Source organism: Toxotes jaculatrix, chromosome 10 (assembly GCF_017976425.1).
Source record: "Toxotes jaculatrix isolate fToxJac2 chromosome 10, fToxJac2.pri, whole genome shotgun sequence".
Taxonomy (NCBI): Eukaryota; Metazoa; Chordata; class Actinopteri; family Toxotidae; genus Toxotes; species Toxotes jaculatrix.
Window position 1 is genome coordinate 4,197,971 of NC_054403.1, and position 72,089 is coordinate 4,270,059.

General features: G+C 42.2%; 2 protein-coding genes and 1 pseudogene across 2 annotated transcripts in view; 2 read left to right on the forward strand and 1 right to left on the reverse strand.

Moving 5' to 3' along the window:
- The first annotated feature begins 33,135 nt into the window (after positions 1-33,135).
- hspa9 (heat shock protein 9) lies at positions 33,136-39,854 on the forward strand. The gene is made up of 16 exons (XM_041048860.1): positions 33,136-33,446; positions 34,279-34,337; positions 34,488-34,575; positions 35,457-35,638; positions 35,903-36,027; positions 36,106-36,179; positions 36,308-36,414; positions 36,516-36,678; positions 36,794-36,886; positions 37,371-37,580; positions 37,752-37,979; positions 38,086-38,308; positions 38,508-38,602; positions 38,798-38,890; positions 39,071-39,211; positions 39,438-39,854. Exons 1-16 carry the CDS (start codon positions 33,366-33,368, stop codon positions 39,510-39,512), a joined length of 2,037 nt encoding a protein of 678 aa, XP_040904794.1. The 5' UTR covers positions 33,136-33,365; the 3' UTR covers positions 39,513-39,854.
- Positions 39,855-45,539: 5,685 nt separating this feature from the next.
- On the forward strand, positions 45,540-55,497 carry LOC121188925 (annotated as a pseudogene).
- Positions 55,498-69,649: 14,152 nt separating this feature from the next.
- Positions 69,650-72,089, reverse strand: part of LOC121188926 (protein NLRC3-like) — a gene marked incomplete at its 3' end in the record, with an annotated part of 7,360 nt that continues 4,920 nt past the window's right edge. The window contains exons 4-5 of the mRNA XM_041048871.1: positions 69,691-69,737; positions 69,650-69,657 (exon numbers count right to left, since the gene is read on the reverse strand). Coding sequence (XP_040904805.1) covers positions 69,650-69,657; positions 69,691-69,737 — 55 coding nt within the window. The remainder of the gene's footprint in view (positions 69,658-69,690; positions 69,738-72,089) is intronic.

The window sequence follows — 72,089 nt, forward strand, 5'->3', positions numbered from 1 at the left end:
AAAAATCTGTGAAGCACAGAAAAGGCTCCGTGATCGTGGTTATCACAACTGTACTCTTTTGAATCAGCAGTCTAACATGAAAAATGTGCTGTGGAAAGAGGGACAAGCTGGAGGAGGAGGCTTCCTCTCCTTCCCACAGGGGCTCAGAGTATGATGGCTTCTGTGAAACAAGTTTCTTTTCCTGTTTTTTTTTTTTTAATCCAATAGATAAAAACCAGAAGCTGTTAAAATGTCAAGGCCACGTTCAAATTCAAATTCAAATTTCTTTGTATAGCACAGTGTCATACGAGAGCACAGAAAGATCCTTGTGTACATCCACATAAATTACACAATACATACACACATGAGAGCATACATATCATTTAAGGAAAAGCTCGATTGAAAAGGAAAGTCTAAGATCAGGAGGCAAACTCTTCCATTCAAGTGAGTGATAAGGTCTAAATACCACTTAACAACACTAGATGCAAAGTGTGCAAAAAAAATCTCCTTAAAAATATAAACACAAGATTCAGACTCCAGATATAAGTTACCAAGTACAAAGAATCAGTTTTACAGTGGTTAGTACTGCTGCAAATCCTGACTTTATACTCCTTAGCAGAAGAACATCAGCCCGTTAAACCTCCATTCTATCTGCAGTGGGGAATAAATACCGTAGTGATTCAGTCACACCTCGAATGTCCATCCACGTCTGCTGCTCCACAATGGCAATCAGATCATTATTTTATAACCACAATGCCATATGACAAAATCTGGACACGTACAGGTTAACGACAGCACCTGTGTGATTGACTGTATCGATATTCAAAATATATCAGCATTTTTGTTCATAGAGAAATTGCAATTTGCATCTCGTTTAATATATCAGTGATTGGTGGCACTGTGTGAACCGCGTTCTAACAGGGTGCTGCAGGTCCTAAAACCCTGACACAAGTTAGAGTTTTTCCACTTCAGGTTCCCTTGGCCTGAAGTCAGCAGGTTTTTTTTACATTTTTTTTTTTTACAATGAACACAGTATAAAAACATCAGTAAATACCCCACGCATACATTTTTAAGCTTTTACGTGTCTTAAAATGGATGGTTGCTAACAAGAAGCTAAATGAGACTACTGAGGTTGTCTTGGTCATTAAACATCTCACCAGTCCGCCTTAACAGGCACACTGCATTTATACTTGTGCTCCTGCTTTTGTAGAAAAGGTCAATCGAATTATGCAGAGGTGCCGTCGAAGTCATGTGACATGTGGTGTAGTTTGTTTATAGCCTAAGGTTGGCTTTTTACTTATTATGATTGCATTTAGGCTTTAAAAATCATAAAAGTGGTCTTTATTTGTGAAGATTATCTTGTTGAACAAAACGTGTCAGTATCATAAATTGATGTTTGCCACAGAGCTAATTTTCTTTTGTCAAGGGAACCAGGTTGATGCTACTACCTCTGGGGCTGGCCTGCAAAAACATGTCATCTGTGCAGCACTCCTTGACTAAATATCTGCAGCAAACAAATGGTGATTATTTATCCAGCACAGTCCCTGTATTATTTGAAAATCCAGCACCTCGCTGCAGCCAGATCGACAGGCGATGACTCACGGCGGCAGAAAAGAGAACAGCACCGGGGGTTTTATGAGGCTGGAGGATGATGCGTTCTTGCTGTGGTTTGGTTGTGTGTGTGCACTCAGCTGCAGCTTTTATAAGAGCAGGTTCAGAATACATATCTTTGAACTAATTATCATGCGTATGCCAGCTTTCACTTCAGCATCACGTCCGGTTTCCAAGCCTGGCACAGGCAATAACATAACTATTCTCTTCTGTAAAATCAGCGTAGCTCTGAATTACAAGTGTGAATCCCAACCTGCCTCGTGTCAACACTCACTTATTTTCCTAATTTATTAGGAAACTCCGTAGCCAGCTAAGAATAAATGTGATGATAGGTGAGACATGGTTTTCCTTGTTACTCAGAGCTACACTGATTTTTTTTAGAGAACAGCTTCAACGAAAGACAAAAAGAAAGAGTGGGCATGTAAACTGCCTGACCCAAGTGCTCCTTGGGAAGATGGGATTTTGATGGGCTGGTGGACTGACAACAGATTTCTGTCTGACTTGTCAGAGCTGGGTTTAAGTGGTAATAGTCTCCATTGTCAAAGGGAATCAAGGGAAAGTGAAGAGGGGACATGTAAGGTGAGAGAAAGGACAACAAAGTGACAACAGCACCAGAGATAATCTCTGCTAAGCTTCCTCACCACTGTCCCTGCACCTGTTCAGGTGTTTGATCCTGCCTGATTATCTGACCGCTGTCAAAGGTGCTATCGTTCTTTAGCAGAGGACAAAACGAACTGCTGCCTTTGATAAGTATCTGTTCTTGAGTCCAGTGCTGAGCAGAACCTGCCTGGAACTTGATTGCAGTTTTAGGCAGTCATCACAATGGCCTGAGTAAAACACACGAGTCTGTTTAGCCGCACAGTGATTGAGTGGTTTTCACCTCATTTAACCATCAAAAGTCAAAGTAACAACAGATCTACACAGCTGGTTCTGACATTTCCCAACATACCGCTGACATAAGCAATTCAAACATATAAATCATTGTCTAATTATTATTTAATCAGACCATCACCCACACTGTTGTCCTCCAGTTGTCCTCTGCCCTGACAACCAACATCCAAACCCTCACAGGTGCAGTGGATTAAAGTTAATTAGCAACAGCATGTGCCAGAGTGTGTGTGTGTGAGACCAACAGGGACCATCCGCACTCGCTGGAATTGTCCTTAATAACAAAGTCTGTCATGATACTTTAATGACAGGCTACGTCCCTGTGAGATTTCTAAAGCAGTGTCAGGCCTGAGACACTGGAAGGTGAACGACTCTTGGTGATAAACCTGTATAAAGTTTAATTAATGTAAAAAAAAACAAACTGCTGTATTAAAAAAAGTATTTCTGTGGTGAAACCAAAGCACAAGTCAATACAATACAATACAATACAATACAATACAATACAAAGATCCTCGTGTTGGAGGACGTCTGAGCTTATAGAACAAAGAATAAATGTGTTTTTGAACTTTAAGTTTTACTTTAACTTTACTTAAACTTTAACTTTAATTAAGTACAATTGAGACCAAAATCAAAACTGACCCATTTGTGAGAGTGTGTTCAAACCATAGATCCCTCTGCAGATTGGAATGATGTTGATTAAAAAGTTTGCATGGGGTTTCAGTCATTTCCAAAATTGCATGTGGTAGAGGAAGTATAAGAAGTTTGTTCACTTCTAATTAGAGAAACTGTGAGGCACAGGAATGTTGAAGAACTTCTCTCAGATTTCAAACAGTTTTTTCAACCCCTTTTTTTTCTGCTGTACGTATCAATACTGACTAAAGCCACTCAGTCCAACAAAGAGCTCGCTTGACTTACTGTTGAGAATGAGGACAAAGATCCTTTTTTGTCTGTTTCTGTAATATTCATTACAGCCACATGAGACTGAAGTGCACCAATATCTTGTGTGTTATTTAGTTATGTAACATTACTGTCATGTCTTTCTGTTGGCCAGAAATGTCAAATGGGAAAGGGACGACACTTGTTATCGTAACTCTGAATCCGTGTTACAGGGAAACCTGTTATGTGGAGAAATGGCCTCAGCAGCATGTTGAGTTATTCTTGATTAACGATCCGTGGCTATCAAGGTTAAACTTGAAAGCAATTAGATTGGAAGAAGGATGAAAACTAGTAACTTATTTTCATTAAGTCTAAAATAAGAACCAGCATTTAGGTTCATAGAAAAACTTTCTGTCTCTCTGCTTTCTGTCATACAGCATAATTAGACTTGTCTGAAGATCCATGTGAATTTCTCCACAGACCAAACAAATGTAAATTTAATTACATAGTAGTATAAAAGAAACCCTTGCATAAATATTCGAGAGCAATCTCCTTGCATTGTCACCTACCTTCAGTATAATTCCAGCTCCACACAACAGTAACAGACACCCTGAAATAGTCTATAAGCTGTTGTGGTTACTTTCAAATAACCTTTGCAAATATGGAAATGCCATTAAAAATGTTTCTTCTATAAGCATATGGTCTTTTCTTTGCCCCCTCTTCTCGAGACAACACCTTGTGCCCTGCACCCTCAAACAAACAAACTAATGACAAAGCGAGGAGAAAAAAAAACACACACACACACAAGGTGAGAAGTAAGAAAATTCCATCTGTCTGAATCCTAATGAGGCCTCGCAAGCTGCATCTGTGTCTTTCATAACTCCAGAGGTGAAACTGTGATATCCACCCCAAATGGCTGGGGAGATGTCAAAGGGAATTGTTGTTATTTCCCCACCACTGCCAGTTGGGGAGGGATGGAGAGCAAAAAAAAAAAAAAAAAAAAACAAGCAGCATGTCTCTGTGTCTGAGTCCACCTGTACACCAGGCACGGGCTGCGCTGTTGTTGGAATCCAACCAAGGGTAAAATATCTCACCAGATGCCTCACTCACACAGCCTGCCTGTCATATTCACAGAGGGCAAAGGTCAAGTGGACAGCAGCATTCCAGCGCAGCTGCCTCCTGTCACGGGGAATTTAATTTTCATCATGTATACTTCTGCTCGATTATAATGGGCCACGCATGCTCGCACACCCAATCCTGAAATTCTATTTTCAATACCCAGGACTCCTCACAGGCTGCAGTCTGAAACCTTGTTGTTTGTGTGGGCTGTGTAATTGGTTCTGCCTGCGCTGGCATGAAAATATCATCTTTTATCCAAAGCCTGTTATTTCTAATATAAATCACTGGGATAATCTCTGAAGTGTGACGAAAAGCTGGTGTTTGAATTGATATCGCACACCTAAGATCTGATCCTACAGATTACACTTATTTATCATAGACCTCCATTTTGCATAGATGCTTGAGCTTATGTTGTCAACAGCTCAGCAACAGCTTGGTAAAAGTGCAGCACATCTGTGTGATAATGGGCCGCTGCAGGCTTCATAGGTGTGCAAGGTGTTTTAACTGGATGTTTCCATCCAGTTGCTTCTCAATCTCACAAATGAAACACAGTGGGAGTAAACGACCTCCATACGTCAACCCCGCACAGTAGCCCTTTACCAGAAATCAATTAAACCAATCTCGGAGAAACAGAACCCTCTGGGATTCCTGTCTTAATCTGCAACTATTATATAACCTCAGTGGCCAAATAGAAAAGTTTTATTGCTTCTAAATGCTGCCCTGATTCCAACAACTGCACCCAGCTCGTATCCAACAACAGACATATCCAACATCCACACAACAGACCTGTTCAGGGTGTACCCTGCCCCTCGCCCCAGTGTTGGCTATGATTGGCCCCTGCCACACTCGAGTCATGATGGAGGGAAAACCTTCCCATCAACATAAAAACTGAGGCAGCACCTTTCTCGAGGTGACTGAACCGTTCGTCTTTAGAGCTGGGTACTGCACCTCAATGTGTTTCCAGCCACCTCCAAGTCTGGAGGTGGCAGGTTTAGTCCAGCGTGAAGGGCCCCGGGGTCGCTCTCCCACAAGCCTGGAGCCCCAAGCTCCCGTCTCTGTGTGTGGTGGTATTTACTGAGCCTCCAGCCAGCCATGACTGCCACAGCTGCTCACAGCGCACAGAGCAGCCTCCTGCTCCACCACCCTGTAATGACTGCTAATGTCTGATTAACCGGCAGCAAAACAACACCACCAACATCACGGGCCTCTCCATCAGCTCTGCAACAAGCAGCTGTGTGGGGGAAAAACACGACGGCTGGAGTTACATTCACATCGGCCATGGTAGAAGACAGAAGTTCGGCTGATGTCTCAAACGCAGCAGCATTAGTCACTGACCTATTTTTGATTCGTTAGAATTTATCTCAATACATTAAATATATTAAAATCATGTTCACTGATTAAGGGTATAATTTGCAGTCCGCAGAGGTCTGATAATATCAGATAGAATGCTTAGTTAACTCTTCAATAAAAATCAAATGCTGACATCTGCTGAACAATGATTAAAGTCAGGCACTGAGGGGCTTTGATGGTGTCCTGGGATTGTCTGCTCCAGCTGAGTGTCTTAAGTTTAAACTGCCAACATCAATTAATACTCATGATTTACTGATGTACTGACACAGTGATCATTTAGAAATTATCGGGCTACTGTTTAATTAGAAAATAAATAAGATGCTGAGTCAGGGCTAATCTGTGGGTGTTGCAGCACCACCCTAAAGCGTGAAGCAGAGCCTTCAGCAGCACTGTCATCACACACATCGCAGCGCACTTTTCACGTTTCCATTTGAACCTTATAATTTTTTTTTGCGTGTGATGTATGAGCCACGGATTTGCCAAAAGTTACACCGAGTTAATTAAATAGTCATCCCACAGACACCATGTTTTAGACGGCTCCATCTTTACATCAAAATAAAAGATTTAATATCTCGTAGGTGTGAGGCTGTAGATAGCTTTCCAAACAGCGACAGGGAGGCAGTGAGGACAGACCTCTGCTGCTAATCAAACTTTATCTCAGCAGAAAACCAACAGTGGAAGTAAGAACTGAATTTCAACTTTTTGTGTGCTTTACTGTGTCTGTGTGTGTGAGTCCCTCTGTAAAAGCATGTGTATTTGTGTACTTTTCCATGTGTTCAGATGCCAATGCATAGACTTGTTTTTTTTTTTTTTTGGCTTTTGCTTTTAGTCTGTCAGCAATCATTAAAGCTCAATTTCAGGTGCTGATATGTGTGCACACAATCATAACTGACTGACAGACGAGCCAGACTTTACCAGTTTGACTACACATATTGCTGCCTACTTTTAAAGAAGGCCGTCGCTTTCTCATTGATATTTGAATGCACACACACACACACCACACACACACTTTCTGAGGTTCAGTACACACACTAAAAAGAGGTTTAACTGTGATTTACACCGCTGCACTCTGCAAATTGTGCGCTGAATAAAGCCTGAGACTTTAAGTCCAGTCACTTATATTCTCCCAGATTTGGCTGTCAGTCTCCTAGTGTTTACCAACAGGGTTGATTAGTCACCGCCATCCTTATTTTCACACGCACACACACACATATGCATATATAGGCTACACACACACACACAAAACCTCCATTTCCATGGAGGATGCGTAAAGCTGAACTCAACTCCTGCCTCTCACCTTATCCTCAAATGGCTCCTCTTCCCCACACCACAACTTTTCTTCTACAATAATTTCCTCTCACATTCAAGTTTTGCGGCCTAATGCAGAATTGCTCTGGAGTGGCATCCATCTAACCTCTATACCATAAAGGCCTGATCTGACAGAGTGCTGTTGAGACAGTCGTCCTTTCAGTTTTAATGCAGCTGAATTCATGATTTAGTTGTTCTGATATACACGTTTCTATTTCTGCTGTCAGACAAAGGCACAAGTTAGAAATAGCTAGAAACAGATTTGGTCTCAGCTCATAAATACCACCTGTTAACCTACAGTCATTGCAAGTTGATGGCTGCTAATGAAATCTAATTTATGACTGTAACATTGTCTGAAAAAGTTCAAATACAGCAGCTGTGTGATGTGACGCTGAAGTTGTCTCCTTAACTTTACATCACGTCTAATATTTCATTAACTTAGGCAGTATGTTAACCATAGTTCTAATTGATGGAATAGATGTAACAGACAGATTATTTATCCAGCTCAGCCCCTGTATGATATGAAATACAGTCAGACACCGTTACTAAACTCAAAAGAGAAGGGGGTATAACAAAACAGCAGACTGATGGAGGCCCCAAATATAACAGGGCTTTCCTCACTGATTTTAACAGCAGCTCAAACACACAAAACATGAGGGTTAAGTAGGACTATAGGATTTACTCAACACATACACATGTTCACGGTGTCTGAGTGGACACATTAACACACTGTCTTGTTTCTTTATACATTACTTCCTTCTCAGTTCCTTTGTGTGTGTGTGTGTGTGTGTAAGTGTGAATGAGAGGCGTGTGTATCCAAACAGTAGATGGAAATAACCTGATCCTGCCCTGAAGGCCTATTAGTGATCTCATTAGGCACACACTGTCACAATGTATCTGCCCCTTCTCTTCAGCAGCAGAATGGGAGTAATTGACCATTTTCCCAGGCATCGGTTACATCTCTTGGTTAAGGCTCCTCTGCATGCTTGACCAGAACCAGAGACGCTGCTTTGCATCCATTTCTATGCTCAGCGCACCCATCGGATGCTTTCAGATTCCCTGAGTGTTGGTGAAAAGTGCACAGCCCAGTGAGGGGAATGTGCTCTGACAGCATGAGGTCAGATGGTCTGATGTGTGAAATAGGGGCTTGTGCATTTCACAAGATTAAATGGTTCATTCTCATACGGGCTGTCAGCCACTGTACATGATCTCACAACACACACACACACACAGACACACACAGACACAGGTGTCTAATCTAATAGAAAGCCATTCCACTCAAAAATTACTCATCAGCCAAGCAACAAATATTAATAATATTCAACAGGGATGTTAGGAAAAAAAAGAATTAGTGTTCCTGCTAACTTGAACACGTTGGGTTACTTTTTGAACTTCTTCAAGAAAATATTGTTCGCTCTAAATATTATCTCAGACTATCATCTTTTGTAACATGATACACGAGACAACTGTAAGGCTCATGCATTGTGGGAAATAGCAGTTAAAAAAAAAACAATGGCAACTTCTGGAGCTTTTCGCCACATCACACAGTCTTCATCAGCTAATGCAACATGAAAAAGACGTTCTAAAGCTGCTCAAAGAGATTTGGGTGCATCATGGCAGTAAGCAGCTAACGTAGCCGCGAGTTGCTACCCTCAAGCTGGGGTAAAGAGCAGGCTACAGAGGTTTCCGATTTGTAGTCGTCAGCCCCGACTGACACTGGCCCAGGGCACACTGTTTGATGAAATATGTCAGATTTACAACTTTTGTCACATATGCAGTCATACTCCCCAAGACCAGTAAAAAAAATTGATGGAGTTCCCTTTTAAGTCCTTGATCTTTAGGACAAAATACTACTACCATCATGTGCCATTTATATGATGGTCTACGCATTACACCAAGGGCTCAGTGACACTGCCAGTGGATTTAACTGAATAATAAGTGATGCTATTGCCCAAAACCATTCACTGCATCCGCTGGGAAGAGGCAAAGGTCGTCCAGCAGAAATCAGCCAGCAGCCAGACAGAAATCAAGGAGGACGTTCACATCTGACACCAGAGACAGGGGTTATTATATCAACCCATATACAGCACAAGCACTTTCTACCATGTGGCCAGAAGTTAGAATTTACATCACACAATGACAACTGAGACAAATCCATTCACTTATGCTGTTTGCACATGATGCTTACATCTGTTAGGTAGATAGACACTGGGGGGATTAAGCCAAGCAAGATACTGGTTAAATGTAAAACCACTTAGTTAATTCTACCTGCAGTGGCATTAAATATATTTATGAGTCTTTCATATTAACACCTGCTTTGTGAGAATACACTTGTGTATGATGTGATGATGTGATTATTTTTATCACATTAACATACTAGCTAATCCTAATCCTAGTTAATACTAGTTCCATCCCATCCATCTATCCTTACTGGAGTCAGCACCATCAACAAATGAACAGGGGTCTTTTGAAATGTTACACAAAACACAGAGTGAAAAGGTTTAAGGTGGTCAGATGGAAAATGCTGCATTACCCACTGTGGAGCCTGCAGTAAAAACAGGAACTTCAGCACCACGGACAGTGACCCATCCCAAACAAGGTCATTGCTCAGCGACCAAAGAACCATGAATCATTAGACTTACTGCCCACAAAGCCACGAGCGCTCCACAAAGCTGGTGTGACTTCCATGCAGGTCACCGCTGTCATAGCTCACACTGTTAGAGTTGAAATAATACTGTAACGGCATCTCCCGGATATTGTGATTCTGTCCTCACGGATTGTACGAACTTTTTTCATTAATTTGATTTAATCTTTTGCATCTTACCCTCTGGTCCCCATAGCAGATAATAATAAACACAAATCAACAGTCTCATATAGCCAACCAGTGTTTACATTTCCCCAAGCTGGGAAAACATATCTACATTTGTGAAGAGGTGACATGTTCTGACACTGTCACACGTACCACAGATATTGGAATGAAAGGGGTGAAAGGGTTATGGTGTTATGTGTGGTGCTGTAGCACTAGCTAGATGTTTTTCTACTATAGAAACATTCAACAGCATTTATGATATGTATGTATGATATATATGTTATAGTTATCATTAACTGTTAAATGTTACTAACATTATTTGCTTTATTGACACTTCTGGAATTATACACACTGGTGACGAATTACAGGAAATACGAATGGAGAGACATAACGAGTCCAGACGCTTCCATACAGGTGGACTGCGTGGTACAATTAAGTAACTGACATCAGATCATGCTCTGTGGCATGAATAAAAATACTGAGCAGGCCCAGTGGATTCTGAGTTTGTATCAAGATGGCAAGAAGAAAAGATTTTTCAAAGTTACAGATGAGAGGAAGTGTCACTGAAAGAGGGGCACAGATGGCAGAGGCTTCAGTCCCAAACACTGCACAACTGGCTAGAGTTTCAATTCGCCCTTTGCTAAGTCCCGCCCCTCAACTGCAGACTGGCCAATCATGGTGTAGCATTGCCCAGTCAGCTAAGCTAATATGGCCAAAGTCAGGTAGGTAACAGCTCTGGGTCAACCCGTTTACAATATGGGTAAAGTTGGCAAATTGTTAGCTTTGTTATACGTGACCTGGTTGGCTTGCTAAAGTGAAGATGTTATAGTCAGGCTCTAGCAAACCGAGTGGGTACTTTGGTGTCAAATTTCAGACTAAAAGTATTTGTTATTGCTATTTCAGCACTTTGTCAATGGGAAGCCCAGTCCCAGGTGCCCAAATCCTGATTCTGCTGTTCCTGGTTGTAGAGGAAATGTGGTCACATCTCATTTCAAGACAAAAAAGGTTTCTACAGATTACAAACAGCAGAATGACTTAATAGCTACTACATCAATGTAAACATGCTTAACATGGAAATATGGTAAGCTTACCTGTATGTACTGATGTTGTTGGAAGAAATGGACAACAGATCCGGTGACTTCTGTGTATTGGGCTGCTGCAGCCGGATCAAGTTCCAGGCCTTTCTTTGTTGCTTTTGTTTGCACTGTCTTCTTCTTCCTTTGTGCAAGCTGGTGGCGAGCTGGTCAAAAATGCCATCCTGGAGCATATTCTCTTGAAAGAGGACGAATGAAGTCAAGGAGCGCGGACACGACGCCACATGTTGTTGTTGCTCTGCTGTCTGGTCTCTTTCTCTTGGAGATCATCATGTCACTATAGTACTCCATCTGGTATTCTGTCAGGACTTGTTGAGAAAGTACTTGGTTGCAGTGGCAAAGGGAATGCTGGGAACTCATTAGTAGGGTTAGAGAGGGACAATGCAGGCCGAGTGCTGTCCAGCAGTGGGAACTACACACACACACACGCACACACACAAACACACACACACACACAAAAACAATTATTGCAGTGTCTGTACATTCTTTTCATTGTGTTTATATCCTGTATTTATATAACACAAGTTTCAATAATATAATTTCTTGTTCTACTTGCTCAGAAAAAAAAAAAAGAAAATGACTTGAGATAAAAAAGATAGAAGCTCTTCAGGCTCCTAACCTGCTAACACCACAGGCTGTAAGTGACAGCAGTGTCCCTGACTGCTTCCCATACTGCACTGGGTTCACTTATGATGAATTTACTAAGCTCTGTGCTTTTTTTCAGATGATCTGATGATGAAACAGCCCCACAAACGCACAACCCCTTCACATACAAATGTGTCATCTTGTCCAAATGTCACCAGCTGAAGATCCTCCTGCAGTGGCAGCAGTCCGTCTGTTTCCTCATCATCAGCTCTAACCTAACAGCTTGTACACAAATGCACACTAATAAGTAATTTTCTTGTCATTTTTGTGTGCCAGTAACTGACAGGAGGTGTAATTTAACAAGTGTCTTCACACAATAGTGCAAGAGTTAGTCAAGGCAAGTCTGTTTGCCTCTCTCCTGTTCTGCCACATCCCAAAGGTGCTCTACTGGATTCAGGTCTGGAGACTGAGGAAGCCACTGAAGTTCACTGAACTCACTGTCATGTTTGTGAAACCAGTTTGAGACCTTATTTTTGTGACATGGAGCATTATCCTGCTGGAAGGAGACATTAGGAGAAAAGAAATTGTTGCTATAAAGGTGATGAACATGGTCTGCAACAATACTCAGGTAGGCTGAGATGGTGATGGTTTTAAGGGGCCTAAAGTGTGCCAAGACAAGACTTCCCCACACCATTACTCCAACATTACTGCCCTAATGCTAATCACATTACAGTTCAGTGGTCACTTCTAAAAGTCTCTTGCAGGACATGACTGACAGTAGAAGAGCAGCAGAGAGACTCCCCACCTCTGGAACATCTGTCCATTTAACTGTAATGACCAAACTCAGAAAAACTGAGGAACATAAAGACAAACTGATACCAAAAATAAGGACAAGCAAACCAGAAGACAGACCACAAACTGTGATTTCACACTGTTTGCATTTTCACACTGTAGCACAGTTTTTGAATGATAGCAATTTTGGGTTTGTGTTTTTATTAACTGACAAACTCAAACCCATCCTGTCTTTTCTTCTCCTCCTACAACAGCATATTGTTGCTACAGTGACAAAACAGTTTCCTCAGTTTCTTGTTATAACAGGAACTTTTCTTGTTTTTACAAGATCCTATTTTCGTTACACCAAGCCATTTTTCTGATACATCATTCTGATATATTTTCTCATTATAACAGTTTATATACCAGTTTGTTCGTTTTTTTCTTGGTACCCCAGCCCCTGCTGTTATTATGAAAACCCTCGGCCTGTCAGACGTGCAGAACACACACTGCTAACTGAGTTAGGACCAACAGAAGCATCCTGATGGTCTCCATTAAACATTTAGCCCATCTTCAAATCAAGTCAGTCATTAACTACATGCAGTTAAACTAACATTAACCATATATAGTTAATCTGAGTCAATGCATCACTGTGTGCAGCACCGATAATGAATAACCCTCTAACTTTTCACTGGCAGCATAAAATTATTCTGCATAAAATTATACTAATCTGCACTCACCCCATCTCCCTGCCTCCTCGTTTTTTTTCCTTTTCTTTTTTTTTTTTACTTTTTAATTAATCATTTTTTAAAATAGATCACAGCCACTGAAGATAAGAGTGCAAATGTTATTCTGTGTAACAGCTAAGTTATGACTTTCTCTGACATTTTTTAGAGAGAATTATTAAAAACCCTAGACAGATGGTCCCTTTCTTATGTAAAACTATGCAGATAAATGTATTTTCTTTTAGCATATATTAAAGTGTCGAAGACAGTGTCACTGTGCCTCTCTCTGTGCCTCGCCTGGCTCTGCATCCCTTTACTTTACAGCCAGAGACAGACTCCACTAATTAACTGCAACATTAGGCAGCACATTATGAGGTGACAACTCCGAGTCCCAAAAAAAAAAAAAAAAGAATGAGGGTGGAGGAGGGTTAGAATATTGAAGAGAGAGTCGTTGGCAGGTAGAGGGACAGATAAATGGGGGTGATTTGACTGAGGAAATACCCATGTCTCTCCTGAAGGCAGACCTCATCACTTTTTGCTCACATTATCATGTTTCAAATTTCATTTTAAATCGATAAAACTGCCCATCAATCTCCATTCAGTAACTCACAACGACTAAGGTGAAAACATGTGTTTTTGCAAATTTATTTAAAACAAAACAAAACAAAATAAAACAAAAAACAAAAACTGAAATCGCTCATTTCCAAATGTTTTCAGACCCTCAATTCAGTATTTTGCAGAAGCCCCCTTGGAAGCAATTACCATTCAAGTTTTCTTGGGTAAGTCTCTCCAAGCTTTGCACACAGGGGATTTGGGTAGTTTATCCCATTCTTCCTGACAGATCCTCTCTAGCTCCATCCAGACTGGGATGGGAAGCATCTGTGAACCCGCCATCTTCAGGTCTCTACACAGATGTTCTCTGGGGTTTAAGTTCTTCTGAGCCACTCAAGGACAGTCACAGACTTGAAGCCACTCCAGCACTGACTCCAGGCTAAATGCTTGGGGTCGCTGTTGTGCTGAAAGGTGAACCAAGCTGTAGACACATCTCACGGATAATTGAAGCACCTGACCTGAGATTTCTGTTTTTTGATTTTTAATTAATTAATTAATTTTTTAAAATTCTAAAACATGTTTTCACTTTGTCATTAAGGATCATGGAGTGTACATTGATGGCAGAGCACAAAAACAAAATCCAGTTTACCTCTCATTTATGGTGTATTACACTGTATATGACTTCAAATTGTATCTCTCCATTAGTAATAAAGCTTAGAGTAATGAGGGAGGGTATTGATCATTCATTGTCTTCAACTTGCAGCCACAGCTTGTCATGTGACCGGTGCAATCATGGACACTACAATAAAAAAAAGTCTAAAAAAATAGATCATTTTTAAAAAGTACAAAAAAACAAAAACTATGAAATGATCTGGTTCACTGGTATTCGATTTCCATGGATCATACATTTCTCCACCAACAGAAAACAGACAGATCAATGAAAAGAAATGGTATTGGAGCAGCATCAGTGTCATGTTGCTGAGCATTTCATCAGTTTTAACAAGCCCCATCGCCGAAGGGGGCATTATGGTGCAATGCTCGCCCATGGTGTATCGTATGCCCCCCGCCCCACCATTACACGTCCCTTCGCCTCCCAAAATTGTGGAGCAAAAGATAAAGATAAAGATTAGTCTGATTAACAGTTCATTCCAGTGCATTTTGGAGTAATGAGGAAAGTTGTCCCTGACAGTTGTTTACCACGTATGTTACACACAGACAATGATCCTGAGGATTCTCCACACTGAGCTGAACCTGCAAGGTGTAGGGGTGAGGGTGCTGTAGAAGCCCAGCCTCCAAGTGGCTTAATAATAATAATAATAATAATAACAATAACAAAAACAATAGCAATAACAATAATAATAATAATAATGCATTACTAGCACAATATATCCCACTCTCCTGGCTGCTGTCAACAGACCTATCCTTTTTTATATTATTGCGTGCCCGGTGTTTCCATCCTTTCGTGATGTGTCTGTAGGTCTATTGATCTGTTGTGTTACAGTGTCTGGATCACATTCAGACAGCCTCTCCAGCATGGACAAAATAAATGTCACATCCAGCCTTCAACCAACAGCAGCACCTTAAAAAGTGTGGTTTCGTCATAAATGACGACTCTGTGCCTTCGGTGTAATTATCTTGATTTCCTCCAAACTACACAGTTGTCATGCTGTCGTATTATTTCACTGATATGTCGAGATGTCATTCATTTGGGAATTTGTTTTGCGAGGGCATTTTGGAAGTTTTAACAAGGTTTAACTCTAATGCTGTGGTTCTACAGGCAGAATTGTAAGAACAAGTGTCAGAACAAGAAATCATAAAGCAACACTGGTGCAGCAGCTTTTCACAGAAAACAATATGAAATATGCAGACCTGTAGCATCAGAGGTAGCCAGAGGCCACGGTGGCCAAGGTGTGCCCTGGTGACGCTAATTCAAAATACTGACCACCACTGTGTCAACTGCTCACTGTCTGAAAACACCTTTACTTCAGTCAAAACATGGTAGAAGAGACTGGAGTTACTCAGTGAAAGCAGCAGAGTGGTGAGAATGACGTGACTGTGCTGTTGCCCAGTTTATAGAGCACGGGTGGTTGATTTTTACAATCAGTCAAGTAAACTTCGGTTTCATCCTGGTGTTGTGATACTTCACACTTGCTGCCTTTTCCCGATGTTGATCTCAAATAAATCCAAACAATGCCAGTGACCTGCAGAGGCCTAAAAGCCGTCGCCTTCCACAGATGAGGCATCTCTTCAGATGGACGTCATGGAGATGGGAATATTCTGATTTGCTCACAGCACAACACAAGGATGTCGAGGGGAGAGACTTTCAGATCCACGTTCCCCAGCCTTGATTCCAAGCCACGAACGTTACTCCCAACATTCCCCTCCTCACACAGATACGAGTCATTGTTTTCTTCAGTGAAGTCTTTCTCTTTCTTTCTCGCCTCATCCCACCGCTTTCACTTGTCTCACTGAGTGGCGAGTGAACATCCATTCCGTCGGTCTTATGGTCATATAATAATAATAATAATAATAGTAATAATAATAGTAATATTGACAACAGCAGTAACACTAATAATTTCCATTATGTAGCACTTTTCATACTCAAAATGCTACAGAGCTTAATTAAAAAAGATGAGAGATGAAATGAGAGAACAGAAATGGTGGAAAAGCCAGCACTGCTGAAATAATAATGCAAAAATAAAAGCAAATTAAATTCTTTGCCACGAGAAAAACAAATAATACTATTTGGTAATTATGTCCTGACATTATTTGGTAAGTACTCGTTCTAAAAGTCAAACTAATAATGATGTGTGGTTGTGTTATTGTGGTATTTAACCTCATATTCTCTCTGTCTGTCTCTGTGTGAGTGTGTAAATAATTAAATGATTGGTTCTGTTTGCTGGTTCTCATGTCCTTCAGTCTTCACACACAGGCTCACATGGTTCTTCTGGAGGTGAATGTGGTTGCAGAGATGCAGCTGATAGCTGCCTCTGTGGAAAGCTGTCTGGACATTTTGGCAGACGGGTACAGCAAAGTTTAACCATCAGCTCTTAATGTTATTCACGCTACGCAGGCGTTATGTCAGGCCTTCACAGAAAAGCACTTGCAGTGCTGTTGTTAGTCATGTTAGAAATTAGAAATAAGGTGAAATTGAAAAACAAATATTGAATTATTTATGTGTAATAACCAAACACATAAAGCATCTCTAGCCTCCTGTGATGCAGCAGACTAAATGTAGACATGGTTTGAACGTATAAACATTGCAAACCAAAATATAAGATACCCTTCAAAAAAAAACATTAGAATCTGGCCCTGCAGCATCACACAGCACAGAGGTTCCTCTATGATGCCGCTCATTCAGCTTTTGAAGGTTCCTGTGCATCTCACTCTCTGCTGTTCCCCATAAAACACACATACAGAACATTCTTGTTATTGCCATATGCTGATGGAAGCACAAATGTAAAATTGAGGAGGATGTCAGGTGATTGAATTCAGACTTTGTTCTTTTAGTCCGGCTTTATCATCATATCATCTCATTAAAAAAAAAAAAAAAAGATCAGCTACAGACTGGAGAGGACACATTGCTACAGTATGCATTAGTTTTTGTTTGAATCCCTTTGTAATAATAAAGCTTCATTAATATGACCCTGAACTTTTTCACACTCCCAGCTCACCTGAATGTGGACCATTAACACTCTCTGCACTATGCTGACTGACTGCTCCTTTGAGTTCGGTGTGCAGCCATCCAGCTGTGGCATAAATGCAGACCAGAGGGAAACATCTGTGCATCTTCAGAAGTTGTTCTTTATCTATAAGATAGGACTTTATAAGTTACTTGGATAATCAGGAGGAATGCAAAACAAAATAGATAAAGTCCAATAGGAGGAGAATTCCTTCTTTGTGTACAAATTTTGGGGCTTCATCTACTAGTGCAAGCTACCAAAATACAACACACGTGCAATGTTAGTTTGGAGAACAGACGATGAATGATGTCACGGGGCGGGGGGACAAAAGTCCTTACTTTAAACAAAGGAAATCAAGGTAAGTCCATGAGGGGGAAAATGCAAGGCACAGGAACACGAACACAGGGACTTGAAGTGACACATACACATCAGACTCAGTTACAGACACAGACGAACTGACCAGGACACAGGGAGAGACTTAAATACACAAGGCAATGGGCAACAGGTGAAACCAATTAGGGCGGGGCAGACAATCACAGATGGAGGGAAACTAGACAGACAGGAAGTAGAACAAGACATGATACACAAGGGCTATGATTTCAAAACAAAACAGAAACTATGAGCAAAACTTAACAAACTAAACTAGACTTTGAAAAGGTCCAAATGTCTACAAAAGAGTTCATCACAAGAAACAAGAAAACTAGTCATGACAGATTCCTGATAAACCCCAGTCATGACTGACCTCAACAAAGAAACAAAAAGCTGGTTGTGTAAATGCAGTCATAGGAACTTTGATTTAAGTGTTTTCACAGAGTTTCACAGAGTGGGTAAAGAGTTTTTAAAGCAACTTTACCTACAACTTATGGGGAAAAAAAACTTTACAGAAAGAAAACTGATGACTGACAAGAAAAAACCTGGATGGGTAGTATGTAGTTTTTTGGTTTTTTAATTATTATTATTATTGCCTCAGCTCAGTTGTAAGTCAGCTTGCATGCGGTCTGGCAATAAAGTGAGAATTGCATCCACATCAATCAATAAATAAAATGGCAGAGTAGAGAATGTATTTGATCTCAACCTCAACAACTGAACCCTCTGCGAGAATCATTAAGAAGCTCTGATATTATATGACAGAGTGCTGAAAATGATCAGGATCACAAAATAAGAGATTCTGAATCCACTAATACTGTGGTCCAAGTGAATAAACCTGAAAAAGTTACATTTACTTTGGTTTTGTAATTTATTATTTAGTGCCGGTCAATGAGAGCAGACCTCGACAAGCAAGCTAAGGTTTCCCGCTGACATCATCACCACCCCCATGCTGAGACCTGACATTACCCTGAGGTCAGCAACCGAGAAGCTCGTCTTGTTAGATTGGGAGGTACCTGACCGACGCCCAGATTCAGTCTGCAGCATGACGACGACGAAATGACTTTAAAATTATCTTGAAATTTAGTTTATGGCCAATTGACTCCAATCCCATTGTAATGCACTGATCGTTCTGATGGCTCTGATTCAAGGAACTGAATCTGCATTGTCAGCGTTGGACAAATTGATTCAGCGCACAACATGCTAGTTTCATTTCTAGTAAAAAAAGAAAAAATAAAGCCCATTGAAGCACAGTGCAGCGTTTCTGATTTATTTCTGTGACTTATACAACTGCAGGAACTCAGCATAGAGGAACGTCAGTGACATAATGCAAAACCCACAAATACAATACTACAATACAATATCTCGACAATTGCCAAGTGTGTAAAAAGGTGGCTGTTGCACAACTGTCTTGTTATGTCCAGTGTAGAAACATTTACCGGGCCAAGTGTTTCTTCTTCTATGCATGTGGCACTCACATGCAATCCAGTGCAGAGTGGGACTGACTGCTCTAAAAACAGTTGCAAATGGAAACCTGTTGGCTTTATTACCTTTTCAATTACATGAAGTCAGTACTTTGCTGTGACTTCGATTTTTATTTCATTAAGGTTTGCAAGATAGTGTGTTAGCAGTGTGTTGTCAATACAGAGTCTCAGATGTAAACAATCAGTTTTTTTCCCACTTTCAACCTGACAAAGACCTGATGTTTCGAAACCAGTCTGCGTTTCAATGATGATGCCAATGACTAAATCAGAGTTCATCACAGTGACACAGAATGGAAGCTGGTGTTACAGCTGGTTTCTTCTCCTCTCTTCATTTATAAGTTGAGGAGCTGTGAATTCTGGGAGGAACCACAGGGTGTGACCACAAACTTTGAATCAGCTCGGCACTTAACAATACTGTTGCCTTGTTTAGTGTTTGTCCATGTACATACTGCTGCGTCATCAAGACAGTTACAGACCTTCCATCATGTAGTCCTATGGAGAAAAAAACTGAATGTGAAATATAGTAAATGGGATTTTAAACTAGGCCACCGGTGTGCATGGGAGATGAGTTTTTGACTCAGGTAATAAAAAATAATCAAACAGAGAAAGGGACTGTGACATCTGTGAGCACACAGCGCTGCAGAGAAATTGCTCTGACCGCTGAATTATGACCAGTGAATTAAAAACAGCATTTTTCTAAACTGCCGGCCACTGAAGTCAAACATTTTTTTTGGGACTTTTACTGTTAATGACACCAAAGATTGCAGACTGGAGATTTAATTATACACTCGATGGAGGCGCAGCTGCCCCCGGGAGGCATCAATACTTTGACAGGAGAAAAAAAAAAAAAATCGACATTCTTGAGGGGGAAACAGACTGGACCAGCACTGGGAGAAAAAAAAAAAAAGAAAAAGATATGTTTTTACTGTTTGTATACTGACACAGAAAAGTGCACATTCCTATTTACCTGCCAAAATGCACAGAATAAAAACTGCACTGTGAGAATTGTTCAACATCTCCTGGTGAGCTATGCTGTTTATGTCTTCTGTAACATACAAGAGAAAGATAAGCAGCTATAAAGACACATTAACAAAATTCCTCTGAGTGCCAGTTTCTGTTTCAGTCCATAACTGGAGTTCAAATGCATGAAACATCCGAGAATCTCAGTGCCTCCATATTACTACACTGAATCCATTCACAGCTATAGTTATCTCATGGGGTTTTCTACATCAACATTCTTGTACACACTATCACCTATACATCACTGAATCAAAGCTACTATAATGATATAGTGCAAGTTATAGTGTGTTATCAAAATGTACTTATGGCGAGATATCACTCATTTGCAATATTCTGGATGTACACAATTAGCAAACAACTTTCAGTCACACAGGAATATTTAACCTTTTCAATGTAACTACAATATATTACAGTATTCTTCACAAAAGTGCATCTCTGTAGCTTTAAAGCACTTAACAATAAAACTTTCATTTCCCTTTAAACAGTCACAGTTTTCGTCATGTAGGAGACCAAATAAAATTGTGTGCAAAACAAAGAAATTCAAGATAGAGGGTGAAACAGACCCGCAGCGTCTGCAAACCGAACGGCTTTGAACCTGCCTCCTCGACTCTGGCGGGATTCTTCAGTTCTTAAAGTTCAACAAAATGCTCCAATAACATTCAGGTGTCTTTGTAACAACTGCCCGCGTGAAGCAAAGCTCTAACAAAGTGACAGTGGCAGATTTTACCAAGCACTGACCCATAAAATAGAGAAGAAAGGTGAGCAGCAAGAAAGAGACCGAGCTGTCCGCACTTCGCCCAGCCTGCTTCTGGGGTGTGGGCAGAAGTTTCCTCCTGGGCGCAACAGTTCCCCCTGCCAAAAGTTCCACCTGGCTGCTGCTCACATTTAATGTCCCTCTTCACAGAACATGTGAGAAATAAAACGGTGTGCCTAACACCATGTTATTAAAGATTAATATTAGACATTGAAAAAAATATGTCTGTTAATTAAATTAAATAACACAAAAGTAGTTATTTTGTGGTGTGTCACGTGTGATGTTCTGAAAACATACAGAGAGGAATCATAAAATAAGTTGAGTGATGTAGTTATCTAGAAAAAACCTATTAAGCCCCCATAAATGGATCATACTGAGACTGAGTCATGGCAGGCCACACCAAGAGTTAAATGGCAGGTAGTTGTTTTTGTGATTTTATCAGTAAGCACCTCATTTACCCATTCATACACCACTGGCAGCGAGCCACCATATACCAGGTTCTGGTGTGATCATCAGGAGCGGTTTGGCATTCTCTGTCCCCTGGACTCTTTGACATGTGACAAAGAGGAGCAGGGGATTGAGCCCCCGACCCTGTGATCAACAACCAACCCGCTCTACCCCCTGAACCACAGCCACTGTCCAGTTCAATACAATTCAGTTTTATTTACATAGCACTTTCCACAATCAAAATTGTCTCAAGGTGCTTTACAGAGCCTGACCCCAGAGCAAGCACTTAAGGTGACAGAGGCAAGATAACAGCCAGGAAGAACAGGAAGAAACCTTGAGGAAACTGGGTTCATATAGGGAGGCAGATAAAACAGCCAGGAGTGGAGGAAAGGAGGAGAAGGACTGTGGCTTATCTTTTGCATTAGATTCAGCCTTGGTGAACTCAATTCATTCCACCATGAAGTCCTGTTTCATCCCCCTCTGTTGCAGAAAAAACTGCAGCTTCCCTAGTTGCACTGGTCATGTCTCAATCTCACAAACTGAATGCGGACCGGCTTTCCTCCTCATGCCACCCTGTGTTTGACTATCACTTGTCATTACGGTCTTGCAGACACACGATGGACTTATGGCAGACTTACAATTAACTCCATGAAATATGTATTTCTTCCAGCTCTACTACTTTCCTGAGGAAAGTTTTCTTTTAGTGAACAGGTTTCGTTTCATAGGTGATGTCCATCTTAATGCAGCACACTAAAAACGGGCCCCAGCCCCCTCAGGTGTTAATGTTAATGTTTAAGTTGTTGCTCATCCATTTGTACACATCTGTGTGAGTACGTGTTTGGCCTGAATTTGCAGCATATTTTCTAAGGCGGCCATCTTCTATTACTCCTTTGTCTCCTCTAGTTGCTACCATGAAGATCACCACCTGCATCTCTGATTTCCTCAGCAGTTCAAAATAATTCTGGTTCTTTTGGACAGACAAGTGAGGTGTAGAATGGGGACACTACATTCCTCTGCCAGATCCAGTAAGTTAGCAACAAAGCAGAGTCCTATTCATCACAAAGCTTTGATGAGATATGCACAGAGTGTCTTTTTTCCAAGATCACATGATGCCATAGTATGACCCAATAGACTGACCGGTCTCAATGCCACAGTAGCATTATTTGACAATACCCTCCATGAGTCCCTGTCATATCAGGGATTCAACAAGGTCCTCTTGATATATCAGTAACAACTGACAGCCACACTCAACATCACCTCAATGACCCTGTCACCATGATGGCAAACCTTCAAAGGGGGACATCTGAAATCCTGTGGGCAAATGGTGCACAGTGTTTAACCAGTCACCGCTGGGCTCACAGTAGCTTTAAGCCTGAGTGCTGCTGTTTTATATTCTCCTCTCTCGTCTCTCTGTTTATTCCTTTTCACCAACAGCATCTTAATTTTTTCCAGTGCTTTATTCCGGTCACAAGGCTGTCATTAATTGCTATCAGTGCAGCGGCGACAATTTGAATTTTAAAGGGAATATTTTTGCCCTACTAAGTCAGCGTTGGACGGAGTTTGCATAATTTTGTCTCCTTATTACCATGGTAACAAAAGGACAGGCAGCACTGTGAGGAGCTGTGAGTTGCGATTGAGGTAGCCTCAACCCCATCCAAAAGAAAAAAAAATTACAATACCTAACATTTGAAATGTCTTTCAACAAGGAATATTAACAAATACAACCTTCACAAAGGTGAGTCCTTAACTCCCCTTTCTGTTTTGGTTCAGTCTCAGTGCTCTCATCAGCCATTGTCTTCTCTGCAGCAGCAGCAGCAGGCAGCTGTTTTGAGTGAGAAAGCTTTTATGAACACTGTGCACTCCCTGCCCAGCTCCCAGGAGCAGACAGGCAAAGTGGTGAACATAGTGGAGAATTCAGCAGCTAAGCAGTCACATATTTTGGAAACAAATATGTGAATGTCAGAACTGGACCATGGAGCAGTAAAAGAAGGTGGCCTGGTCTGATGAGCCAAGTTTTCTTTGGCATTATGCGGATGTGCGGGTGCATGTGCACTGCCGACCTGGGGAAGAGATGGCACTAGGATGCACTATGGGAAAAAGGGCAAGCTGGTGGAGGTAGTGTGAAGTTCTGGGCAATGTTGGGGCCCGCACTTAAACACTGCTGTAGACCCCTTCATGGCAGCAGTATTCCCTGATGTCAGTGGCCAGCTAATTTTTATGTGTCTTATTTCAAAGCTTTTCACAGGACATAAACAAACCATGCTCAGCAGTAGACAAAAGAGTCGAAAGAGTCAGACGTTTCCACTGCAGTACTACAATACAATGCATCGAGGAAGTAGAATTCCATATTGCAATGATCTGAACAGAGACCACGCTAAAGCTGTTTGACGGTACAGTCTTGTAGTTAACAAAGGCACCTGAGCTCTTGTTGGTCGTACCCTGTGTGCTGTGTGTTTTCAAGGCCTTTCTCTCTTTTAATAGGGAAGCCTTCCAGTCACCACCACACAGTAAAGAGAGGGACTGTGAAGCTTTCCTCCCTGTTATTAGCTACAACTACTGCTGCGTCCAATTTCACCTGCTCTGTTTCCCTGCTGCCCCCATTCAGAAGAGAGATGTTGCACTGTAAACAGCAGGAAGATGGAAGCAAAGGAAGAACCACATAAAAACCCATTTGCTGAGCTGCTTTTTTTCCTCTGGTGATAATGAAAGAATGTGAAAGTGTCGTCCCACTTGTTGTGTGTTCTAAGAGTGCTGTTGTGGAAGGAGAACCCTGTGCAACAAACACGTCGTGAAAAAAAAAAAAAAACCTCTCCTCTCTTTTCTCTCTGTAAGCCACCCTGAAACAATTGCAGGATCAGGATTAAAGGATTCCTGTCAGCTTTTACAGATCAACCAAGACCTACAAACACAACAATACTGTACAGTAAAAAAAAAACTGCTGCAAAGCCACATCATGCACACACAGCAAGCTGCTGTAGAAGACTATCGTGTACAGTAATTTAGGATTTGCAATATAATTCAACAAAGAAAAAAGAAAAGAGTCATTCAGGTCATTTGTAATGTCTGTTTTCACTGACACCATTCTGTAGCATTGCATGAGTACTACTAAAAGTAATGGTGAGGAGGTTAGAATGATGAATGGGTTTAAAAACTGTTTGTGGTGCCTGGATTTGCATCCCCACCTCATGTTAGAAACAGTGTTAATTTGTGCTAACCATGACAGTAACCTTTCACTAATGTAAACCAACAGAGTGCTGCAGAGAGCACGTATTTTTGTAGGCCGGCCCAGAAGTTAGCATGACCCTGGTTCCCTCGACAATAACTCAATGGGATATTTACTTTGGCTTTTGGAATAATGCAGTTAGCTCAGTTGGTAGAGCACGAGACTCAATCTCTCGGGGTTGTGGGTTTGAGCCCCACTCCTGACAGCACCTCCTCCCATGGGCTCACCACCTGTGGGAGGTGCCATAGGACTTGGGTGCATTGTGGACTGGGCAGGGGTGTTGCCCCTGCGACCTGGGACTGGACCCAGACAAGCGGCAGATGATGACATTTCTCTTTTAAACTGTTTTAGCTTTCATACCATGGTTTAGTCTGCCAATTTGATCTGGACTAAAACATCTACAACTATTAGATGGACTGGGATTTTTTTTTTAATTAATTAACATTTTAATGGTCTTTCTATTCTCAAGGACTTTGGTGATCCCCTGACTTTTCATCTAGGACCATCAGTAATTTGAATGGGCTATTATTAAAGTGTATTACCTGAGTATTAAAGTTTATGTGGTGTGCACCTCACTTTCTGTGTGTTCCTTCTTAAAATCTGAGGCAGAGTGTAGCTGGAAAAAATATATTTTCCGTGCTGTTGTGATGATATCTTACCCAGCTAAGTATCATAGTGAAAATGTAATGTCTGTATGAGCTCACGCTGAACCTGCCCACCTCCTACATGTGGCCAATGTGAAAGGGTTCTCTTTGGCTCTTTAATCTTGTTCACATCAGGACTTCAAACAACCTGGGGGTACAGGATAGGCTCCAGACATCCAATTCACCAGGACAGGGCAGAAAGCAAAGATTAGCCCTCTGTGCTTTCCTTCCCCGAGCTCAGGAACCATCTCTTGTCTGAGCATGCCTCACAGAGCCAATGATAGAAGCACTGAAGCATGCTAAGTCTGGACACTCTGAGACTGTCAAGCATGAAACTGGATTATTAGCATCTTGGCACTGTGTGTACACACTAGCTTTTGGCCATATCAGCAGTGGAGCAAAGAGGTTAACAACTCAGCTAGGGAGACAGGCCGAGAGCCAATGAGGCATCAACACCTCCCCCATTCACTGAGTCCATCTATCTTTCCACATATCCAACCATCTGTCTATGCATCGCTCCATGTCGCTGCTTCACCTCCTCCATCTGCTTGTTGTCATCAGTGCGTCTGCATTCTTTCACTGAGCTTGTTTTCCTTTTCTTTTTTTTTTTTAAATTCAAGGCTTCCAGTGTTTCATTTCCAGTTCATTTGTTCACGCTGTGCCCCAGACTGTATAGAACAACAGAGCCTCAATTATTCAAACATGAGATTTCTTACATCTTATTAGACATGTAGAGGGGTTTTACAGCACCATAAACCTCCCAGGAGGCACTGTTTCCACAGAAAACTAAACTGTCAACCGCCCCCGTACACTGTCACACAATAAGTCACGGTGCCATTTTGAGCTGGAAAGAACAATTATTTCTGATTAATCTGCTGATTTCATTTTTTATTCATTTTGTGTGTGTGTGATATTTCAGGCCAATGCCCTTCACAAGTTCACAGAGCCAAGATGATGTCTTTAGATGTCCTGAGCTTTGGCTGATGAAGAGTCCGAAGCCAAAGATGTTCAGTTCACAATGATATAAAATTCAGACACATTTGTACTGAACCCTGAGGGGGACATGAGCAAAAGCTTTTTGTCAAACACGAGTCCACAAGAAACTTTGGGGCAAAAAAAAAAAAATTCTGCTAAAATAAGTTTCTGCAATAGTGTTTTTCCTAATGCCATCCTTGTTTTATACATTTGTTTTAATTCATTGTTAATTTCATACATCATACTTTTATATTTATTTGTGTATTCATCTCACAGTATCTTATTTATTTATTTCTAAACACTTTGGCACTTGTTGCTGACCCTGACATACGTCCCTGGTCGTATCCATCCATCTATCTCAGCAGCAGGAACAGGGAGACTGGTCACAACTGAGGAAAGGTTGAATGCAGCCAAATACACAGAGGTTCATGAAGATGCACATGACCTGAGACAAGGGGGGACTGTTCACCTTTCAGCACAACAATGACCCAAAGCAGTGGGTTCAGCACAAGTCTCTGAACGTCCCTGAGTGTCCCAGCCAAAGCCCAGACCTAAGCCCTGTAGAACATCTGTGGAGAGACCTGAAGATGGACAGCCCTGTGACCGTTCAATCTGATGGAGATTGAGATCTGTCAGGAAAATGGGATTAACTGTGAAGACTTTGCACACCTGGGCTTGACTGTCACAGGGGTTTCCACAAAGTACAGAATTGAAGGTGTGAATGAAAGATGTCAGTTTTTGATTTTCAATAATTAAAAAAAAAAAAAAAAAAAGTTTTGCTTTGATGTTACAGATTATTGGGCATAGATTGATGGGCAATGCTATCCACTTAAAATGAAATCTCCATCACAGTAAAGTGTGCCACTGTAGACATTGCTGGAAAAGGCCTCAATAACATTGTTGTCTCATTGTTGTTAGTTTCATGGGCTCATGCTGGCATCTCATATCCTATCTGCTAGTGTCAGGGTGATACAGTAAAAGCATTGTTGGAAAAGGCCAAAATGTCAGCTTTAAGAGATCCTTAGACTGACTCTCCTCTGGGCTTTCTTCCAGCTACACTTTAGTTTCACTGCTGTCATGAAGTGTAGTGTCCTCAGCAGGCACATAGAGGGTTTGACTACATGCCAGACACAGTGTCTCTCTTGCACATAATGCAGTGCTGGACGTGTGAACATACAGTATCTGCAGACGGCTTCCAGGATGGCTCAGGCATGCAAAAAGACTCTGTCCCAGGTGTTAGGCAAGACAGGACAGAGGCTGTGATGTGGACAAGAATTTGTGGCCAAATGCAGAAGACAGGGTTGACTAGTGCTGTTGTGTTACTATATGTAGACTATATAAGTCTAGTATTGCATTGTGATTCTGTGAGACAGCAAAATCCATGCAATTAAAAAAAAAAAGTGTGTGTAAATCATAAATCATTCAGTTTTAGGGTGTAGACTTGGTTTAAGGTTAGGGTCAGCTTTAAGTTAAAGTTAGGGTTTGGCAATAAGTGGTTATGAGTACAGTTGTGTCATAACACAAACACACACACACACTCTGACACTGTGTCAGCTTAGATCAGGCTAATGAAACATGGCTTCAACAGTCAAGATGATCATGGTGTCCTCTGATCCGCTGTAGACTTTCAGAGGATTGACATCCTTGCAGTGTTATGTGCTTGGGATCCACCATCGGTTGCTCACCTTTATTTGTGGAGCTTTACACAACTTTCCGCTCTCTCTTGTCTCTTGCTCTGTGCTAACAGCCGTGTCCTGTAGTGGCTTGTAGACTTGCTCCCCATCCACTTGGTCACTGTTCGAGTCCTGAAAAACAAACAAAAAAAGTAAAAAAATGCATCTCAATGCTGATAGTAGATAAATGGAGGAGCATTCCAGCACTAATCCAGTGGATCTGTGGACCAGTGTAGAGCAGCAAACTGCCCTAATCTCAAACATGCAGGGATTTAACAACATTATTGTGTTTTCAAAAATGAATTGTAAAAATGTTTCTAATTCACTTATGTTTTTGTGTCTTTTTCTTCATGTTAGAATTTAGTTTTCTCACTGGGACCATTACAGTTCATCTTATCGCTGCTGAAAATTCTATCATGTTCCATGGAGCTCTACTGCCCCCTGCAGATAAACCCCCAGACTGCACCGTACTGTGGCATAATGTGGATGTACAAGAGTGTAGTTCTCTTTCTTCAGCTTTCTGCTTCAGTATAAGACAGGAGGGGAGGTGGTGGTTCTCCCAGCATCCACCTGTGTTGACAAGCCTCTTCTCTGTCTGCTTCTCTCCCTCCCTCTGTCTTTAAACCAGGTGCAGTTAAACTGTTTCAATCCTAAGTGATTGACTGCCATGTTTTGAATAGGTTATGTTTAAACAAAAACACTGACATTCACCCAAACAAATGTCTAAATCTTAATTCAACAATTTATATTTTAATGGACAGACAGTGGAGAACAGTTGGCTGAACATTTGTCCTAATATAACAACAAAATCTGCATGAACTGAGGCTGCAAAAAAAGCTATTGGTGTAATCAATGTTTTGAGCCACAAGAGAAGCAGTTTTATTAGAACTGACAATAACAATAACAATAAATATTAAGAAGTGGAGGAAGAAGAAGAATATCATTTTAAAGCCACACTAACAACAACAAACAGTAAAAAAGAGAATAAAGCTAAATCAAAAAGACAAGATAAAATCATTGTTAGGTAAAACACTTAAGGAGGAAGAGGTGTTCAAAAAGATGCATCTTATTTCAGATAGACAGCCCCAGGAGTGCCCACTGCAACAGTGGGGCCCCTGAGGCCCTTCAAGATGTAGGTGAGGATTACATAGAGGATGTCTAGGGGATTTGCACCTACCTACAAAAAAAGATTTGTGTAGTGTGTAGTGTACTTGGGGTCACTACATATGATTGTTATGATTATCCACTGATTTGATTAGACTAAGGGAAATTACTGGAATGTGTATCTCCCTCTCCCTCTGTGTGTGTGTATATATATATATATATATATATATATATATATATATATATATATATATATATATATGTGTGTGTGTGTGTGTGTGTGTGTGTGTGTGTGTGTGTGTGTGTGTAAACTACAACAACTTATTAATACTTTATTTTATTGTATTTATTGTGTATTATTATAATGATGGTATTATAGTATTTTTACATTGTTGTACTGTCACTTTTACTTAAGTCAAAGGTCTGAATGCTTCTTCCACCACTGCACAGCACACAAATTAAATCAACACATTTTTTTTTTTAATAATGCAAAAGAAATACATACACCCAGAATTTATTTACATTAAAATATACAGCTCCCTGTGGTTGGAGAGTAATGTTTCTCCTGCAGATGGTAGTGTCACACTGGTTATTTACAACATTTTTACTTCCTGGCAAATTCACGTCATCTGCTTTCAACAATTCACTAACCTAACTGTGGTCATCCCATTTCTTTATGTGTAGTTGAAAAGTGATCTGCAGCCAGCTGTGTGGCTCACAAAGCTGACTGCAATCACACCACAGAGCCTTTGCCATCTATCACTGAGGGTACAGCAGTGTGAACAAGAGCAGAGAGAACCTGAACTTAAAGCTGAACCTGTGGTTAAGATGATTTATGGGTTGTAAGTGCCCGTTGGTCCTTTTGGTTGGAATGAGTTGCTTTTTTCTGTGTCAAACCCATCGAGGTGGTTCTTAAACTGTTGCACTGCTCACTCTGAGGGCCTGAGCTCACCCCCTCCTCTGAGAGCAGCTCACAGAGGGAGGCCTTTAGTTTATCAAGTGCCATCCTGTCACCTTAATGTATGTCCCTCATTGAACAGTAATCAAATGTAATTCTCAACATAAACTTGGGCAGTGAGAGCTGTCCTGCCTACAATCTTTGATGGCTTCTCTCTTCTACAGCCAAGCCCCCATTTTGGAAAAAAAAAAACAAAACAACTGTAATTTCAGAAGAGTCAGAGCACTTCAGAGTGTCTCCATACATTTCTAACACCACTTGAAAGGTAAACTGTGTGCTCAGATGCAACATGCTCATAATAATAATAATAATAATAATAATAATAATAATAAATGTGATCTATCATCCTTTATCATCATGACACTCTATCATTGGGGCCAAGAAGGCTATTATACTCTGAGCCCCTCATGGGCTAACCTACAATAGGCCCATGTAGGCCTTTAGTGGGAAAGCTTAATTGTATACTGCCCACGGAAATGTATTTTTGGAGGTCCTGAGGGATTAATGTCATGATGGGCCCTGCATGAGCAAACCCACTCAGGACCTATATGGTTTATTAAAGTGTCCCATATTTGCCCACCCAAGCAGATAAATGGAATTCAACCATCATTACCCTCTTATTTACGTGTTTTTTTTTTCTATTGTGACTATTTAAAATATCTTCTCGGGACCTACAGTTGTTTTCCCTCATGATGATAAAAACTTACAGTAAATGCTGGAGCCCATAAAGTTTGTTTTCTCCGAACCTCATGACCTAAATGGAAATAAAGCAGGTTGCATCAAATGGCAAAAAGCAACTGTGAGAAATTCTGCGACCCGCATCGTCATTATGTAGCCCTCAGCACGCTGGTTACAGTTAAGGCCCCTGATGTTGTCAGCATGCAGGGCTGCAAGTTCCCCTGCCGTCGCACTGTGCTCTCTGCATGCTCTTCATATTTCAGAGAGTTCTGAGAGGCTGGTGGAGATCAACGGCATCCTGGCCAAAGCAGCAGACTCCTTCCTAACCTATGTTTGCACCAGCAAAGGCAAGATTACCATAGAATGTCTAGGTCCTCTTTGAGACCTCCAGGCTGATCATGGCATGGTGTGATGCCTGTGCCAAGGTCTTGGAGGACCAGCTGGACCCGTGCAGCTGCCTGGGCATCCAGTGATTCGCAGATGCCCATGCCCTGAATCTGAACTTGACTGACTACATACATACAGGGATGCTGGTAGAGTTAATACATTCCTTTGCTGTGGCCGTAAACACAACACATGGGGCCGCCAGTAACTACCTATGCTAAGTTCAGAGTTTTACAAGATGTTCAGAGCTAACAATGATAACATGAACTTGACACTCTCTTACAGACGCCTCTCTGAGCTTTTACTAAGAGCTGTGAATGTGCCTTTGTTGCCAGTCGAAGCTCAAGTGGACTCCCTGTGTTCCCAGCACACATTTGCCAGTTAACACACAGCTAACAAGCATACCTGTCTGTAATGTTAAAACACAACAGGCAAATGGCTCATGGGAGCACATATGACACTACATCAGATGGAACCCAAGATGCATCAACATTTCACCCACAACCTGAAGAGAGAAGGCAGGAGTCATTTTGAAAGCACTATAACAAAGTCTCAAAGCTTGAGCTTGCACCTCCTCCAACTATCCTGACCCTGTTAAACATCACATCACATTCAATATCTTTTTCCACTTTGTGTGTTTCTTCTCACTAATATGTTCCACATATAAATTAATTCCACATTAACTTTGTGTCAAATCATACACCCAGAAATCCAAAGACGTTCAGAACTATGGATGCGAGTGAATGCCTTCGCAATCACACTCTGCCTTCTCTTCATAAGACACTGCTGCTTCTATCCCCCCATCCTCAGTTTTGGATACTGTCCCTCCCCTCTGATTGTTCTCATGCCCTTAATCATACCCCAAACATCTTCTCTAATAGATGCTGCACATTTAGAGAGAGAGAAGAAGGGGAGGGGAGCAAGAGAGGAGGAAGAGAACTTGGGACAATGCAGGTGTCATGAAGACAGCAAGATTAAAAATAATGAGAGGACAATAGCATGATTAGTAATTTGTTCTTTTTTTTTCTGACCCACTGTTGAGTTTCTGTGATGACTTCAAGTTCATACAGGACTTGTTCAACTTCATCAGTTGAACTGTAAACAAATATAAGATTTTATTTTTTTTTTGTAAGTGACCAGGCGGCCAAAGTTTTGTCAAGGTCGATGTAAGAAGATGTTACATACCTTTTATAATAACTCATTTCCGCCACCCAGTGGACGATATTAAACTCACATCTGTGGTTTTCCATTGGATTTTCTACAATGTGACTGCTCAATAAATCACATTCCTACAGACATCACTATGATGATGACTAAAATCAGCTAATTGTGTGAACCATTTTCAGGCAAATGTACCAAACATTTTCTAGTTCCAGATTCTCCATAGTCGTGATTTGCCATCAAACTTATGTGATAGACTTTACTATTTTGCACAATACTGCATTGGTCATTTTTACTCTAGTACATTATCACTACACTGTAAAATTAGGTCACTAATAGAAAAAAAAAAGAAACGGAATTCATTGTAGGGCAATGAAATGTTTCCCAGTTTGAACTACGGTTGCTCCAGGATGTTGCACATTTAAAGACTTCTCAGATGTGATATGAATGTAAAATAATCCGTCCTTCAGCTTCAACTTATATGTATAGCACACAATATGTGTATTAGTATCACATTTTACACATATTGTACAGCGTACGTACCAGTTTCTGCATTAACAGCAGCATTTCATGGTAGAGCAGGTAAGTTCATTCAACATCCCTGATGTAACACACGTGAAAACCCTGCGTACCCCTCGTTACATCATGACCTTCACATTCCCACTGAGGGAGTCTGCCCCGTTCTGTGCATTATCATAACAAGGTAAAGAAGAAACAAAAATAAGACAAACTTGTCAGGTTTTCATATAAAAAAAGGGGACTTGCTTTAATGGTGTCAAATTAGAAATTAAACACGTGTGAGAAATTCATAAACAATTCTTTAAAGTTTTATTATTGTTAAAACCATTCAGGCAGTAACTGGGCAGCCTGATTTGGGGTCCTTTAGCTTTGCATGGTGCAACATGTGTTGGATAATTCCAGAAGAAGCGTCGCAGTTTCTTCGCTGTTAGAGTCCAAAGACAAGTAGTTCTGCCGGACCTGAGCTCCCGTGGACACGCCGTCTGGAAGTCTGAAGACCCCAGGAAGTTTTTCCTACGTCTTTTAGCTATTCTTCGCTCTCCAACCGTTCGAGGAGTCAGGTTTGACATTAAACGCTGCGGACCCTTTTTATTAAATTTAGTTACCGTTAGCCGAATTGTCAAAAATGTTGAGTGTCGCTAGAAGCGTTTCAAGGACTCTCCCGACAAGGAACTGTACAAGACACGTGTCCTCTTTGATCAAGAAGGTTAGTTTTATACATACATGTTTTAGTAATAAGCTAATTTCAAACATTTATGTAAGAACTGACGAATCCGGTCTTGTGTCGATGTCCGGCTAGCTTAGCATGCTAATAGTTAGCTTGAGGCCAGCTTATTTAATCGTGACTGTCTATTTAACTGTTAGATAACTGACGCTAGAAACGCACATATTGAGTAGTGTTAGGCAAAATAACGTCCCCGCTGTGTCTGGTTATCTCTGATTTGCTTTACCGGCGTGTTTTGATGTGTTAGCCGGCAAGCTAACGAGTGGGAGCTGGCAGTTGACGTCTTATCTGTCACACCTCTGGCTGTAATGTAACCTGCCTTTTGTGAAAATGTTAGCTGTGTTTACTGTGTCAGTCACTTAAATGCGCACAGTAAGTCAGAGTGTGTGATGTGAGACAGTGGATCACTTGCTTCATGGCTGTTGTAGATGAGTGACCTTCAGTGAGGTTTCCCCACCCCCAACATGCTGCAGCCTTTCTCACATGTCCCAAAAGTTAATGACTACGTTCACAATGTGCTGAATGTCATCTTCGGTTGTGTTGCTTCTTCTTTCCTTTATTTGATGAGAATATTTTATCGTGTAGTTTCTGCAGTTTGCTGCTAAATTCTGGGAGTTCATGGTCTGATAAAGGTCTTAAATTGAACTTAATGAACATCTGGAACATCATGTTATGGCTTACAGTATTGTTTGTGTGACGCTGATTAAAAAATTATAACCACATACATTCATTTGCTATTCTTACATTTATTAGGCTGTTACTAAAAGACCGTATGTGGTACCTGCTGTGTAACTGTCCTGTGATGTGTTTGTAGGCATGCTGGACTGGCTTCCAACCTGATGCTCTCAGAGCCCTGTCCAGGAGAGACTATGCGTAAGTATCGGCACAAAAACACCTCAGATGACGTGTCTTGTTGGAAATGTAGTAGGGAAACAGTGAAAAGAAGTAGATTTACATAAGACTAAACTCTGTAAAACTTTCACAATATATTTGTAATAAGTGTTTATGTGACATGTTTTGCAGGTCAGAAGCCATCAAGGGCGCAGTCATTGGCATTGACCTGGGAACGACCAACTCATGTGTTGCAGTCATGGAGGGGAAGCAGGCCAAGGTGAGGATGGGCAGACACTTTCCATGTCTGTTACTTATAGTAGAGGATGCGGTCACTATTGATTTAAGCGACCCTTTGATAGCTCAGCTGATCATCGCTATGATTTTGTCAGCTGCAGTAAATCATTACACACAGAGATCGGAGGTTTCTCTCTAAATTGGACCATAATATACTTGTGATGACCCTGTTACCCATGTTACTTATGTGTGGTACAGTGTCTTAAGATTGAGATTTCTTTATTAGATTTCTTATTTCTGTCTGACCGAACAAAGGTCTCTTGACAAGAATGTGATAGTTGTTGAACTGACTGAAATGGGATGGGACGTTTTTCCTCAGGCACATGGTCTGTAAAAGCTGTTTCACCTGTCTGTAACCCTGTTTGTTTGTTTGTTTTGTTTTTAGACTGTTAGGCACCTTAGGCCATTAAAGTGGGCCTTAACACCTCAAATAACCATTATGACCAAGCCTTTGGGTATTTAGTTTATACTTTCCCTGCTCACTGATTTCTTTGGTCTAGGCTGTGTAGATACTTCACCCCCTTTACTCACTGATGAACCTTTAGAAAGATTATAATGTTATAATTATAAAGTTTTAGTTGAAAATTGTCATAGTGGTGATGTTGTACCTGACTGCATGTCTTTAAAAACATTCTTATCCAGGTCTTATCTAGTTTTCAGCATAGTTATATGGAAATAAGGATCTGTTCATAAAACAAGGTGATTTATTTATTCATTTGAAAATATTCTGCAACAAGATCAGGAAGAAAAGCAGATGAAGGACTGTGTTTTTATAACTTGGAGTAAGCAAAGCAGTAGATGAAGGGTGAAGTCACCGGTCTGAAGTCTGATGAAGCAAACAAAGGATTTCTCTTCACCTCTCAGGTGTTGGAGAACGCAGAGGGAGCCAGGACAACTCCATCTGTCATCGCCTTCACAGCAGATGGGGAGCGTCTGGTGGGCATGCCAGCTAAGCGCCAGGCTGTCACCAACCCTGAGAACACTTTGTATGCCACCAAGAGACTGATCGGACGTCGCTATGATGACCCCGAGGTCCAGAAAGACCTGTGAGTTCATCTTTGGCCTTGTTATACTGTGCTCTTCAGTTTTTATTTATCTTTAGCTTTAGACATAACACCTCGAAGTCCTTACTCAGTATAATTTTTTGGGAATGTTTTGTGTTTTTATAAATGGTAGTTAAAGTTAAACGAGTAGAAACACATTCTCCCAGATATTCAGAAATATATATTACAGAGATTATAGATCTTTAGACAAATACGTTTACAGACTACACTCGTCAGACAAAGTGAAAAGTGTCTTTTTGCTAACAGGAAGAACGTGCCCTACAAGATTGTCCGTGCATCCAATGGTGATGCTTGGGTGGAGGCTCACGGGAAAATGTACTCTCCTAGCCAGGCCGGCGCTTTCGTCCTCATGAAGATGAAGGAGACTGCAGGTATGACTGCGGCTGAGCTGTTTACATCGTCCACACATGAGCCTTAGTTTCGAGAATAATTTGGTGCTTGTGTTGCAGAGAGCTACCTGGGAACTAAAGTGAAGAACGCTGTCATCACTGTACCAGCCTACTTCAATGATTCTCAGAGACAGGTACACACACACTCACACACACACCTGTACTTACATCATGCGATCAAACATGTTTGCTAACATGTAACATGTGACCAACACCTCACAATGTTTATCAGTTTTATGACGTGTCCGTCTTTGATTCTCAGGCCACCAAAGACGCCGGTCAGATCTCTGGTCTGAACGTCCTGCGTGTGATCAATGAGCCGACAGCCGCCGCTCTGGCCTACGGCCTGGACAAGACTCAGGATAAGATGTGAGTAAAGATGAACACGCAACCACTGTTGATTAGACGGCTTGATAAATGTTTTATCGAGGCAGGCCTGTGTTCTAAAACCGACTCTTGTCTGTTTCCAGTATTGCTGTCTATGACCTTGGTGGAGGTACGTTTGATATCTCAGTCCTGGAGATCCAGAAAGGAGTTTTCGAGGTGAAGTCCACCAACGGTGACACCTTCCTGGGAGGAGAAGACTTTGACCAGCACCTCCTCAAACACATCGTCAAGGAGTTCAAGAGAGAGGTGCCCAGTTCAAGTCTCTGTCCTTAGATCAGCCTCTCATCTGCAGGTGCCGTCTGTGCCCTTGAGTTTTTTTTAATCTAGTTTTTCACGTGTGTCTTGCGTCTTGTCGTTCCAGTCCGGCGTGGATCTGATGAAAGACAACATGGCTCTTCAGAGAGTCCGAGAGGCTGCCGAGAAGGCCAAGTGTGAGCTGTCCTCTTCGCTGCAGGTACAGAGATGATATAGATGAGTTCATGCAGCTGAACACATGGGATTAACCAGGCGTTGGGTCGACCTGCTTAATTAAGACATCAGTTCAGATCACATACAGAGGACTTTACACTGAAACTTAGCCCCCTTTTTTGGCACTGAGTGTGTCTATTCTTCACTTATCTGAGATTAGCTTAAGCCTTAAACCCACAGTCCAGCTCTCAGTCAGCTGTCCAGACAGTGTGTGTGATTCTGACAGCAGGGCAGGTCTTATACAGGGTCATACAGACTTCTGTGCTTTCTGAACAGTGCTGCTACTACTATGAGGAGGGTTTGATTTTATGTATCGATGGATGAATTTAAATTGATGTCTTAACTAACGCTCTGGCCAAAGGCCATTAAACCCACCGAAACACAAGTTGATGACTCTGTCAGATGTTTAGTTCCAGGTCATTAAAAGTGGTGAAACTGACTGTGATCGCGTTGTTTGCTCTTGACCCCAGACTGACATCAACCTCCCCTACCTGACCATGGACGCCTCTGGCCCCAAGCATCTCAACATGAAGCTGACCCGCTCGCAGTTCGAGGGCATTGTGGCCGACTTGATCCGCCGCACTGTGGCCCCCTGTCAGAAGGCCATGCAGGACGCAGAGGTGTCCAAGGGAGACATCGGAGAGGTGCTGCTGGTCGGAGGCATGACCCGCATGCCCAAGGTACACAGCATACACGGTCGGATAGTATGAAGGCTAATCAGAAGGGTCTGGTTTATTTTATGTTGGGAGAAGGAAGCATTAAATGGCACGCCGGTACAAAACAGTCAGTTTATTTCCACTGTGATCTTTTGAACAGCTGTACAAGAAAAACTCTTGTTTGTCCTTGTCTAGGTTCAGCAGACAGTTCAGGACCTGTTTGGTCGCGCTCCCAGCAAGTCTGTCAACCCCGATGAAGCCGTCGCCATAGGAGCCGCCATCCAGGGCGGCGTCTTGGCTGGTGATGTCACTGACGTGCTGCTGTTGGACGTGACACCACTGTCGCTGGGCATTGAGACTCTGGGTGGAGTCTTCACCAAACTCATCAACAGGAACACCACCATTCCCACCAAGAAGAGCCAGGTACTTACACCAACACTGCAGTCCTGCAGATGCCGTCACTCAAAAAGGACTCGGGGGGACATGACCTGAAGTACCGCTGTGTCATGAATCCTCTGCTCCCTTCCAGGTGTTCTCCACAGCTGCTGATGGACAGACTCAGGTAGAGATCAAGGTGTGCCAGGGAGAGAGAGAGATGGCAGCGGATAACAAGGTGCTGGGTCAGTTCACCCTTGTGGGAATCCCCCCCGCCCCCCGCGGGGTGCCTCAGATCGAGGTCACCTTCGATATTGACGCCAACGGCATCGTCCACGTCTCTGCCAAGGACAAGGGCACAGGCCGCGAGCAGCAAAGTGAGTGTCAGCTGTCAGTCCGTGGAGGTCAAACTAAAACAAATACTCCTGATTGTATCTGGAATCGCTTAGAACCAGACTCTTCCAGTGTTTTATTGTAAAATATTCTGTACGCTTGGTGACAAAATGTTGTTCAAGTGAATTAACGTGTTGTTGTTATGTAAGCATCTTCTCATCTCCCCTACTTCCTCTTCCCCAGTCGTGATCCAGTCATCAGGAGGCCTCAGTAAAGACGACATCGAGAACATGATCAAGAATGCTGAGAAGTATGCAGAGGAGGACAGGAGGAGGAAGGTAAAGGCCGCAGACCGATGTGGATTCAATTGGAACCGACAAGTCTGAAGTTGATTCTAAATTTAGAGACCAATACTGAGACCTGCTGTGTAGTAGTGGTAATTGCAAAATGACTTGCAAATTGAGCTGTTCAACACTATTACAGTATGCTTATTTAATGCTGTTAAATTCTTCCCTGTGTTTTATTGCGTGTAGGACCGTGTGGAGGCCGTCAACATGGCTGAGGGAATCATCCATGACACAGAGTCCAAGATGGAGGAGTTCAAGGACCAGCTTCCTGCTGACGAGGTAAAACACGAGGGACTGATGGAGAGTCCTACCTCTGTAGCCTGATCATTGATTTCTAATACTGTCTGCAGCACTATGTATTAGTATGTACTCATACAAAGTCCTGTTATGATGCATGAAAGAGAGTTTGTACTGCTCACATCTTCACCCACGACCCCTCTCCGGTCCGTCCACTCACAGTGCACCAAGCTGAAGGAGGAGATCTCAAAAGTCAGAAATCTTCTGGCCAACAAGGAGTCTGAAACAGGAGAGAACATCAAACAGGCAGCAACAAACCTGCAGCAGGCGTCACTCAAACTCTTCGAAATGGCCTACAAGAAGGTAGGAACAGTCAAAAGAAAGGATGACATGGCAGAAAAGAAACCAAGAACAATGACAATATTTTGATTTGGTAATACAATCCAAATGACATAATTTGTTTCTGACCAAAAGAAAGTATCAGACAATTAATAAGTTATGTACCTGTAAACTAAAGGGTTACTGGCTACAGTTCAAATAAATGTCTGGTGTATCACTGAGTTTTGAACTTGCTCCTTTCTTCCTGCAGATGGCAGCAGAGCGTGACAGCAGCAGCAGCAGCAGCTCCAGCTCAGAGGGAGAGAAGAAAGAAGGCCAGCAGTAGACCTTTGCACTTTGTTGTCACATGGTTTTCATGACAATGGAGGACTGTTGGGGCTCAGGGTGGGGAGGGTGGATGGACTGGGTGGGGAGGGTGGCAGTCTTGAGTGGCGAGCTGAAACTTAGTCATTCAGACCGTAAGATATTATTATTATTTTGCTGTGTTTTGGCAGTAAAATCTTCCAGCGAAAGGATAAATGTCAGTTGTTTGCTCTTCCATGTCCTATGATATCCTGTCTGTTTGTAATTTAATTGTCTCAGAAACAATGTCCTGTATGTTTTGTTTTTTCTTCCAAAGCTGTTAATTTGCATTCTGAGGTAGTAAAAGTAATTTTTTTGTCTAAGACATCATGTAGGTTTCATCTTTTCTTCATGCTCTGCACCTGAGCAGGTCGGCTTGTTCATAGCAGTTTGTGTTCATACTAGTTCAGCCAGATGAAAGCTTGTAGACTCTTTGAGCTTTAGTGCAGAGGACAGTTCTGCTTTACTACGTCCACATACTATAATACCATACAGTGCTCTACATCAGTCATAGCGATCTTGTTTTCGTAGTGCACTCATAACTTAGAGGCGGGAAGTTGCTGCACAAAAGAATTTGAAGAATATTTGACTTTTTGTGTTAGAAACTCGTCACTTCTCAGGAGTCCTCAGTGCTCTCTATACTTTCAAACAAATACAGGACTGTGGTTATGAGGTGGTTTTCAGTTCATGACTTTTATTTTTGAAATCTGTAAAAATGCATCCACACAACCTGCAGATGAATCTTGATCCTGTTTGTTCCTTTTTCTTTGTCCTCTGACATTTTAAACAGGCTTGTTCAGTCCAGAGGACGTCAGGCTGGAGTATATTCTCACACTGAACAATGAGACAGAATACAGATATATAGCTATATATTATGTCTGTGTGTGTGTGTGAGGATAAGATCAAGTGTTAATGTCTCATATTTCATCTGTAAGAATGTAAGGCTTGATCTGTGAGAAATCTTTGAGTTCTTTGCATCCTGTTGTGTAGCACACACATCTTCAACACAGCAGAGTTGTGTCTCTGCAGATACATGTGTGAAGGTATCGCTGATATCAGGTGAACTATAAATGAGTTTGGTGAATCTGGATGTAGAGGATGAGGCCTTAGCTTACCTCCCATGCCAGGCTGACGACAAGAGGAAACCAGCAGAGGATCAGAGAAATGTGATCCCATCAACCCCTCCAGCGGGAGTTTAGTCTCTGCCATAAACTGCTCTATGTGATGGGATTGTTGGTGAAAACCTGCCAGATAGTGGTCCAGGGAGCTACATATACATATGAAGGGAGCCAGAAAGAGGGAGGCAGGAAGCAGTGTGTTGACTTGAAAGTTTGTTTGTTTTTTTGGACGATGTGATCATATTATTGGTGAGGAAAATTGAGGGTTGATAAATGTTACTGTTGTTTTTTTTCTAATAAAAACCAGAAATGTGACACTGTGTAGTTCACTGTAGGCACATTACTTATGTCAGTACATTCACATTTCCACTTTACTGAGATTATTACAGAGTCTGCTGACTGAGAGGGACAGTGAGGAGGAGGAGGAGGAAGGACCTTTTATAGGTGGATCATGTGCTGCTGGTTGTATAGGAGGAGCTGGGTGATTGGGAGCTTCCTGACACAAGGAACAAAACAGCAGATACACAAAACACTACACAGACCATGATTAACATTTATAGGAGTAATTTGTCAACATGATTCCACTAAACTGGTGCAAAGAATAAAAGAGACGTGGCAGCATTGGTTTGTTTTCATCTTTGAATCCAATAAGTTTGAAATTAACAAATTTCTGGCTGAATGAGACGAGTTCTGAACTTTAACTCATGAGTCGAAAAAACTCAATGTTCTGTAAAATGAAGATGGAAAATTTGAAGGGAATAAGGACTATAAATATGTCTGCTCACAACCTTAAGCCCTGATAGCTGCATCACATCAGCTGTAACAGCTTCACACACAGTTTATCAACAACAATAATGTGCTGAGGGTCAGATGAAAGGTCATTCTCCTTAATCCACTGTCACCTGTCCCACAGACAGATCCAGATCCAGTGGATCAGCTGGGATCTTCTCTCCTATAATAATAATAATAAACATCATTTATATAGTTTATTTTATAGTAAGTCTGTAAAAACAGTTAAATCTGATTTATTTAAAAACACATTAATCATTATTTTAACAAACAAAAATTACAACAAAGTGAAACAAGTTCTAAACTTGTAAACAACACACACACACACACACAGGTAGATTGTGTGACTTCCAGTAAATGCAGAGGGGAGGAGCAGGTAAAACTGAAAGTGTTCAGTCAGTTCAGACGCCATTTGAACTGAACAGAGCAGGAGGAGGAAAACTGAAGGCTGAGGCAGGGTGAGTGTTAATACAACATTATTATTATTTTAATGTCAAAGTCTGTTTTGTTCCTGTGGACTCAAACAAATACAGGACTGTGGTTATGAGGTGGTTTTCAGTTCATGACTTTTATTCTTGAAAGTGTGGCGAGGGACACTAAGGGGAGGATTGAAATCACTGACAACACCACCTGGGGACTCGCGCCCCAGGAAATTCCTAGCATAAACACTTAGTAAATGTACAAGACACACAGGTATGTTACTGAGACAGAGACGTGAATTAAGAGATTTATAAATGTATTTAATAATCACAAAAAAACAAACAAAGACTGGAACTGATGGAAACTGCTGCAAAAGAAAGAAAAAAAGGTGAAAAGAATACTGGCAACTGAATGACAGTTAAAATGTACTTTATTATAATCGATAGGCTATACTAAAAAGGGGAAGTCCTCGACATTCAAGTTAAAAGAACAACATATTTAAGATTTTAAAATTCAAGTTAAAAACACTAGGCAGATGCCGCATGCAGAGAGGCAGACTACACAAAGGAGTGCCAGGAATGCTACCACTACTCACTCTTGGTGCAGCAAATAAAACTCATGGCAACCTCACAGCAAATAGTGCAGACTACAGTGTCCCTGTGTATTAACGCACATGCAGTTCAGTGAAGGGCCCTCACCACAGGTGCCCAGCCTCTCCACAGTAGAACTTTGCCTAGAAAGAAAAGAATCTCAAAACAAAATTAAAGCACAAGCAAATGAACAATGATGGTAAAGCAAAAAATACAATGTAACCCAATAAACAATAATCAACAAAGCAAAAATACAAAGTAACCCAGTTGGCCAGAGGCAAATTCAAACAAAGGAAATCAGTGAAAAAATAACTAAAGGAACAGAAACCTAAACTCAAGGCACAAGTCAAATATATATAAATAAATCAAAACAAGTAAACAAATGTTAAACTAAGGTTCAACAAAGGCAAATTAAGGGGCAAACTAAGGGGAGAACTAAGGGGCAACTAAAGGGCAACTAAAGGGCAACTTAGGGCAAAACAAGGCCAAACTCAGGGGCAAAACAGCAATAGTGCAGGTGAACCACAGGATGTTAAAAACTAGTATCAAACCCCTCACAAGCAATGCAGCACCTTGACAGCCACAGCAGGAACAGAGCAGGAGGCAAACAAGGGGGGAGTTGTAGGTTTCAGCAGTGAGGATCACTTCAGCGTTCAAAAAGCTGCAGTTCCTCGGCTGCCGCTGGGGGCTGGCTCCAGAAGTGAGCAATTCTCCATTGACCCCCATGTTAAAATAGCCAACTTTACAGCCTAAAAAAACATATTTACAGCCTGGTACATTTTTTGTTTTTGGTCTCTATTGATAGTTTCCACCTCCGTGAACACTGTGAGGGGGGTGAATTTTGTTGTACCACAACCGTTTTAGTGTTATTTAGACTTAATAAATTAGGGCGTGGTTACGTTGAGTGACAGCCCATAGACAGGCACAGGCAGTTAGCTCTTTGCTAAAGCATCAGCTGGGCCAGGCGGCTACCTCCAGCGGTTGACAGGGGCTGCAGTGTCCGTGTTTGTTTGCCAATGTTTGGAAAGGTTTTTGTGACAGTATGGCTTGTTGTAGTGTAGACTGTACTAACCGACCGTCTAAGGAGTCTGTGTTGCAGTTTTTTCGGTAAGTAAATTTCTCACTATTTTACCTGGATGTTTGCACTAATTAGCATGTACCGGCAAATTTTGCCGCTGGCTTATGACTTAAATGCCGCTTTATGGTCGCTGCTCCACCAACACCACCAAACCCTGCACTCCACCTAAAACCTCTCTATCTGAAACAGTCATGTTTAAAACACAGCAGCAACATTATGATCTCTGTTGTATGCTGTGTGTCGCGGTCGTACGGGGTCGAACTAGTCGGGTCGGACTCGGGGACTGTCGTGTGGTGGATGTAGCTGCGTGTAGCTGCCGCTTAGCTATTTAGCCTAGCTGATTAGCCTTAGGTTAGCTCGGTTGCTCCGAGCTGAGTGGCCGGGTTCTCGGCCGGCTGACCCGTAGAGTAACCGCCTCATCGCCAAATATGGAAAGTACACTCCCACTAAAATCCAAGATGGCGCAGCTCAAATGCCCATGGTTTGGTCAAAAAACTGACTCCCCGAAACCAATGGGTGACGTCACGGGTTCTACGTCCAAGTCTTATACAGTCTATGGAGGCAAAGAGAGAGACAAAAGGTCACAGGTGTCCTATATAACTTGTTCCTGATTAGGAGGAGCTAGGAGGGACTGGCTCAAGGCTGCACTCAGCAGCTCCACCTAGAGTAGGGGAGAATTCCCCACCACAAAAGGAATCTTGATCCTGTTTGTTCCTTTTTCTTTGTCCTCTGACATTTTAAACAGGGTTGTTTAGCCCAGAGGATGTCAGGCTGGAGTATATTCTCACACTGAACAATGAGACAGAATACAGATATATAGCTATATATTATGTCTGTGTGTGTGAGGATAAGATCAAGTGTTAATGTCTCATATTTCATCTGTAAGAATGTAAGGCTTGATCTGTGAAAAATCTTTTAGTTCTTTGCATCCTGTTGTGTAGCACACACATCTTCAACACAGCAGAGTTGTGTCTCTGCAGATACAGGTGTGAAGGTATCGCTGATATCAGGTGAACTATAAATGAGTTTGGTGAATCTGGATGCAGAGGATGAGGTCTTAGTTTACCTCCCGTGCCAGGCAGACGACAAGAGGAAACCAGCAGAGAACTTTCTCCTCTAGAGGGAGTTTAGTCTCTGCAATAAACTGCTCTATGTGATCGGAGCAGTATACATTATACATAAGATTTAACATGTTGTAGCATGAAAGAGAAAAGCTTATATAAGATATTTCCCCACAGTTTTGTCAGCAATATCAATGTGTGCTATTTGGTATATTATACAGTGGATATAAAAAGTCTACACACCCCTGTTAAAGTGCCAGTTTTTAGACTCCTACCCAAAAAGACTGAGTGCTGAAATAAAATCAAAAGGTGCTTCAACAAAGGATCAGTTTAGGGGTATTCATATTTATTCAACCACATTATTTTAGTTTTTTTTATTTTTACTGTCCCCTAAAAAGCTTTTAGTTTGTTTTTCAATTGAATTGTACAGGTTATAGGTCACATTAAAGGTGAAAAAAGTTATGATTTATCTTGGTCTCATTTTTTTTACATCACAAAAACCTAGAACTTTAACAGGGGTGTGTAGACGTTTTGTATTCACTGCACATTAAAAATATTTGATGAGTTAAATATGGATTCAGTTTCCATTGAAGTGACAGAGAACTCAGAGTTTGACCTAAAAATCCATTTCTATCATCATTTCCATTAAAACTGAGAACTTCCTACATTTAGGATCATTTGAATTTATCATTTCAGTGTTTTATGACTCATTGTCTTTCAAACTGTTTTGTATTTCACAGTTCAGTTAACATCATGTTGGATACAACAGGTCTCTCTCTCTCTCTCTCTCTCTCTCTCTCTCTCTCTCTCTCTCTCTCTCTCTCTCTCTCTCTCTCTCTCTATATATATATATATATATATATATATATATATATATATATATATATATATATATATGTAGAGCTCACAGTCTGTTTTACTGGTTTCCCTCTCAGACTGACCTAAGTCCAGAAGATGAGTGTTTATGTGGAGGAAAAGGAGGACAAAGCAGAGTCTCCAGGATCCAGCTGTCTGTCTGTGAAGAGTGACTGGTCCAAAGAGTTTAATCCTCCACACTTGAGTAATGAACCTGGACCCTCAGACACAAAGTAAGAGAACTGCTACAAACCTGTGAACCCCCAAACTGTGGGCTATAACAGTGTTTAGTGTGTTGAGGTCCTGCAGTTTTCGTCACTGCCTGTAACTGTGGTGTGACACTGCTCTGCAGCCAGAAACATGACAAAGAGGACCCAAATGAGAAACCCCAGGACGGACAGATGAGTGAATTAAAAGTCCTTTTATTTAACTCTATTTAACTCTCTGGAAAAATTCCAGGGGCAGGAAACAAAACTTCAACAACTAAAAACCATCCAAAATGGAGAAAAACCTTCAGAAACAGAAACTCTTATCCAAAACTCAGAAGTCGTTACTGGTGACAGAACAAAATAACAGAGGAAAGTGGAAACAGGAGGCAAATCCAGGACAGTGCACAGGCAGGGAAACAGATGGTCATTTACAACAGGTGACACAGATCAGGGCAGGCAGCCAATCAATGACAGAGAGAAAGAGCAGAGACAGACAGGAAGTAAAATATGAACAGATACACAATGACCAGGGTTTCAAAATAAAACAGGAAAGTACTACCAACACATAAGAAACTGAACAAAAGTCCCGAAAAGTCCAAGGCTTTATAAAGAGTTTAACCAAAGGTCCACAACAGTTCAAAAACCGCTGTCAAGGCGTCCAAATCAGTGCCCTCAGTTGCTGATAGTCACACTAACAGCTGCTGTAGAGTCGACAGAAAGTAAGTTCTTCTTGGTTCTGTTAGCACATCATATAGCACCAAATGTGGATCAATCGGCCGATCAAAATAGTCCCTAAGAAGTGTGTTATTTCCTCCTGTTTGTCTGATAAAAACTACAGACAACAGATTAAGACATTGTCTGTAGTTTTTATCAGACAAACAGATGTCTTAGGAAATTACTGAGCCTTTTTAAAAATTTGTATTTATATAGATTTTCATCTTCAGTCATTTCATGATTACTTGACACAACAGTGTTGTTTATGGATGTCAGTGTGTTGCCTCCATCCTTCAGTATAGTGCTCAGTGCTACATGGTGACATTGCTGCAGGACGTCATCTGAAAGCTTCCAGAATGACTTTGTCCTCAGAGAATTTAACAGTGATTGATGTGATATGAATAAAAATGTGTTTGTGTTTTCAGAGGTCAGGACCACAGACGGAGAGCAGAGTCTCCAGGATCCAGCTGTCTGTCTGTGAAGAGTGACTGGTCCAAAGAGTTTAATCCTCCACACTTGAGTAATGAACCTGGACCCTCAGACACAAAGTAAGAGAACTGCTACAAACCTGTGAACCCCCAAACTGTGGGCTATAACAGTGTTTAGTGTGTTGAGGTCCTGCAGTTTTCATCACTGCCTGTAACTGTGGTGTGACACTGCTCTGCAGCCAGAAACATGACAAAGAGGACCCAAATGAGAAACTCGAGGACAGACAGATGAGTGAATTAAAAGTCCTTTTATTTAACTCAAACTCTGGAAAAATTCCAGGGGCAGGAAACAAAACTTCAACAACTAAAAACCATCCAAAATGGAGAAAAACCTTCAGAAACAGAAACTCTTATCCAAAACTCAGAAGTCGTTACTGGTGACAGAACAAAATAACAGAGGAAAGTGGAAACAGGAGGCAAATCCAGGACAGTTCACAGGCAGGGAAACAGATAGGACGACTAACAAAAGACTCCAGGATGAGAACAGAGACGCCACGAGATGAACCATAGCTGCAAACATGAGCTGAGACACAGACTGACAAAGGAACAGGGGGAGCAACAAGACTTATATACACAGGAGGTCATTTACAACAGGTGACACAGATCAGGGCGGGCAGCCAATCAACAACGGACAGAAACCAGACCAATACAGGAAATAAAATGTGAACAGATACAGGACCAGGGTTTCAAAATAAAACAGGAAAATTCAAAACCAAAACGCAAGAGACCACAACCAAAGTGACATGATTTCAAAAATAGGGAGGTACTACCAACACTTAAGAAACTGAACAAAAGTCATCAAGAGTCCCAGGGGTTATAAAGAGTTTAACCAAAAGTCATAAAGAGTTCAAAAACAGCTGTCAAGGCGTTCAAAACAGTCCCCTTAGGGGCTGATCGTCACAGTAACAGCTGCTGTAGAGTCGACAGAAAGTAAGTTCTTCTTGGTTCTGTTGGCACATCATATAGCACCAAATGTGGATCAAAAATAGTCTGTAAGAAATGTAACATTTCCTCCTTTTTGATGAAAACTACAGACAACAGCTGTCTTAGGAAATTACTGAGCCTTTTTAAAATTTAGTATTTATAAAGATTTTCATCTTCTGTATGAACATTTAATGATTAACTGACACAACAGTGTTGTTTATGGATGTCAGTGTGTTGCCTCCATCCTTCAGTATAGTGTTCAGTGCTACATGGTGACATTGCTGCAGGACGTCATCTGAAAGCTCCCAGAATGACTTTGTCCTCAGAGAATTTATCAGTGTTTGATGTGATATGAATAAAAATGTGTTTGTGTTTTCAGAGGTCAGGACCACAGACTGAGAGCAGAGTCTCCAGGATCCAGCTGTCTGTCTGTGAAGAGTGACTGGTCCAAAGAGTTTAATCCTCCAGACTCCAGTCATGAACCTGAACCCTCAGACACAAAGTAAGAGACTGTTTCTAGTGTAAACTGACCTGAGGATGATTCAGTTATTAAACATGTTTGAAGGAAACAGGGAGACACCAGGGACCAAAGACAGAAATTTGCACACACACTCTTTTCACCAGATTTATAAAGCAGAGCTTTCTCATGTTTAATCAGTCTCAGTCACTGTGAGAGTTGGTGTATGAGTCAGAGTCTGTAGACCTGTCAATGAAAAGAAGGACAAAGAAGAAACACAGTGTCTCCACGTTGGAGGTTGCACTTTAATGATTTTCACGTCTGAGCCTTTAACAGCTTCTAGACATACCCAGAACCAAATCTGGATATTTGTTCTCAACAAGCAACAGAACATTTAGTCTCAGCTCAGGTCTGCTGCTAAAATCATTTGTTGTCAGGTTTCTGGGATTTAATGACTATTGGAAAGGAGCAGAATGTCCTCACACTGGATTGTAGCTCCCAAAAAAGTTTGATCAGACTGAAAAAGGAAACGCTTTGACCCTACAGGGTCTTCATGAGCTAAATGGCGAACATGACAACGAGCTGAGAGGACTCAATACATCATCAAGATAAAATATATTATCAGAGCCTGAAAGAATCCCAACAATCTCACAGTAATCCACCCAAAACATCCAAGAGTATCTCAATAAGTTCAAATATTTGTTGGCAAAATGTATAAGATATGAAATATGAGAGAAAGATGCAGAACAAGAGCTGGACTGCAGACAGTCAGAGCAGCACTGTACAAAGTAAGACTGTAAGATCTGTCTGCTCATGTCATCATCTCTGAAAACAGGACCTGTGGTTTGATACACAGTCATTTGTTCTATCATACAGCATTGGCATTTAAGATGATCATAAATACCACAAAATGAAAAAGCTTTTCTTTGCTTGTCTTTAGTTTTTAAGCAGCTGATGAAAGTAATGAGCAGATTCTCAGATTCTCTTTCTTTAGTCTGACATTGTTTCTTCTGTGTCAGCAGATTTTCAGCAGATAGTGGTCTGCAGGAGGTTTTAGATGAACATAAGATCAGTCTGAGGAGGAGATGTGAACGTGTGACTGAAGGAACTGATGGAACAGGAAGTGAAACCCTCCTCAACAGGATCTACACTGAGCTCTACATCACAGAGGGACAGAGTGAAGAGGTTAATACCCAACATGAGGTGAGGCAGCTGGAGACAGCTTCCAAAATGGAGACCCTCCATGACGCTCCAATCAAGTGCCACGACATCTTTAAAGCCTTACCTGACCAACAGAGACGCATCAGAGTCGTTCTGACCAACGGCGTCGCTGGCGTTGGAAAAACCTTCTCAGTGCAGAAGTTCACTCTGGACTGGGCAGAGGGCTCTGAAAACCAAGACATCAGTCTGCTGGTTCTGCTTTCGTTCAGGGAGCTGAACCTGATCAAAGATGAGCAGTACAGTCTTTTCATGCTGCTCCACGTTTTCCATCCAACATTAAAGAAGGTCACAGCAGAGAAGCTCGCTGTCTGTAAAGTGTTGTTCATCTTTGACGGCCTGGATGAAAGCAGACTTTCACTGGATTTCAGCAGCAGGGAGGTCGTGTCTGATGTCTCACAGAAGTCATCTGTCAATGTGCTGCTGACAAATCTCATCCAGGGGAATCTGCTTCCCTCGGCTCTGGTCTGGATAACTTCCCGACCTGCAGCAGCCAATCAGATCCCTCCTGCATGTGTTGACAGGGTAACAGAGGTACGAGGCTTCACTGACGCCCAGAAGGAGGAGTACTTCAGAAGGAGATCCAGTGATGAAGAGCTGTCCAGAAGAATCATCTCACACATCAAGACATCCAGGAGCCTCCACATCATGTGTCAGATCCCAGTCTTCTGCTGGATCTCTGCTACAGTTCTGGAGCACATGTTGACCACAGAGCAGAGAGGAGAGCTGCCCAAGACCCTGACTGACCTGTACTCACACTTCCTGCTGGTTCAGACAAAGAGGAAGAAGCACAAATATAATGAGGGACATGAGATGAGTCCACAGGAGCTGATGAAGGCTGACAGGGAGGTTCTTCTAAAGCTGGGGAGGCTGGCGTTTGAACATCTGGAGAAAGGAAACATCATGTTCTACCAAGAAGACCTGGAGCAGTGTGGTCTTGATGTCACAGAGGCCTCGGTTTACTCAGGAGTTTGTACAGAGATCTTTAAAAGAGAGAGTGTGATCTTCCAGAAAACAGTCTACTGCTTTGTTCATCTGAGCATTCAGGAGTTTCTGGCTGCAGTCTACATGTTCAACTGTTACGAAGAGAGGAAGGTGCTGATGACTTTCCTGGGACAAGACTACAAACACTGGGACTCAAAACCTTTTATCAGGAAAACTTTAAGGCATTTTGGAAACAATAATAAAAGCTACCCATCGCTCGATGTCCTCCTGAAGGACGCCATGAAGAAATCCCTCCAAAGTAAAAATGGCCATCTGGACCTGTTTCGCTTTCTTCATGGCCTCTCTCTGGAGTTAGGAGGACTTAGGAGGCCTTCTGGGTCAGACAGAGAACAGACCAGAAATCATCCAGAGAGCAATCAACAACCTGAAGAAGATGAACAGAGATGTTATCTCTCCTGACAGAAGCATCAACATCTTCCACTGTCTGATGGAGATGAACGACCGCTCAGTACATCAGGAGATCCAAGAGTTCCTGAAGTCAGAGAACAGGTCAGAGAAGAGACTCTCTGAGATCCACTGTTCAGCTCTGGCCTACGTTCTGCAGATATCAGAGGAGGTTCTGGATGAGTTGGACCTGAAGAACTACAACACATCAGAGGAGGGACGACGGAGACTGATCCCAGCTGTGGGGAACTGCAGAAAAGCTGTGTAAGTCCAGACATGACCTTTATCATTATCAGTCAGTGTATATTAGTAGTTTAGTTTTTCATATATACACAGTATGAAATTATTCTCATTATTCTCATAATAGTTTTATAATCTTTAGGTCAGCTGTATGTTTTTCTGGAGACATTTTACATGTTGTGTTTGTCAAATGTCGATGTTTCAGTTGGTTGTGATTATTGCTGTTAATTTTTTCTGTTGATTTATTTTTAACTGTTAGATTCTACATTCATTTATTCATCTATTCATGTTATTTTGAGTGTTTTTGTTTTCATGTATAAATCAAATTTACGGTTCAGGTGATCTAACTCTACTGAAGATATAATTGTGAATATTATCTTCCATTTCTGCCAATAGATCCCCCTAAATCCTCCACACTGCTCCTTTAAAGTCTTTACATATTTTGTGTTAAATAAGACAGAAGCAGGTGTTTTCTCTCCTGGTGTAGAGGAGAGTAGTATCAGGAAACACACACCTTCAGTCAAGAACAGAGGTCTGAATATATCAGAGCACAATAGGAGAATTCAGTATTCTTCTACACTTATACACAAGTCATTTCTTACAGTGTAGTTGTGTTAGGAGGAGACCATATCACAGTCAGTGTGGACCACAGGAAGGACGACTGCCACCAAAGACTCTTTAAATCAATGTGTGACATCTGACTATTTGTTGAAGTCAAGAAATGTGAATTTGTCCTTTAATGTTGTTTAATGACACAAAGTTCAGGAGGAAGAAGGTCATGTAAAACCTTCAATGATGAAGAGGATTTGAGTCCAACATGTCTGATTTGATCTTTATCTTCTAATTCCAGACTGACTGAGCTCAGCAGCATGTTATGAATCTGTGTTGACATGAATAGTTGTATGAATGTTGTGGTGACATTTGGATGATGTGTGTAGAAGGCTGACATTATGATGATCCACAATAAGAGAAGGACAAAGTCCCTCTGCTCATGTTAGTGAAAGCTCATTGATTAGGACATATCTGATTGAATTAGAAATGATTTTCATCCACATGATTTATTCTTTATTCAGATTGAGTTCCTGCAGTTTGTCAGAGATCAGCTGTGCTTCTCTGGCCTCAGCTCTGAAGTCCAACCCCTCCCATCTGAGACACCTGGACCTGAGTGACAACAAGCTGCAGGATTCAGGAGTGAAGCTGCTGTGTGGTTTTCTGGAGAGTCCACACTGTAGACTGGAGACTCTGAGGTCAGTTCACTGTCTGTTACTGTTGTAGATCTAATATCTTTAATCCACAACTGATCCTGGTTTATCTTCATCCAGAACTTGAATCCATTCATCTTCAATGAATGAATGAATGAATGAGATTTGAAATAGTGGTTGTTCCATATTGTAACTTTTTCTTATCTCAGACTAAGAATTATTCCTTCAGTTTCACTTCATTTCAGTTGTCATGAATAATGTCTGTTGACTTGAATGAAACCTTCAGAACTCACACACTCTTATTTGTCACAGTCAGCAGACTAATGATTTCTAAATGAAGTGTAGAAAATGTCCAGTGTTGTTCAAAGTCCATTTTTACCACAACAATATACAGAAGATCCTCAGAACTAATATTTGTACAAATCAATTGAAAAACACTTGCTGAAGAAGTTAATTTCAATGGTCAGGACTAATGTCAGTTCTTCTGTGTGTGTGTGTGTGTGTGTGTGTGTGTGTGTGTGTGTGTGTGTGTGTGTGTGTGTGTGTGTGTGTGTGTGTGTGTGTGTGTGTGTGTGTGTAAATTGTGGTCTTTTCTCATTGTGTTGAATTGACTTTTTAAATGTGTTAAGGAGCAAAGACTTAAAGGACCACACTGTTGGTTTGACATGTTTCAGTCCATTAACTGCAAATCTTGTATTGTAAAGCGTCGCTGGGTGTTTGGAAAGACACCAACAAATACAATGTATTATTATTATTATTATTATTATTATCATCGGTAGTATCGGTATTAAATTGTGTGTATGTGACTTTACTTGTCCATTAAATCCATCTGTAATTTGGGATCAAATAGTTGTTGTTCAGTTGAATATGTGTTTAGTTGTGGATTTCCTGAGCTGATCTGCAGGATAGAGACCAGGACCAAGCAAGACATTTTTCCTGGATCAGAACTGAATATTTGAAGTTTGATCCATTTCAGTGGTGAATCAAAGTCAGTTTTTAGTCCAACATGTCTGATTTGATCTTTATCTTCTAATTACAGACTGACTGAGCTCAGCAGCATGTTATGAATCTGTGTTGACATGAATAGTTGTATGAATGTTGTGGTGACATTTGGATGATGTGTGTAGAAGGCTGACATGATGATCCACAATAAGAGAAGGACAAAGTCCCTCTACTCATGTTAGTGAAAGCTCATTGATTAGGACATATCTGATTGGATTAGAAATGATTTTTATCCACATGATTTATTCTTTATTCAGATTGAGTTCCTGCAGTTTGTCAGAGATCAGCTGTGCTTCTCTGGCCTCAGCTCTGAAGTCCAACCCCTCCCATCTGAGAGATCTGGACCTGAGCTACAATGAGCTGCAGGATTCAGGAGTGAAGCTGCTGTGTGGTTTTCTGGAGAGTCCACACTGTAGACTGGAGACTCTGAGGTCAGTTCACTGTCTGTTACTGTTGTAGATCTTATATCTTTAATCCACAACTGAACCTGGTTCATCTTCAGTTCTTTTTACTCCCACATCTGTCACTTCTCACACACAGTTCTACATCAAACTTTGGACAGATTTGTGCTTTTTCACACAGTTTAACTACTTGAGCGATTGGACTAACTAACTTTTTTTTTTAATTTCAAGTTTGAGCAACAAGAGGAGCCCTGAGCTTTGCTCTCTTATTCATTTTTCACATTATCTAAACAACTGATATCTGTACGTCTTCAGCAAAGTCTCTTGATTCTCACTGAGAAGAAAGTGCAGCACTGTGAACTTTTTTTCTTTCCATTTTAAATGTTAAGAAATTCAAACTATCTTCTGTTTCAGGATGCAGTTCATTAATTTGACAATATAATACAAAAACTTTCTTTTTTCCCCAAGTTCCCAAAGCAAAACATTTCAGTTACTATCATTTTTTTGCCATTTTCATCATTGCTTTAGCAGTTACTTTCAGGTTTCAGATTCCAGTTTCCTTCAGCTTTCAGCATTCACACACATTATCATCAGGAAATGCATTTTCTAAACATCACCCACACTCTGACTGCCATCACTGAAAAATCTCCCAGAAAACTTCTTTCAACCTCTTTTCATTTTCACAGTTACCAACCTTCAGGGATAATTTATATCTGTATATCAAACAGCAGAGAAATGTGTCCTCTCTCACTCAGTGTTACACTCATTGTGGCATGACCTACAGTCAAGTCAGTCTGCTTTAAGTGCAGAGAGTGCTGACCAAAACTCCCATAGCCTGCCATGTTACACTGAGCTTCAGGCCTTGTCATGAACAGAGATGATGGGAGTATTTTACCCTTGTATGGTGTTTGGGCCGGTGGGACCCGTTTGAGCAGAGGGACAAAATCCCTCTGCTCATTCAAGATTCAAGATTCAAAAGGTTTATTGTCATTTGCACAGTACAAAGCAGCTGTTCACACTATATACACTATATATAATGAAATGCTTTTTTCGCCACTCTCCCTTCACACATTGCTATATAAAAAAAGTTGATCTTACAAAAGTAATAGTAAAAGATATAGTAAAAGAAATAGCAGCTACATAAAAAAGAAAAAGAAAAAAAGAGGTAAATGCAATAGTAGCTGAAATATGTACAGATATAATTTAAAAAGAGAGAACACATTAAGGTGCCAAACAAAGAGTAATGCAAAGAGTAACGTAGTAGTGTCCATATAAAGTGACCGGTAGTTAAAGTGATTATGTGCGTATGTGTGTGTGTGGTGTCTCACACTCCTGTAATGCCTCACTGAAGGCAGGAGTGTGCAAAGACTGTGCTGTGGGTGTGTATTGTCCTTTATGATGTTGTGGCCCTTCCTTACGACCCTGCTGGTGTAAATGTCCATGAGTGATAGGAAGGCTACTCCAGAGATGTGCTGTGCAGTCTTTATCACTCTCTGCAGAGCCTTCCTGTCCTGAACAGAGCTGGCTCCTTGCCACACCGTGATGGAGCTGGTTATGACTTCATGTTAGTGAAAGCTCATTGATTAGGACATATCTGATTGGATTAGAAATGATTTTTATCCACATGATTTATTCTTTATCCAGATTGAAGCGCTGCAGTTTGTCAGAGATCAGCTGTGCTTCTCTGGCCTCAGCTTTGAAGTCCAACCCCTGCCATCTGAGACACCTGGACCTGTGGGGAAACAACCTGCTGCATTCAGACCTGAAGGATCTGTCTGATCTTGTGAAGAGTCCAGGCTGTAGACTGCAGACTCTGAGGTCAGTAGAGGGTTGGATTCAGTCCATGCTGCTTTCATAAGTACTGTCCTAAACACAGTTTGTATCAAAGCAAAGATCCAGTGTCTCCTGTAAACCTCCAACCTTCTCAGTGGCTGCTTTCCTCATTGAAGCTGAGGAGAATGGTGACAGGCTTCAGGATTGGACAGAAAAACAGAGAGACAGAGAGCAGTCAGCCAATCAGATCAGCCACAAGCTTGTTGTGATCGTGTGTTTGAGTTGATGTGAAGACGACTGTTGTTGTGTTCGAATCTACAGGAAGTAGAGCAGGGTTACAGCTGACAGCCTCACAAGATGTGTAGAGACATCATCATTATCTGCCGCTTATCCGGGGCCGGGTCGCGGGGGCAGCAGTCTAAGCAGGGACGCCCAGATTTCCCTCTCCCTGGCCACTTCCTCCAGCTCCTCCGGGGGAACCCCGAAGCGTTCCCAGGCCAGCCGAGAGACATAGTCCCTCCAGTGTGTCCTAGGTCTTCCCCGGGGCCTCCTCCCGATGAGACATGCCCGGAACACCTCCCTAGGGAGGCGTCCAGGGGGCATCCTGAATAGATGCCCGAGCCACCTCAACTGGCCCCTGTGGAGGAGCAGCGGCCGCACTCCAAGCTCCTCCCGGATGACCGAGCTCCTCACCCTATCTCTAAGGGAGCGCCCAGCCACCCTGCGGAGGAAACTCATCTCGGCCGCTTGTATTCGAGATCTTGTCCTTTCGGTCATGACCCAAAGCTCATGTCCATAGGTGAGAGTAGGAACGTAGATTGACCAGTAAATTGAGAGCTTCACCTTTCGGCTCAGCTCCTTCTTCACCACGACGGACCGGTAAATCGACCGCATTACTGCGGAAGCTGCACAGATCCGCCTGTCAATCTCACGTTCCGTCCTTCCCCCACACGTGAACAAGACCCCAAGATACTTAAACTCCTCCACTTGAGGAAGGAACTCTCCTCCAACCCGGAGAGGGCAAGCCACCCTTTTCCGGTTGAGAACCATGGCCTCGGACTTGGAGGTGCTGATTCTCATCCCAGCTGCTTCACACTTGGCTGCAAACCGCCCCAGTACATGCTGAAGGTCTTGGTTTGATGGAGCCAACAGGACAACATCATCCGCAAAAAGCAGGGATGAAATCCTGTGGTCCCCAAACCGGCCTAGAAATCCTGTCCATAAAAATTATGAACAGAACCGGTGACAAAGGGCAGCCCTGCCGGAGTCCAACATGCACTGGAAACAGGTCTGACTTACTGCCGGCAATGCGAACCAAGCTCCTGCTCCGGTCGTACAGAGACCTGACAACCCCTAGCAGAGGGCCCCGGACTCCATACTCCCAGAGCACTCTCCATAGGACGCCACGAGGTACACGGTCAAACGCTTTCTCCAGATCCACAAAACACATGTGGACTGGTTGGGCGAACTCCCACGAACCCTCGAGCACCCTATAGAGAGTGTAGAGCTGGTCCAGTGTTCCACGACCAGGACGAATACCGCATTGTTCCTCCTGGATCCGAGGTTCGACTATTGGCCGAATCCTCCTCTCCAGCACCCTAGCATAGACTTTCCCAGGGAGGCTGAGAAGTGTGATCCCCCTATAGTTGGAGCACACTCTCCGGTCCCCCTTCTTGAAAAGAGGGACCACCACCCCTGTCTGCCACTCCAGGGGTACTGTCCCCGACTGCCACGCGATGTTACAGAGGCGTGTCAACCAAGACAGCCCTGCAACATCCAGAGACTTCCAGAGACAGAGGTACTCGGGACGGACCTCATCCACCCCCGGTGCCTTGCCACCAAGGAGCTTTTTGACCACCTCAGTGACTTCAGCTTGGGTGATGGATGAGTCCGCCACCGAACCCCCATCCCCTGTTTCCTCAACGGAAATCGTAACAGCGGGATTGAGAAGATCCTCAAAGTACTCTTTCCACCGTCCAATAATGTCCCCAGTCAAGGTCAACAGCTCTTCGCCTCCACTATAAATAGTGTTGGTAGAGTACTGCTTCCCTCTCCTGAGGCGCCGGATGGTTTGCCAGAATGTCCTTGAGGCCGACCGATAGTCCTCCTCCATGGCCTCACCGAACCTCTCCCAGATTCGAGTTTTTGCTTCTACAACCGCCCGGGCTGCGGCCCTCTTGGCCTGTCGGTACCTGTCAGCTGCCTTGGGAGCCCCACAAGCTAACCAGGCCCGATAGGACTCCTTCTTCAGCTTGACGGCATCCCTTACTTCCGATGTCCACCACCGGGTTTGGGGATTACCGCCACGACAGGCACTGGAGACCCTATGACCACAGCTCCGGACGGCCGCATCAACAATAGATGCAGAGAACATGGTCCACTCAGACTCAATGTCCCCAGCCTCCCTCGGTATCTGGTTGAAGCTCTCCCGGAGGTGGGAGTTGAAGACCCCCTGACAGAGGGCTCAGCCAGACGTTCCCAACAGACCCTCACAATACGTTTGGGCCTGCCGAGCCTGTCCGGCCTCCTCCCCCGCCAGCGGATCCAACTCACCACCAGGTGGTGATCAGTTGACAGCTCAGCCCCTCTCTTTACCCGAGTGTCCAAGACATACGGCCGAAGGTCAAACGACACGACCACGAAGTCGACCTTCGGCCTAGGGTGTCATGGTGCCATGTGCACTGATGGACACCCTTATGCTTGAACATGGTGTTCATTATGGAGCTGGGGAGCTATAAGCAAGCCCACACCAGCCCGCCGCCTCTCACCGCGGGCAACTCCAGAATAGAAGAGAGTCCAACCTCTCTCGAGGAGTTGGGTTCCAGAGCCTAAACTGTGCGTGGAGGTGAGCCCAACTATTTCTAGTCAGTATCTCTCAACCTCCAGCACAAGCTCAGGCTCCTTCCCCCCCAGTGAGGTGACATTCCATGTCCCGAGAGCCAGTTTCTGTGCCCTGAGATCGGGTCGCCGAGGCCCCTGCCTTCGACCACTGCCCAATTCACACTGCACCGGCCCCCCTACGTTTCCTCCCGCAGGTGGTGGGTCCATGGGAGGACGGCCCCACGTCGTTCCTTCGGGCATTGCCCGGCCGGGCCCCGTAGGGAGAGGTCCGGCCACCAGACACTCGCATGCGTGCCTCAACCCCAGGCTCCAGGGTGAGGCCCCGGCTGCGCCATACCGGGCGACGTAGCTGGCCATGTTTTAAATATATTCATAGGAGGCTTGTGAACCGCTCTTGGTCTGACCCGTCCCCCAGGACCTGTTTGCCTTGGGAGACCCTACCAGGGCAATTTGCCCCGACAGCATAGCTCCTAGGATCATTCGGGTACTCAAACCCCTCCACCACGATAAGGTGACGGTTCAAGGAGTATAGAGACTGTGTAGAGACAGTGGTCCTCATTCATCAAAGTGTCGTAGCATCAAATCTGATCTGAAACTGTTTGTTCTCATTTCAACACTAAAGAATTGATGAGTTTGATCTTTGTCACAGCTCTGAGATCAGTCTGACTGCAGCCTGCAAATCACTGGCTCTGATTTCAGAGAAGCATCATGACATTTTGGAAGCATGTGGTCTGATACAGAGCAGAACCTCTGCTGAAGTCCAGTGATCACATCTGTATATCTGTCCATCTGTCAGATACTTTCAGTGACAGCCTCCATGTTTATTTGTCAGCTGATATTTCAGAAGCAGATCAGATGTTCATCAACACACAGAGACTCTTTCTTTAAGTGGAACATGAGTTGACATGTAACAGCAGTGAATCCATCACTAAACTGTTTGTGCAGTAATGAAGCTTCATGACTCAGCAGTTTATTTCCACTGTGGACTTGAGTGAAAACAGACTTGATGCTAAAAGTCTCTGCAGGTGTGTGAGCTTCCAGCTCAGTGTCTTCACTCCAATACGTTAACATGAGAGCTGAGAGAAAGCTGCTACACTACACAGCTGCTCCACTTCTGCTCTGAACAGGACTGAAGTCCCTGCTGCTCTTTATACTGGATGTGCTGCATCAGTGACTGACAGCTGATGAAGTGAGTCTCTGTAAACACTGATTTATCACCTCTGTTGTCTGTCTTCTTCTCTCAACAGATGGAGGCTGGGATCTTTCTAAAGGAGAGAGTGAAGAGGACAGTGTGTGCGTTGAAAGAGGATGAGCTGTGTCCTGATGATCCAGAGAGGTTGAAGCAGCAGCAGCTTGTGTGTAGAGAGGCTCTGATTGGTCCATGTTACTGTGAGGTAGAGTGGAGAGGAGAGCTTCATCCAGCAGTGACTGACAGAGGAACCAGAGGAAGTGGAGAAGACTCTCAGTGCTGCAGTCTGAACTGCTCTGAGTCCACCATCATCATTGTGTGTTCCTCTGGATCTGAAAGAGAATCATCAGTGTATCTGGACTGCTCTGCTGCTGCTCTGTCCTTCTACACAGTCTCTGCAGACACACTGAGACTCCTCCACCTCCTCCACCCTCCACCTGGACTTTATTTGGTCTTTTCTTATTCATTCACAGATGCTGAACCCAAAGTGATAAATCAGCTCCTTCGTGTGGTGTGATGGAGAATTGCAGCTAATTTCCACATTATTTTTTCTGTCTTTCATATCTTGGAGATTCAGAGTTATGCAGTAAGTTGAGGCATCATTATGTGTCTGCTGTACAAAGTACACAAAACATATATATCACCATACTTCTTCTTCTTCTTCAGTCCTAATGAACGATCTGTGTATGTTTCAGAAGATGTCCACATTGGTAAACACAGAGCTGTGTGTGTCAGCCAGTGCTCTAGAGTTCCCCCTATTGAACACACTCTGGTACTGCAGATAATGTTTAATTTAGGGTGAAGAGGCAATCCAATTTTCTGATTGGCTGAGGCTGGTGAATTTTGTGATTGGCCATTTCATTCATGTGAGAACATGACTGGAGCTTGTACAAATTCACAAACTAAGGCAGGCAGAACATTTAAACTGGAAAAACAATGGAGCCTTTATTCAAATATAATAATTCAGTTATACTGCAAACTGCATAACGAATGCAATTTTTCCATTGTGGGACTAATAAAGGTGTATCTTATCTTATCTTTTATAGTATAACATGTTATCAGAATAACATGAACAGTAAACAAAGCTAAATCACTATCAGTTATTCTGATGCAATTATTTTCATTACTACTGGAAGTAGTATAGATATTACTGCTGCTACTACTAAACAACCACTACAATCACTACAAACTACTACTAAAACTAACACAGCAATTGTAATTACTGCTAATATTATATTTTCTGAGAAATGTAAGTTTTACACTAGAGGCAAATAAAGAACATTTACTTTTACACTGTCTCAATACTACAATTATTTCAAATGTTCTAAACCTATCACACCCATTCTCAGTGCTACATGAAGCACTACAAGTACCACTCCTGAAATACTGTGACTGTGTATTTGGGGTTTCACCTTTGCATTCATGAGCTGAACAGAAGATTTTCTTTTCTCATTAAGACTGTAGTCAGGATTTTAAAAATACTGAGGTCATGAGGTCAAGCTTCCTTTAGACAATATATATACATACACACACACACACACTACTCACAATAAGTTAGGGATATTGTGAGAGACTTAGTGGATGTCATACATACAGTGTTTGTTTCACTTCAGAGATTTTTGGGATAGGGAGGCAATTGGGGTGATAGACACACCTCATTTTGTGTTTTCCACGTAACGGTCTCACTCTATACAGTGTGCCTTACATATTGGGGCCAATACCAAAAAATACTAAAAGCCAACCCTTTTCAATGTGGCATCAAATTCAACATTTTGTGGGTATAAAAAGCTGGTATTGTCAGTAAGTCAGTCCAAGTTCATCATTCAAACAGCCTCACTTAATGGACGAGCAGCGCCACTTGGCCGTAGCGCGCCTGCCACAATCAGTGGCAGATAGTCAGAAGAGTTCGTGACAGACCCAGGAGTGGAGCCCCACGAATGACAGACCGCAACAATGACCAGTACCTAAGGACCTATGCACTCATACACCATTATGCAACTGCCACACAGCTGCAGGCCTGTTTACGAGATGTGAGGGGTACTAGGGTTTCCAGACAAACCATTCACAACCGACTCCACCGCTTTGGCTTGAATGCCAGACGACCATTGCAGGTGACTCCACTGACACCAAGACAGCGCTGTGAACGTTTGCAGTGGGCACAAGACCATGTGACCTGGACAATGCAGCAGTAGTCTACCATCCTGTTCACTGGTGAGTGTCGGGTCACCTTGCACAGAAATGACAGTCGTCAGCGTTGCTGGAGAAGGCGAGGTGAGCGATAAGCCGAGGTCAACATGGTCCCCAGGGTTCGCTTTGGTGGTGGAGGTGCAACAGTCTGGGCAGGCATCACCAGTCAGCACAAAACAGATTTGGTTATTGTAGATGGCTCAGTCACTGCACCTCAGAGACCTCATAGAACCCATCATCATGCCCCAATTCCACCAGCACACCCCCAACTTTCTGTTCATGGATGATAATGCTCCCCCACATCGTGCCAGAATTGTCACAGCTCGACTTCAGGAAGTTGGAGTGCCTCATATAGTATGGCCAGCAATGTCCCGTGACCTGAACCCCATAGAGCATGCCTGGGACCAGCTGAAGCAAAGACTGGATGATCGAACCCCACCCCCACGTGACCTGGCGGAACTGCGTGTAACACTTGAGGAAGAGTGGAGCACATTGCGTCAGAACAACATCATGAGGCTAGTGAGGAGCATGAGACGTCGCTCTCAAGCTGTAATTTCGGCAAATGGTGGAAACACCCGCTACTGACATTGTCAATTTTTGTTATTTGGGGCTATCCTTGTTATTGTCTAAATTTTTGAGGTAATAAATATTAAACTAATGAAAATGGTGTTTCTTCTCATTCATTATTAGTAATATCAAAGGGAACTTTTACTTATTTCTTAAAATTCAGACCAAATAGGAAAAGCACTCTAAATAACAATATCCCTAACTTATTGTGAGTTGTGTAAGTTTGTCAACATAAGGACCACTGAAGGAGGTCAGTGCAGTGGAGTGATGAACCTGTTCTTAAGAGCCACAGACTGGAGGTGGGGTGATGACGTGATCGCTGTCAGGTGCGCAGGTGAATTGAGGTGAATTGGAAGTAGGTCACCACACTCTGAACACACATACACACACAGGTCACACACACACACACACACACACGTACAGGTGTAGAAGATAGACAGGGACAAACGACACACACCAGGGAGGGGAACACAAAGGAGGCATAAAGGGTAAGGAGAAAGAGAACCTGCCTGATCCTAACAGTAACCCCCCTCCCAACAGACGCCACCCAGCGACCCACCAGGCCTGTCAGGATGAGCACAGTGAAAGTCTCTGAGTGTGAGTCCAACAGGACTGCTCTGTTGGACCATGAGGATCCATAAGGTGCTGAAGGCCCTTGTCCCGATGATGAACATCCAGGAGTCTCCAAACAGTGAATGCAGGATGATCATACACAAGCTGGTGGATGCTGCTCCTGAGTTTGCTCCTGTGTTCAGTTCCTCACGTTTCTTTGGATTCACCTCTTTTGCTGTTTTGGTTTCAGTAAGACGTCTTAGTTGCCTTAAGTTTATGTTTTTAAATTTTCCCTACATGAACACTTTTATGTCTGAAATGCAGAACTCAATCCTCAAAGACCAGGAAATAAAGTTAACAAAGTATTTCTTGTCTGAGTTTGCCTGTTCTACCTGTTCTGGTTGGTTTTGTTAGTATTTCCTATTTTATTTTGAAGCCCTGTTCCTTGTGTATCTGTTCCTAGTCTACTTCCTGTCTTTGGCTCGTTTCCCACCATTATCTGTGGCCAATTACCCTCTGTGTATATATGTCTTATTGTTCCACTGTCTCTTTGTCAGCTTGTCCTTTGTCAAGTCTGAGTCTAGGTTCTTGTCCAAGTCTGTCCCTGCTGTGTTCTTGCTATGTTTGTCCCTGCAGTCTTCATCCCTGTGATTGTCCCTGTGGTTGTGTGTGTTCCTGAGCTCCTGTCTGCAGCTTTGATCCTGCCTGTGTTTGTCTCCTGGTTTTGTCTCCTGTGTTGATCCTTGTGTTTCCCTTTGGACTCACCTCTGTGCCTGGTTTGCCTTGAGTTTCTGTTTCTGGTGTTTTCTCTCCTGTGTGGATGATTTTCAGCTTCCTGAGATGTTTTTGGTTTCCTGGACTCCGACTCTATACCAGTGATCTTGAGTTAAATAAAGGGACATTATCACTGTCCATCTGCCTGGTGTGTCTGTGTTTGTGTCCTTCCCTCGTGTTCTTGGCTTCAGCTGTTACAACAGTAATAAGAAACTTTCTTTTTGTCCCTTCAGCACAAATAATGTGTCTCAAGCTCTTAAATAAACAAAAAAGAAACTTCATTTCAAACTATTTGAAATGACTCCGTGCTTTGAAAAATAACTACTGAAGCTGAACTGTATAAATCTGTGTCTAATGTTTGTGTATTCACCTGTGAACCTCAGTGACTCACTGACCCAAAACAACTGAGGATACAGGGAAGGAAAAAGAGTTTAGAGTTAAATTGAATAGAAGTGAGTAGGTGACTCACAGAGTAAACACACACACTTAGATGACACCTATATATGGTGGCACTTTATGGTCTTCACTGACATTTCCCTTGTCTGGTCTCGTGTCTCGTGATCTGCTCGTGAACTGACTGTAACGTTCCAGACACATGGCTCTTATTGTAGAAAAGATTGTTAACACTGTAAAACTTTTAGAGTTTTAACAAATTCAATTTATGTGTCTTTTGTATAAGATTTGTATAAGGTTATTGCAGCTCATTGGACTCTGAATATATGATTTCTAAATTTCTGTATCTCCGGAAAATGTGACTCAAACATGAAAAATGTTCTTTTGTTTGCTGACTGTTTAGTCTGTGCTTTTGTCCATTCAGATATGAGAGACACAGGGTGGCCTCAAGAAAACACACGTACAAATCAGAGCACAAAGAGAATCAGAAAAAGCAACATAAGAGAAAATACTGTGGGATTTCAGGAAAGTAAGTAGCAGAGGAGGTTGTTAATCAGTTTCAGCTGCTTTGGTGTTAATGAAATTAACAACAGGTGCACTAAAGGAGCAACAATGAGACAACCTCCAAAACAGGAATGGGTTTCCAGGTGGAGGCATGGTGACATTTTTTTCTGTCCTCTTTTTTTTTTAATTTTCTGACTGTTTTTCACTAGTTTTGCATTTGGTTAGGGTCAGTGTCACTGCTCGTAGCATGAGGTGATGCCTTGACCCTACAGAGGTCGCACAGGCAGTCCAACTCCTCCAGGATGGCAGATCAATACGTGCCATTGTCAGAAGGTTTGCTGTGTCTCTCAGCACAGTCTCAAGAGCATGGAGGAGATTCCAGGAGACAGGCAGTTCAATCAGAAACAGACAGGTACTCTGAGGGCCCGCTGTCCTCTAGTGGGCTCTGTGCTCACTGCCCAGCACCGTGGAGCTTGATTGGCATTTGCCATAGAGCACCAGAATTGGCAGGTCCGCCACTGTTGCCCTGTGCTTTTCACAGATGAGAGATGGTTCACCCTGAGCACATGTGACAGACGTGAAAGGGTCTGGAGAAGCCGTGGAGAATGTTGTAATGCTGTAACATCATTTAGCATGACCGCTTATGTGCTGGGTCAGTGATGATCTGGGGAGGCATATCCATGGAGGGACGCACAGGCCTCTACAGACAACGGCACCCTGACTGCCATCAGGTAACGGGATGAAATCCTTGGACCCACTGTCAGACCCTGAACTGGTGCAGTGAGTCCTGTGTTCCTCCTGGTGCAGGACAGTGCCTGGCCTCATGTGGCAAGAGCATGCAGGCAGCTCCTGGAGGATGAAGGAATTGATACCATTGACTGGTCCCCACGCTCGCCTGACCTAAACAGGATATTTGATCAAATATCCTGTTTAGGTCAGGATGTTTGATCAAATATCCTGACCTAAACAGGATATTTGATCAAAGCGTTTCCTTGGTGACCTTCTGGAATGTGTGACATGAGTTCTGTTCTAGAATGTTCAGTCTGTGACTCAGCGCTCTGAACTCTTCTTCAGACCTCACTCACTCTTCACCTTGAACTCAGTGTGTTCAGTTGTGCAGAGAGGATTACCCGTGTTTTAGTTCGCTCAGGTCTATCGTCAAACTGGAGTTAAACAAACTAACTGAAACTAATGAATAACTGTCTTCTTTTGTTCAAAGGTGCTGTTTGAAACATCCATCTATAATGGAGCTCTGCAGATCTGCTGGCAGATACAGAGCTACAAGACTCAGATAAGAACTTCTATCCTCCCAAGCCCACACTAATACAAAACACCTGCTAAATTATTTGAAGAATTATCTTGACAGGCTCAAAGATGACATATCTCCTTCATATTTTTTTAGATGGCAGTGGTGATGCAGTGCCTAAACCTTCAGCAGAAGAACCAGATCCCAGCTCAGGTCACTGCTGAAGACATGATCAACCTCATTATGGAGGACAGCAAATGTTGGCTGAGAGAGCGCTGAGTTACTGAGACTCAAACAGTCCCCCACTACACCTTTAACTCTGCTCACACCAATCACACCAATCTTGAGGTTGAAGCCTGAATGCTCCTCACGTCCCCAGAGGCCTTAGCTCCTAATTTTCAGTGAGTCACATTTGACACACGTTCTTTATTAACCGTCGATCTACAGTAGTTTTAATATCTCTGATATGTGGTGAGGGACACTAAGGGGAGGATTGAAATTGCTGACAATGCCACCTGGGGACTTGCAGCCCAGGAAATACCTAGCATAAATACTTAGTAAAAGTAAAGGACACACAGGTACATTACTGAGATGTGAGTTGAAAAATATATAAAAGTATTTAATAATCCCCCAAAAAAGAAAAAAGCAGGGACTGGAACTGCTGGAAAGAAAGGAAACAGTTACAAACAGTACAATACTTGTGACTTAATAAAATTGTATAAAATGTTTATTACAATTTATCTACTAAAAAAGGGGAAAGGCCTCGACATTTGTTTAAAAGAAGGACAACATATTTAAGGTTTTAAATTTTAAGTTAAAACACTAGGCAGAGGCCACATGCAGAGAGGCAGACTACACAAAGGAGTGCCAGGTGTGCTGCCACTACTCACCAAACTCACGGCAACCTGGCCACGCCAAACAAAATGCTCCGCCACGCCAGGCCTCAGCCACCACGGGGTAGTGGTGTGCAGATCGATAATGAAATATTGATACTTCCGATACTAGATATTTATGTTCTAGAATCAATTCTCATATTAAAATATTGATATTTTAGTAATTCTCGGTAAATTTGTAGTTTATCATTAACAGGAACACAGTGGAATGTAACAATACTATATCGTCTAAATGATGTTGGTATGACCAGTTGGTAGGAACTACTTCTTCTTCTGCCTGTCACAGTTATATGCAAGATACGGCTGTGTTACGGCTGCAAGTGTCACAGCTTTCTGAACCCTTTTGTTATGTTTTGAACTCTTTTGTGGACTTTTGAACTCTTGTTCAGTTAAGTTTTGTTTGTAGTTCCTGTTTTATTTTGAAGTCCCAGAATCCCATTTGTCCTTTTTCCACCACAGCACAAAGGCCACAGAGAAGCTCGGGGATTTTCAACAACAGTTGACAGTGGCAGAGCACAAGCTAATTCATTCAGTAGATACCCGCTGGATCTCTGTCTTTTGCATGCTGGAGAGGCTCTGTGAGCAAAATGAAGCTGTGACCACAGCCCTCTGCCTTTTTGGGAAGAATGCATTGTGCTTAAATGTGGGAGAATTATCCTTCATCAAGCCAACAGTTGATGTGCTACGTCCGTTTGAGGAAGTAACACGGGAAGTTTCATCTGAAAAACATGTTTCAGTCTCCAAAGTGATTCTACTCTATTCTACTGTCACTCATTCACAGGGCTGTAGCAGCCTGTGAACAGGTCAGGGCAGCTCCTTTGCCATACAACTGGCACAGCAGTGCCAGCGCAGAGTCAGGGGTATTGAGCGCATTCACTGTCTAGCTGCCAGTACATTTCATGAGAGCCCGCTTAACATGTTACAAAAAAACTGTGAATATTTGTGTTAAAATGTTAATGTTAATGTAAAATTAAATGATAAGACATAATATGTTCAGATGCTGTCAATTAACATGCAGCTTTTCAGTTTGTTTTTTGTGTGATAATTCTTCATAATGAATAAAAACAAGTAGTCTGATGTCTCATATTCATTATGAAGCTATAATTTGAAATACATCGCTTTTGATTTTGATTTTCCAAACACATTAAGTTTGTGTACAAAGTATCGGTATCGCCAATAACAGCCTGAAATTTACTTGGTATCAGATCGGAAAGGAAATCAGTAGTATCGCACATCACTACTACAAAGGCACCATGTTGATACACAGGCCTTACACAAAGTAGGGTAAAGAAGGGTGAACTCTGGGGACATTTGGAGGAAATTTTGATTTTGGTTTTGGGTGCAGCTCATTTATAAAGTAACATTTCTAAACTTAGTATCACTACTAAGATCACTATCTGCAAAAACTGATACATCAAAAAAAAATTTCCACAACATACAAGAGAAAGAGAGAGAGAAAGATGTCTCAATCACTACAGAGGACATTATATGGACTTTCATTCATGTTATGGAGACTTATCCTCACCCTGACCATTGTCACTACAGGTATCAATACCTTGTTAATATCATTAGTAACAGTTGTGTTGATCTGACTTAAAGCTGCTGTTTGAAATTTCCTGTTAGGAGAGGACAAGATGGCCAACAATAAAAATGGTCCCCATGAGACTAAGCTCTAGTATACTGAAATATGTAGAACATATCTGGAAAAAGTGCAATAAGAAGTATATAATAATAAGTAAGCTGAGAAATCATCAATATAAAAGTTTATATAATTAAATTTAGGAGTCATTGTGTGCCTTATTGCATAATCCCATACTTACATAATACATACGTACATAATACCATACTACCAAGATCTCCAAGACAGGAAATAATGTAGAAATTAGCTGCAATTCTCCATCACACCACATGATGGAGCTTATTAATCTGACTCACCACTTTGGGATCAGCATCTGTGAATGAATAAAAAAAGACCAAATAAAGTCCAGGTGGAGGGTGGAGGAGGTGGAGGAGTCTCAGTGTGTCTGCAGAGACTGTGTAGAAGGACAGAGCAGCAGCAGAGCAGTCCAGATACACTGATGATTCTCTTTCAGATCCAGAGGAACACACAGGGATGATGGCAGACTTGACAGTGGAGCTGTTCTCAGAGCAGTTCAGACTGCAGCACTGAGAGTCTTCTCCACTTCTTCTGGTTCCTCTGTCAGTCACTGCTGGATGAAGCTCTCCTCTCCACTCTACCTTCCAGTAACATGGACCAATCAGAGCCTCTCTACACACAAGCTGCTGCTGCTTCAACCTCTCTAGATCATCAGGGCACAGCTCATCCTCTCTCAACACACACACCGTCCTCTTCACTCTCTCCTTTAGAGAGATCATGGCCTCCATCTGTTGAGAGAAGAAGACAGACAACAGAGGTGATAAATCAGTGTTTACTGAGACTAAGTTCATCAGCTGTCAGTCACTGATATCTTCTGAAATATCAGCTGACAAATAAACATGGAGGCTGTCACTGAAAGTATCTGACAGATGAACAGATATACAGATGTGATCACTGGACTTCAGCAGAGATTCTGCTCTGTATCAGACCACATGCTTCCAAAATGTCATGATGCTTCTCTGAAATCAGAGCCAGTGATTTGCAGGCTGCAGTCAGACTGATCTCAGAGCTGTGACAAAGATCAAACTCATCAATTCTTTACTGTTGAAATGAGAACAAACAGTTTCAGATCAGATTCGATGCTACGACACTTTGATGAATGAGGACCACTGTCTCTACACATCTTGTGAGGCTGTAAACTGTAATCCAGCTCTACTTCCTGTAGACATGAACACAACAACAACTTGTCTTCACATCAACTCAAAGACACGATCACAACGAACTGGATCTTTGCTTTGAAACAAACTGTGTTTAGGACAATACTGTTGAAAGCAGCATGGACTGACTCCAACCCTCTACTGACCTCAGAGTCTCCAGTCTACAGCCTGGACTCTTCACAAGATCAGACAGATCCTTCAGGTCTGAATCCTGCAGCTTGTTTCCCCAAAGGTCCAGATCTCTCAGATGGGAGGGGTTGGACTTCAGAGCTGAGGCCAGAGAAGCACAGCTGATCTCTGACAAACTGCAGGAACTCAATCTGAATAAAGAATAAATCGTGTGGATAAAAATCATTTTTAATCCAATCAGATATGTCCTAATCAATGAGCTTTCACTAAAATGAGTAGAGGGACTTTGTCCTTCTCTTATTGTGGATCATCATAATGTCAGCCTTCTACACACATCATCCAAATGTCACCACAACTTACAGCGACAAATACGAGTGGGTGAGTTCTGAAAGTTTCATTGAAGTCAACAGACATTATTCATGACAACTGACTGAAATGAAGTGAAACTGAAGGAATAATTCTTAGTCTGAGATAAGAAAAAGTTACAATATGGAACAATAACTATTTCAAATCTCATTCATTTATTCATTCATTCATTCATTCAAGATGAATGGATTCAAGTTCTGGATGAAGATAAACCAGGTTCAGTTGTGGGTTAAAGATATAAGATCTACAACAATAACAGACAGTGAACTGACCTCAGAGTCTCCAGTCTACAGTGTGGACTCTCCAGAAAACCACACAGCAGCTTCACTCCTGAATCCTGCAGCTTGTTGTAGCTTAGCTGCAGGTGTCTCAGATGGGAGGGGTTGGACTTCAGAGCTGAGGCCAGAGAAGCACAGCTGATCTCTGACAAACTGCAGGAGATCAATCTGAATAAAGAATAAATCATGTGGATAAAAATCATTTCTAATCCAATCAGATATGTCCTAATCAATGAGCTTTCACTAACATGAGTAGAGGGACTTTGTCCTTCTCTTATTGTGGATCATCATAATGTCAGCCTTCTACACACATCATCCAAATGTCACCACAACATTCATACAACTATTCATATCAACACAGATTCATAACATGCTGCTGAGCTCAGTCAAGTCTGGAATTAGAAGATAAAGATCAAATCAGACATGTTGGACTAAAAACTGACTTTGATTCACCACTGAAATGGATCAAACTTCAAATGTTCAGTCCTGATCCAGGAAATATGTCTTGCTTGGTCCTGGTCTCTATCCTGCAGATCAGCTCAGGAAATCCACAACTAAACACATATTCAACTGAACAACAACTATTTGATCCCAAAGTACAGATGGATTTAATGGAAAAGTAAAGTCACATACACACAATTTAATACTGACACTACAGCAAATAATAATAATAATAATAAATAATGCATTTTATTTGTTGGTGTCTTTCCAAACCCCCAGCAACATTTTACAATACAACAAGATTTGCAGTTAATGGACTGAAACATGTCAAACCAACAGTGTGGTCTTTGCTCGTTAAGACCACAATTTTCACACGTTTTACTGAACTTCAAAGGAAAGAAGAGTTTTTTCTTCAGCAAGTGTATTTTGTCAAAGAGACCAAAAAAAAAAAAAAAACGGACCTCAATGTTAGGTTAAGAAAACCTTATAGGCCTAAAGTATCCACAGTGCTTCACTTTTTCCACGTTTCGTCCTTATTTCAAAATGGATTAAATTTATTTTTTCCCCTCAAAATTCTACACACAACACCCCATAATGACGTAATGTGAAAACAGTTTTTTTGAAATGTTTGCAAATTTATTAAAAATTAAAAATCAAGAAATCACAGAAGTATTCACAGCCTTTGCCATGAAGCTCAAAATTGAGCTCAGGTGCATCCTGTTTCCACTGATCATCCTTGAGAAGTTTCTACAGCTTAATTGGAGTCCACCTGTGGTAAATTCACTTGATTGGACATGATTTGGAATGGCACACACCTGTCTATTTAAGGTCCCACAGTTGACAGTGCATGTCAGAGCACAAACCAAGCATGAAGTCAAAGGAATTGTCTGTAGACCTCTGAGAAAGGATTGTCTCAAGGCACAAATCTGGAGAAGGGTACAGAAAAATTTCTGCTGCTTTGAAGGTGTCAGTGAGCAAGGTGGCCTAAATCATCCATAAATGGAAAGTTTGGAACCACCAGGACTCTTCCTGGAGCTGACCAGCTGTCTAAACTGAGCAATCTAGGGAGAAGGCCCTTAGTCAGGGAGGTGACCAAGAACCCGATGGTCAATCTGTCAGACCTCCAGCGTTCCTCTGTGGAGAGAGGAGAACCTTCCAGAAGGACAACCATCTCTGCAGCAATCCACCAATTAGGCCTCTATGGTAGAGTGGCCAGACAGAAGCCACTCCTTAGTAAAAGGCACATGGCAATCCACCTGGAGTTTGCCAAAACGCACCTGAAGGACTCTCAGACCATGAGAAACAAAATTCTCTGGTCTGATGAGAGAAAGATTGAACTCTTTGGTGTGAATCCCAGGCGTCATGTTTGGAGAAAACCAGGCACCGCTCATCACTTGGCCAATACATCCCTACAGTGAAGCATAGTGGTGGAAGCATCCTGTAGTGGGGATCTTTTTC

What these genes read in the sequence shown, in the direction of transcription:
- hspa9 (XM_041048860.1), top strand. Translation starts at nt 33,366, where the DNA reads ATGTTGAGTGTCGCTAGAAGCGTTTCAAGGACTCTCCCGACAAGGAAC. An exon ending in TGGAGGGGAAGCAGGCCAAG is followed by an intron (nt 34,576 to 35,456) that starts GTGAGGATGGGC and finishes TTCACCTCTCAG; the next exon opens with GTGTTGGAGAACGCAGAGGG. An exon ending in TTCCCACCAAGAAGAGCCAG is followed by an intron (nt 37,980 to 38,085) that starts GTACTTACACCA and finishes GCTCCCTTCCAG; the next exon opens with GTGTTCTCCACAGCTGCTGA.